Source organism: Pinus tabuliformis, chromosome 8 (assembly GCF_031772625.1).
Source record: "Pinus tabuliformis cultivar Carrire ecotype Pingquan chromosome 8, CPIR1, whole genome shotgun sequence".
Classification (NCBI taxonomy): domain Eukaryota; kingdom Viridiplantae; phylum Streptophyta; class Pinopsida; order Pinales; family Pinaceae; genus Pinus; species Pinus tabuliformis.
In genome coordinates, this window is record NC_142294.1 from 2,042,865,111 (window position 1) to 2,042,937,199 (window position 72,089).

The window sequence follows — 72,089 nt, forward strand, 5'->3', positions numbered from 1 at the left end:
TCACTACTCTCTATAAATGGAAACCACTCTACCTATTTTCATCTTTGTATTTTCCAGCTCTCGACCCTTTGTTTTGCTTAGCAGCATATGCTCAATAATTTTCTCATTGTTGTCATTGGTCGCCTTCATTCATGCATAGCCCACACAACATTTTGTCTTCTTCTCACTCTTCATGCAGTAGCACACATTATAACTTGGCCCTCATACAATCAATATATCAACAGATCTCGACCTTTCCACTTTCACAGACACTCTAGGCATTTCTCAGTAGCTCTCTTACACACATAAAGATCTCTTCTTTTCTCTCCACGATGCAACATTCCGGACCTTACACAATTGCCATCTTATGTTTTGTTCCTCTGCAACACAAGGAACGATGTTGACCATTCTGTCAATCACACACTGCCCAAGAGCGTATTTCTGCATGGCTACCTATTTTGCATCAAGGATTGCTTGTCTAATCTCTTTCCTACATCATGACTTGTTGCCTTATTATATTGTAATGTTACTCGTCCATTATACCGTCATTAAATCAAAATATGGGTACATGATGCTTTTCCATGCTGAAAATAAATTATCAGTACATATGAGTACTCCAACAAGGCTCTCCATGCTGCTATTACATCAAATTTCTTGCTCACTGCAATAATATTAATTGTATAATCACAGCCTAAGTGTTGCCCATACTAACAATTAAATATTAGTCAATTTGTGCACCCAAACAATATTTTCCATTAAATTCTTCCAGGCATGAGGGACACTCAAGTATGGCGCAATATGATAAATCTAGGCATCGTTAATTTAGCTCAATTCATGATCCTTATTTCCCTGATCCACCGATCTATGTTCTCACCATTGACTCCAATAAACAAACTTGTGCATTCAAACCATGCATGCACAATAGTTGCCAACCCATTTATTCTTCAAATGCACGCCTGACATAACTATGGTGAATAGCCAATTTGGTATAACTGCCAAATATAGAAGGATCATCATCAATTCTACTGACTCATCCTTTCTCCTTTATCCGTAAGTGTGTTGCAATGCCACATATGGAACATCTTCCAAATATGGAGAATCTTTTCCAAAGCTACCAAATCATCCATGCCTTCAAAACATACGCCCACAGTGCTTTTCATATAGACCAAAGTGCTTACACTCATAACTTTTTTTCATTGTATTTTTTCGTGACAGGCCCTTAGTCACAAAACACGTGAAACAATTGTGAAACTAAGACCTAGGTGCCTTTTGTCATTTGACAGAATTGTGAAATGTTGGCCCAAAACTCCATCTCCATGCTCCATTACCCCAACCTTATTCTCTCGTTGCACCTTTTATTTTTTCTCTAGGGAAATCCTTCTAGGCTTACGTGTTGTGTGGGTCCGCTCATTAGATGCATCAACTAATCATTATTCCACCGAGATGAATTGTCAAAACCACCACAATGCCTTCACATCCTGCTGCTCTGTTAGCATGGCCTTTCCTCCATTGCACCTTTTATTTCCTCTTGGGTAAGCCTTTTGCGCTTATGTGTTTTATGGGTCTACTCAACGCCTTTTTCATTGGCCATATTCTCTGACGCAACCACCTCTACATCTCCTTTATGTCTTGACACTCAATCGACCCACAACCTTCTCCCTTGCACCCTTTTCTAAACCTTTTGGGATAAAGCCTCAACGATGACAACATGCTTACATCATTATCACCACGTGGTGCCTCTAGAGTGGTGACACATGTCACCTAGATTTGGTCTCTTTGACCACTTGAAAATGTCAAATTTTCTTGCCACGTTTCCTCCTTATTTATGTCATGCTGATATCACCTCCAGTCAATAAAATGATGCCACACACCTATCAGAGATGAGAGAGAAAGGGTTCCTGGGCCTTGGTTTTGTACTAATTTCCTTTATTACAACTGTAAGGGTCCTAACCCATTTAACTGCTGCAATTCTCTACCACACTAGTCTGACTTCCTTTTTATTGGGCCAATTCTACTACTCTGCCACTTCTAGCCGACCATACCTCATTCTAGGCCTTCAATCTTCTGTTCTCTTTGAATCATCAAGGGTAAACTCGCCGAGATGAGCTTTGAAGTGGGACCTCCCATTGGCCAATCAAAATGCTTTTGTTTTATAGGCTTACATTATGTTGGAAAATCGCTTTACACATTCATTTGGTTCTTCTAGGGCAGGGTCCCGCTGGGATTGCATGTTAAAAGGGATCCACCATAGGTCAATAAAATTTGTTGTCTCTGTTATGCTACCTAGCCATATTTGCCCCATCCTTCACTTAGCCTCTCTACTAAGACCTCCACCACGTTTGGAAACACCACCAAACTAAATTGCTCTAAAGGGTCGTCCACCAACTTAGCTCAATGACTTTTGACTTTGAGGGGAATGTATGAATTTATAGGGTAAGTTCCTCAGACAGAACACCAAAGGACACCACTCACAAACAGATCACAGATCAATACACCAGTATTTTGACGTGGTTCAAACCCTCAAAGAGGGAAACAGTCCATGGCCTGAGCCAACACGACCACTTCAGGCAATTTATTAATAAAAGAATGAAAATTTACATAAGCTTCTCTCATGGACGGTTACCCTACAAATGACCCTCCATGCTCTTTAAATAGAGATCATGGACCAATCGGGTGTTAAGCCACGGATCAAGTGTCGATAATACCGAGGAGAGAATGAACCATCGGATCACTACATATCGTGACGTCGGATTGTAAGTTACAAAATGTACATAGTAAAGAAACACACTTTACCTAACTCTATACTAGACCAAGTCATACTTAACTATTTCCTATGTGTCGGAATATCCTAACATCCCCCCTTAAGAACAACTTGGGATAGGATTGAAGGATTTACAAATATGACACAATAGGAGAAGGAAGGAGGCACTAGAGCCTATCCCCCCTTAGTGACAACTTCTTGAACTCCAACCATAAATCGAATTTTAGTAAACTTCGCCTCTGTGAGAGCCTTTGTAAAGATGTCTGCAACTTGATCATCTGTTGAACAATATTGCACTTCAAGAACATGGTCGTGAATGAGCTTTCTGATGAAGTGCATGTGCAGTTCAATGTGTTTGCTGCGCTGATGTTGGACTGGATCTTTGCATAGTTGAATGCCACTTTGATTATCACACCAAAGTGTAGTCGGATGTTGCTACTGAAAGCCAAACTCTGACAGGATCTGACGAAGCCACAAGGCTTCCTTACTGGCTTCTACAGCACCACGATACTCTGCTTCTACTGAAGAAAGAGAAATGGCACCTTGTTTCTTGCAAACCCATGTAATAGGTCCTGAACCAAGAGTGAACACATAACCTGCAGTAGACTTCCGATCATCAGGGTCACTAGCCCAATCGAAATCAGTGAAACCAACCAATAGAGGAGATGTTTCGGCACTGTAATGAATCCCAAACTGAACTGTACCTCGAACATAATGAAGTATTCTTTTAGCTGCTTTCCAATGACTTTCATGTGGGTTTTGCATAAACCGAGCAACAAGGCCAACAATGAAGGAAAGGTCAGGATGAGTATGGGTTAGATACAAAAGTTTTCCTACAAGTTGACAGTATAAGGTAGCATCAACTTCAGGAGAAGTACAAGTGACTGAAAGTTTGACTCCAGACTGAAAGGGAGAAGGGGTTGGCTTACAGTCTTCCATGTGAAAATGGCGTAGAATATCACAGGCATACTTGGACTGGGAAAGGGAAATACCTTCCTTGGATCGCAAAACTTGAAGACCAAGAAAATAATGTAAGTGTCCTACGTCTGTCATTTCAAACTTCCTTTTAAGGCTAGACTTCACATGGTTTATAAGGTTTGGATCACTACCAGTCAGGATAAGATCATCAACATAAAGAACAAGAATTATAAGAGGCTTGCCCACTTTCTTGGTGTAGATAGTATTGTCAGAATGACACCTAGAAAAGCCATTTTCTAAAAGAAAGTTATCCATTTTGGCATACCAAGCTCGAGGAGCTTCCTTGAGACCATAAAGGGATTTCTTAAGCCGAAATACAAGGCTGGAGTCTGTTTGTATAAAGCCAATAGGTTGTTCCATATAGATTTCTTCATGTAAGTCCCCATGCAAGAAGGCAGATTTAACATCCATCTGATGGACTTCCCATTTGAAAGAGGCAGCAAGGGAAAGAACAAGGTGGATAGAGTTCATTTTGGCAACAGGGGAGAAGGTTTCAGTGTAGTCAATGCCTTCAACTTGTGAAAAACCCTTAGCAACAAGACGAGCTTTATGTTTATCAACTTTCCCATCTGGTCCATACTTGGTTCTGTAAACCCATTTTCATCTAACAAGTTTTCGTCCCTTTGGTAGAGGAACAAGATCCCATGTATCATTTGCCAATAATGAATGATATTCTTCATTCATAGCTGCTTCCCAATCTAGATGGCTTGAAGCTTCTGCAAAGGTGTCAAGATCATAATTCACTGAAGCTTGAGCTAGTAAAGAAGAGGCTCTATCAAACTGAGAACATGTACGTCGCTGATCTGTAGGATCACCGGCAAGATCACCTGCTGCATCCCGAGTAGCACAGACCCATTTTGGAAGCTGAGGAGCTGAAGGATGATCTTGAGAAGGTGGGGGAGGATTTTCGTCCTCGCTTTCATCATCTGAAGAGGAAATATTTTCAAAAGTAGAAGAGATAGGGAGAGGTGGCACATCCGCTAAACTAGGCTCGTAGGCCGATATATTTTTAGCAAACTTTACATCTCTTCTAATGATAACATTTTTGGACTTAAGTGGAATAAGTCTATATCCTTTGACATCTTTAGAATATCCAACAAAAATATATTTTTCACTCTTAGGTTCTAAAGCTTTATGTTTCTCATCTAGAATATGGGCCCATGCTTCACTTCCAAAAACACGAAAGTGACTTACATTTGGTTTAATTGAGCTCCATGCTTCTTCAGGAGTGATATTCTTTAAAACCTTAGTAGGAGTGTGATTAATTATGTAATTTGCATAGTTAATTGCTTCTGCCCAAAAATTAAGACCAAGACCTTTAGATTGAAGCATACAATTAGCCATTTCCTTTAAGGTGTGATTCTTCCTTTCAGCTACACCATTTTGTTGTGGAGTATATGGAACAGTATGTTGCATTTGAATTCCATTCTCAGTGCAAAAGTTGATGAATTTGTTGTTAACGTATTCTCCGCCATTATCAGATCTTAGCTTAAGAATTTGATGTCCAGATTGTTTTTCAACAAAGGCCTTAAAGGCCAAGAACATGTTAAATACTTCACTATTGAGTTTTAAGAAGTATACCCAAGTGCGTCTGGAGAAATCATCAATGAAAGTTAAGAAATACTTGTAGCCAGAGAATGAAACAACTGGAAGTGGACCACATAAATCACTATGCACAAGCTGTAAAGGGGCTGAGGTGTGCCAAGAGGCACGTTTTTCAAAACTATCCCGATGATGTTTTCCGAGTACACATCCGGAACAAACACCATCTCTCCAAGATACCATTGGAAGACCTGTGACCATATTTTCTTTACATAGATTCTGAAGAGAGCGATAGTTTAAGTGACCAAATCGCTCATGCCAAAGTTTGCTCACTTCATCGTTATGAGCAACAAATACGGAGGGAAGATTTGATGACCCAAAGTTGTGAAACTTATACAACCTTGTAGAATCATCAGCAATGCCAGTAGCTAAAATTTGTCTAGGATCTCTTAGGTCCTTAATTACAACATCGTTAGGTGAAAATTCAATGATTTTACCTTCACCTAAATGAGTTATCTGATATACAGATAGAAGGTTGCAGGATAAGGTTGGAACAGACAATACATCATTAAATTGACCATTGTCTATATGAACAGTTCCAGTCCCTACAACACTAAGAGATCTATCATCACCAACATATATATTTTTGGTGTTACAATCATTTAAAGAAGAAAACATGGCTTTGTTTTTGGCCATGTGATAAGAAGCTCCAGAATCAATGAGCCACTCATGAGAATGAGAAGAAGAAGATACATTTAGTGCATAGCCAGACCGAGATGCTTGACAACCACATGCAGAAAGTGTTATTCCTGAAGATGAAGTTGAAGTTGAAGAGTGCTCCAAATGGATGTTATGCTTCTTGATTGCCGCTTCCAAGGCTTCCATCTTCTTAAAGCATTTGGATTCTAAGTGGCCATCTCGATTACAAAAGTTGCAATGTCTATCAATCTTCTTCCCTTTGTTTTTATTTTTCTTATCATTTTGTTGAAATGATTTTTCATTTTGAGGCTGAAATTGCTTAGGACCCTTGTTTGGTTTAGGACCATTCATTTTAGGATACAACTTCATAGGATTCTTTGAATTTGGTTGCTGCTGGGCGGCTAACGCTTTCTTAGAAGAGTTTCCAAGATTAAGAAGACCAAGGTGTAAGAGTTTTTCTTGTTTTCTTATTAAAGAATCACAAAAGGAATCAAAGGAAGGGGAATTGTAGGCTTGTCCTTGAGAAATGAAGGCTTCTCTTGTAGAATGGAAGGTGGAAACAAACATAGAATAGGTTGTTCCCAACTTAGTAAGAATGGAATAGATAAGGCTACTATCTTCTTTCTTAACCTTAACACCTTCCAAGAGAAGTCTAAGGGTCTTGAACTTGGACAAAAAAATTTCAATGCAAGAAAAATTATTGGGGTCCAATGTAAGCAACGCATTTTTGATTGATGGGCTTTAAGTTCATTTTTAATTCCAAAAACTTTAGTGATCTGTTTCATTGCTTCCTTAAGAGTATCAAGTTTTTCAATATGGAATCTAAGATCTGGAGAAATAGACATCCCTATCAACCCACGTGCTTGATCTTGCCTATTTTCCCATTTAGCTGCCTTATCTTCATCTTTCGGTTTGGTTTCTTGGCCTGAGGCTATTCTGTAGAGACCTTTACTTCTAAGTAAATCCACAATGTAGGACCACCATTGGAAGTAGTTGGTGCTGTCAAGAATAACTTGGCATGGACTTTCCATTTTAACAGAAACTGAAGCTATAGATGCTGAAACTAAGTGTTCCAATGGAAAGATCTCGAAAAATTAGGCTGGTTAAAAAAAAACAGCTCTGAAAACGGCTTCCGGATGAAGAAGTTATGGCTTTTTGAAGAAAAGTTGATGAAGATGCCGATGAAGTGCGAGAATGTGCGGAAATGAAAAATCCGCCCCCACAAAAAAGGAGACTTGAACTCAAGACCTCTACTCTCATAAATTAGCTTTGGTTGAGAGAGAGAGAGGGGGGGGGTTTAGTCACTGAAGCTTTGGGTTGCGTGCTTGCTTGAGAAAGCTCTTTTTCCCTACAAAACAAAAAAAACACAAAACCCAAACACGGACATACAAACACAAACAAGCCTTACGGCTTGAGGTTAGCTTTACCCGGAAACTAAATATTTTCCTCAATGTTTCTAATTTTCCGAGATCACACTAAGGCGCAGCGGAAAAGAGCATACGCATGAGAAAAATCCTTCCTCTCTGTTTCTGATTTGCCCAGATCACACAGAGTCGCAGGGTAAAGAGCATACGCAGAAATGAAAGGTATAGATCTGGTAATAAAAAAAAGCTAAATAAACCGAAATAATAAACAGAGAGAAAATAACTAGAAACTGCAAATAAACACTGTATACCTCCATATCTTAAAAATGACGTAGCTAGGGCTACCAAAAACCTTTTCGCGTGAAACAAAAGGGGTTCATCACTGAAACAGATGCTCCTAACACAACAGAATAGTCCTCTCAGCCCGAAAGTAGTCAGAAACAGTAGATCTAGGAAACGGTAGTCGGATGCAGTTCTACCGGCTTCAGATTTGGATCACCAACGAACGCGGCCCTCAAATAGCTCTGATACCATGTAGGAATTTATAGGGTAAGTTCCTCAGACAGAACACCAAAGGACACTGCTCACAAACAGATCACAGATCAATACACCAGTATTTTGACGTGGTTAAAACCCTCAAAGAGGGAAATAGTCCATGGCCTAAGCCAACGTGACCACTTCAGGAAATTTGTTAATAAAAGAATGAAAATTTACATAAGCTTCTCTCATGGACGGTTACCCTACAAATGACCCTCCATGCTCTTTAAATAGAGATCATGGACCAATCGGGTGTTAAGCCACGGATCAGGTGTCGATATTACCGAGGAGAGAATGAACCGTCGGATCACTACATATCGTGACTGTCGGATTGTAAGTTACAAAATGTACATAGTAAATAAACACACTTTACCTAACTCTATACTAGACCAAGTTATACTTAACTATTTCCTATGTGTCGGAATATCCTAACAGGGAACCTTCCTTTGACTGGACATAACTTACAACCCAGAAGGCCATTTCCAAACTTCCAGATATCATTGGAAAGGTATTTTCAAGAGTTATCCAAATACACCACTTCCAAGAGCATTTGAGCTTATATATTGAGGAAGAAATTAATTCAAAGCCTAGGACTCCCCGTGAGCTCAACATACCATACACATAAGACCTAATCCAATTGTCATCACATCAAGCCTAGGTTACATAAATGTTATATTGGTTGACATCAATGCTAACACACTAGATGACACCAGCCAGCTAGACAATACCAACTATCCAACACACAAACATTTATAATTTTTTTTTTACAAATATCAAAGTTTTTAATATCAAATAAATTTACATAGTTATTAGTACAAATTAGATCAATAATTTCAATATTATAAATTTTTGAGAGATATAAAGCGTTTACATAGTGATTAGTACAAATTAGATTAATAATTTCAATGTTATAAATGTTTGATAAATATGAGGTTTTAATTTTTCAAAGTATACATACGCTTATAACAAGGCATACATACTTTACGCCCCTCTAGATTTGAACAGATGACCTATTAATGGGAAACACATGCTATTGACCAATAGGTCACTCAAGTTACATATATTCACATAGTAAATTCTAATAAAGAGCACATAATTGGTATCCAATCTATTTGAACTATTATTTAAAATGTATTATTCTCTCAATATATTGTGATCTCTTCTCCCATAATGTAAGTTTAGAGAGCCTAACAATGTAATAATTCACAAATATTGTTATTTAAATACATCATCAACTACAAATGGAAAATGGTAATGTTATAGGGGGGCATGTTTCCATGGTGGGGGGGAGGGGTAGCTAAAGATGCTAAACCCTTTTTCTTAGTGTTTTATTGTACCAATTTTAATTTTGGGTGGAAAAGGAGGGTATGTGAGCTTCTTAAGGAAACCACATGGTGATCTGAGAGCGTGAATATTAATATTACCTTCTTAATTAGTTGGGAGTTCATTCCTTCATTCTAATTTTGATTCTTATTTCTCTTCAAGAGAGGAAAGGAAAGATCATATATGAAAAGGGTGTCATTATTAATTATTTGTAAGAATGGACTGGTTATTATTCCAATATACAAAAAGATTCTTGATCACATGAATTCATTGGCATTGTAGATGAAAAATTCCATGGTTGAAAGTCTTTAGAGCTTTGAACATTGAGTTTTCATTACCAATAGTACTAGATCCTATAACACACCCTCCCACTCCCTTAGGTCATTCTTGACTAGTGGAAAGTGTTGCACTAAGAAAACCTAATATTTAAGGTCTCATAATGGAAGTGGGTTACAAAATTCCTCAAATTAAACTTCCTTCAAATTAAAAGATAGTACCACCAATGTGACTGAATCGTTAAGAGCTTTCTAGTGATATATATTTTATCTTAATCTAACAGACGAATCAAAAGTTATGGCCATTCGAAACTTGGCCCTTTTAACCCCACCAAGTCAGCATGGCTACCACATGACACTCACAATGTGGCCCACGTGGCTTTCTCCATCATCAAAGGAGTCCCACATGGCACATTCCATGTTTTTCAGTCCATGGTACATCAAATTTCCCTTGGTTCTCCTTTCTTAGCCCACCGAGCATAACACCCTATCCTCCCAAGGCCTAATATGATGTCATGTTGAAATCTCTCACCTTAGCCTTCTCCCTCCTTCCTTTTTTATGCCCACAGCCAAGGCTCCTTGAGGTCAGAGATGCTAAATTGTCTTTCCACTTCCAAAGAATATACTCACCAATCTTGACCCTTTTCTACCAATGCACATATCTCATCCTCCTCTGAGTTTCTAAGATGATGCCATCCTGGCGCTTGATATCATATTGTCCATGTGGCTTTCTCTGAGGGTGCCACATGTCACTCAAATTTAGGCCACGTATCTCTCCATAAGGTCCTTTTGGACACCACATGGCACGTCTCTCATGCTCCATTCCATCTCCTCAATCGACCCCATTAGATCGTACCTTACCTTGTTTGTAATGATTTTTTGTGATATATCTATATATATATATATATATATATATATATATATATATATATATATATATATATATATATATATATATATATATATATATATATCTATATATCTATATATCTATATATATATATATATATATATATATATATATATAGATATATATATATAGATATATATATATAGATATATATATATATAACTTGGCACTTCAACCCTGCAGCTCAATTCATATGCAGAAACCCATTAGACCCCAAATTCTCGAATGAATTCAGGCCCCCACATGGCTTAGCCCTTTGATTTTAGATTTTTTTTAATGTCCCAAGCCATCCACTAACCTTTACACTTATTTTATTACCCAAGGACCCTACGTCTAAGTCCAACTAGGCCCTACTATCACATGGTCCCTCCATCCAATGTTGGTTGTGGTCTTAGAAAGGAGGGGGGGATTCGCTATCAGCTTTTCGCCTCCAAGATCTAGGGATCTCATTCAATGAAAAAGATTCCTCATGTCAGTCCAATAATAAGTGGAGGGGCCTCCACCGTGACACCAACAAGAGAGGTCAGTGGTTCACTAGTAGGGTTCCACCCCCCATAATTGTGCATAGTTCATGGTCCACAACAGATTCCAATTAGTTTATTAAAAAAATAAGTTTTATAAGAAAATAGCAAAAAATATGGGGCCTTAATCTTGTTCATCCTTACTTAAGAGATGTACGCTTGTGTAAACAATAACAGGGGATTACCCCAAATCTATCTTGTATGGAAATAAAGCCATGCATAGAAAATACAAATTTATAGCCCTAAAGAAGACCAACAATGTTTAAATTAGCATGAACTCAACATAAAAAGACCGACCATGAATTAAGATCCCTACATGACCACATGCAACACATTCTTTTACATAGGGATTCAAGACATATTTCTTTATTTCACCCTAAATGCTCATTTTGCCTCTATCGGAGAAAAATTTCCTTTCAACTTTCCTTTTATCTTATTGATTTCCTCTTGAGCATTTTGTTTTTCATGCCAAAGTTGACTATTCTTATAATTTTCCATTTTATGTTGTATTTCTTTGATATTTAATTGCACATTTGTTTCTACTAGAGAACGTTGTGTTTTTCTTCATTCAACTTTTGAAATTTTCAAATATGACATCACCTTTGTGGATTATTCTTATGGGTCATTGGAGTTAGAGAAAGCTGGTAGATTAATATTGCAAACATGACTTTGAATATGTTTTTTCAACTTAGTAAATTCATTATTTCTCAGTATTAATTACTCTAGTAGTTTCTCCTTTTATTTTTGAACTTGAGCAAGTTTAGTTGTTTGGGCATGTTCAGAACCATGCATCGTTAATTTCTTCCTCAAGGAATTCATTTTGGATTCAATATTCTATAAAATTACCATGATTTATTCTTTATCCTTTGGATCAACTCCCTATTTGACAATTAGTTTCTTATACTCAATTTGTGTCTACTTTGCTTTCGAGCTAGATTTCTCTTGAACTGATTGTATTTTTTTCAAGGAGTTTCTCTGCTTTTTTCATTGTCAAAGAACTCTTACCCAAATCACTGTAAATTATTTCTTTGGCTTGTTTATGTAGATTTATTTTATCAGGAAATGGGATATCACTTACGTTTATAGATAAATTCATTGTCTTGAAATCAAAACTTGTAGTAACATTGGGTGGCATGATGCGTGAGAGCTATTTTTAACTGGTTCTTTTCCAAATCCATGGAAAAAAACAACCTGGTTTGATAAACCAAGGTTGATTTTGTTGATAACTAAGTTGCTATGTCATTTTCCACCTTATGTATCCTTTCTTCAATCTATTGGTAACTTTGTTGCAAGACATCAACTTGGGATGGAGTATTCTCAATATAAAACGTTTTAAGATTAGTAGAATTAGAGGGAAAAACTATGTATTTTGGATTTTCAAATTGCATTTGGAATCGAGGTTGCTTTGAGGGTACCTCAGTTAATTTGACTTTCAACTCTTCTTCTTCTTTTCCTTAAACTATGGCTTTCTTTTTTTACTATAAATCTTCCATTTCAACGTCTACTTTCTCAAGAACAACCCTTTTCAAAATTTTATACCTCACTAAGGGAGTTTCAATGACTCTCTTCCAATGTGCCTCATCACTGTCACCAGCCTAAACTTCTTGATTTTCCATATTTTATATTTTTGGATTGCTTTCATGACACATAGACTATCGGGTCTACACTTAATAAATAACACACACTTAATAAAAATGGAAACCACACAATAAGAATACACATAAAAATTAGAAATAATTCATTAAAGAAATAAAATATTTACAGGAGAACTCTAGGACTATTCATTGGCCTCTCATTCCTCACACTCAAACCTACTTACACACTTACATGCCTCATGGGCTCACTTAGATTTATACAAGTAGATCTGAACCTAAGTAGGTTATAGATCCTAAACTAGCTCCCATAATATCTCTCATGATCCATAAAATCTCTCACTTAATCGCTTATCTCTATATAATATCCAACTTGTTAGCATCTACAATGTCCCAGGCTGAGGAGGAGATCGAAAGAGGTAACCTCGAACCACTTTTAGTTCAGTAGCTAGCCCTACTAAACCAGAGAGGGATCTCTCTGAGGATTTCTCAATGAATAACTGGAAAAGACATGGATTTTAGGCTAGATGTATAGGTTCTATTTGAATGTTTGGAAATTTAGGGTTTTTAGGTTGTTGGACCAGGGAATGAGAGCAAGTAATTAGGTCAAGGTATCAAGTTTGCAGTAGCAGGCATGAAAAGGAGCTAGATAACAATGTGTTGTGGTGAACTTAAGATTTAGTCAATGTAGTATAGGTCTGAAAGTTTAAGAAATCATAATGAGCATGTATTAGCATGAATTCATTAATCTAGAAGAAGATATACATAAACATGATTTTCCACATAAACAAAGCTTTGAATCTAAGAATTATGCCTATATGACTATAAGGAAAACCATAAGAAGAAAGAAAATCATGTTAAGAGAGATGAATTCATAAATAAGAAATTGATATGAAAGGAAAACAACACCATAGACTCACTGAACAAGTATTCCTACAAAATAGCTACAACTGCTCCTTGATTAGCTATATGAAAACATAAGGTACAAGCCTCTCCACAAAAGTCCAACTCTTCTCACTGAATGAGAAACCATATATATAGACTCAATCCAACCATTCCCCACCTTCAGGGGTTGAATCCCTAAGTGGCGAAACAATTCCCAAGAATATCTCAACCAACAAGAGAGAGTGAAGGTCAAACACAAAATATTCTCTTAGACTTTGATTTGAGTTTTGCTTCATTTATGAGGCCTAATTAAGCACAAAAACCAAATATCATGCTAATTTATTCAATAGTCACATCATCAAGTCTTTAAAATGTCAAAATTACATCATAAAACCAAGATTTGGTGAAAGTGAACTGGAAAAGATAGCTACAGGTATAAGTGTAGCACATTTAGCTATAAGCATAGCGCATTCAGCTATAAGCATAGTGCCATATTGCAAGCATATTTTGGAATCCTTCCTGAAGTCAAATTTGAAAACTGAGAGAACTGTCAACTATAATTTTCTGTCTAGTTTCCAGAACAACTTAAATTTTTGAAAATGACCCATGGGAAGGCCTTCAGAAATTGATTTTCCCAAGGTGATGCTATAAGCACAGTGCCTTCTTCAGAATAGTGGCAAAAAGTGACTTTTTGACTTGTTTTTTGGCTTTTTCTCCTAACCTGTTTGTTGACATGCTTCAAAAAGTAGATATCAAAGATCCTTAGGTAAAAATATATCTAGGTATATATATTTTTAGGAATTTGGAGCTGTGTAGTGAAAGCGTAGCGCCAAGGCGCTACAGTTATAGCAGGGCCAAAATTCAGGGCCTTTCTGAGAAAATAGGCCTCGTAGATGGAGAGATATATCTGTAACCATAACTATTTTTGGAACATAGAGAGAGGTTTCTGTATATAAATATTTTTTGAATAAAAACCTCTCTCATGTTCTGAAATTTATTTTAATTTTCTTAGAATCAGTGCCACAAAATCATGACTAAAACAGGAAATTAACTTGAATTTTTTTGATTTCATGACATAGGTATCCAAGAAAGTTGCATATCTACCAATATATGATACATGTATAAATAATTAAGGAGGTTTTTGTTTCCTGGTATATGATTGACAAAAACCTCTTCCACTTTTATCAAGTTCCTCTCCATTTGGTCAGAAACACGCTTTGAAGAAAAACTATCCCTGTGTGCGCAAATGACCTTTTGATGAGTTTGTGAGGCACTGATCTATTTGATGTCATATGGCTCAACCCTTGAGACATATCCTCCATTATTTTACATCTTATTTTCAGTGCATGTGGTCTCTGCTTCCAAGGTGAAACCTCAGCTCACTAGGAGGAAGAATTAGGGTTTAATTTTGGGAAAATAAGGGATTTTGATAGCTGTGAGGAAATTTAGGAAAATGAAAGGGATAGTGAACTAGAAAAATTATAAGAAAATTTGGGGGGATAGTGAGGAAGGTTAGGGAGCTAAGGAAAGTGTGATTCCTAGGAATGAGTAAGGGTAAGGGGTAGTAAAGTGAAAAACACAACCCTAGCCTAGGAAAGTGTCAAAAGTATAGAAATAGGCTAGGGTTTGTGGGAAAGTGAGGGAAATGAGGGTAATGAGCATGGAAAAAGGTTAGGGGAGGTATATGGAGTATAGGTGAAGGTGTTTGAGCATAAAAAGTAGGGTTTTACTACATTAATGAAGTAAAATAACTGGGAGACCAAAAGCGTAGCAAAACCCTAAGAGAGCGTGTTTTGGTGGCTCTTGCTGAGAAAACTGATGAAAGGAAGGATGAAGGAGAAGCGAATGAAATTCACTTACTTGCTGATGATGTGATTGACCTGTAAATTGATGGAGAAATCTTCTGCAATGAATCATTTTTCTCCCTTTTCAAAAGCGCAACATGGATGCCAAAAATGCAGTGAGGGAGAAAGAATGATACTCTAGAGGCAAGAATTCGATCTTCTAAGGGCTAGAATGCACTTTGGATATCATTACAGAACACGTTTCCCTATTAATACTCCTATAATGATGACCTAGATTATGTCATGACTCTTTTTTGACCTTTTTGATGACTTGACCTAATGATGACATCTAATGGAGCATGAGATTGATGATTTACACCTTGAAACATGACTGACGATGAGATGATGACTGAGATGGTGATCAAGACACTTCACTGATGACTCATCGCAATGAGTGATGGCATGACTTAGATGACAATTTTACCATGAAATGAGGGGAGTAGTAACATACCTAGACACACTAACCAGTCACCAAATTTTTATTTGAAGTCCTACTAAAACCATAAAAATTTGACCTAGGACCCTATCAAAAACCTTTAAAAGAGCACATTTGGTCACTGGTGACTGCAAGTATTGACAGACACTAACACAACTAACCCATAATTCTTTAAATTCTTCCAAAATAATCTCAAACTTTCTCCTATTTACAATAGTTCTAATTCTCTCCCAAAACTATAGGAAAATACATTAAATAATTAAATCCTATCTTAAGAAACTAACTCCCTTAGTAAACATTTAACCCTAGGTTAGATGCACCTGCATCAGACTCCCCTAGTAAAATAAAATCATGGTCTCCCGATCATTAGTCTTCATAATTTGAAAAAATCCTTTTGGATCCCAAACTTTCATTTGTAGTAAATCAGTTGCCTTGTCTTGTTGCTGTTATTTTATGGTTGTCTTCTCTCATCTTCTAGGCTTCCAAAATTTATGCTACAATTATCCTCCTTCTTTGTTGATCTATACCCAAGTAGTCAAATGTATTATGTTGTTTTGTTTTTGCCTCATCTTGCAATATCTTGGTTTCTATGCTTTTTCCATCAGTTTCGTTAATATTTAAAATTCAATATCCAATCTAGTTTAGGCTAAAATTTACTGTTATTATCTCGGAACATTAATTCATATTCATCATTATTTTCTATACTTGCATCCTCAACATTAAATTGAAAATTACATTTTATCTTAGGATCCACATTTTCATCGTTAAGCATGCTTGAGTATTTCTCTTCTTCATTTGCAACTTGATTTACTTCAGGGTCCATTAGCATCTTTTATAAAAATTGTAGTTCTTATTCACATTTCATTAGCATTTTACGATCTCTTTTATAAATCATTTCAAAATATTGGTCTTCATCTTTGCATGAAAAAAAAATCAATGTCCTTTCCATCATATGTAACATATCCTGCAGCCACACACCAATTGTCTGATTTAGAAACATAAGGCTTTATAGTCTCAACAGATGATTCTGTCTTCAAGTCTTTTTACTGATCTTCTAAACAATTTGTGGCCCCATCTGTGGGAATCGAACCCACGTTCATATCATCATCATCCTCACCAAGCATCTGTCCTTGTTCTGGTTCAAAAATACATACATTCATCTCAGTTACCCAGAGTTTTTCTGCTTCCTTTAACAAAACTTTCAACATGTACTTTTGTCTTCTTACAAACAACTGCTTGATTAGCCATCTAACTGTCTTCTTCATTATCCATCCATGTTTCTAATTTTGTAGTAGCTCCATCAACACGTCAAGTCATGCTTTCAATTCAACAAACTCTTTCTTGAACTCTTCATCACTTATGCCAACTGTTATGGCATCCTGTGCCTTTTCTCTGAATTTTGCAAATGACTATCCATAATCATCTTCATCTATTTATTCTTTCATGAAAATCACCTTGTTCACTGTAGCCTACAATTGAACTAACGCTTTACCAAGTTATCTCCTCTAAACTTTTCCAATGGTTCACTTCACTTTAACCTTCTTTCTGAGCACTCCTTTGTACTTTGCTTCCTTTACTCCAAACAACTACAATATCTCTTCAAATTTTTTGAATAATACATTGACCAAACTTTTGCTGTCGGGGTCTAGTGATCATGCACCCATTACATTCAATGACTGAAACTTAAACACACTTTTGACTCTTTAACTCCATACTTCTAATTTGGCATCAACTCTTTATCAATGGACCTTCGGTGTCGATTCCAACAAACATGCTCCTTTTTATACAATAACTCAAATTTTAACTTGACTCCAACTTTACTCAACTCAAAAATACTCTCAAATGGACATTGACTCCTCAATGCATCAATTCTTAATTTTCATTTGACATGAGTCCTCACCTTTTAGTATAATTCTTGTGGCAAGCCTTCATATGCTACTGGTCTCAAGTCCCATCTTGAGGACTATTTTAATCAAAGATTAATACAAGTCTAACAAGACGTGGTTCTGAATAGGAAAATTTCCAAAAGGATTTGAATAATTTCTAAGTGTAGACTCTATCATGAAGTCCTATGTTCTCAATCCTGTTGTCTGAATAATTGCAAAATACAGATTTCAATCCTAGGTCCCCTGAGTAAAATTCATATAGATCCTAGCAATCATGCCATGATTCATGGGAGTACATAAAAATCGTTATCTTTAACAACTTTAGTATTTCTTGCGAGCGGATTCAAGAAGTACAGGCGAGATCCACAGTCCCTTTTTATCCAAGACACATAGTTCATTTTTACAAAGAGACAATTAGGTTTTAGGAAGGTAGTACCATGAGGTATGGAGCTCGAATCCAAGTGGAATTATAGATCTAGATTTTTGAGAGAGCTCGGACCCAACATGGCACGAAAGGTGACAATATATTTGTGGTCGTTGAATAAATTAAATTCTGAAATAGACAAACCATAAAATTGTCAAGAAATAGACAGTAAGGCCACAACAAATAGAGAGATTTGAAACATTGAAAATGCCCAAAAATTTAAATTCCCAATGTTTACCAACAACCTCCAGCATACCCAACGCACATAACGTTACCAGGATTATGTCTCCATTGGAGAGATTTGTGATTTTTATAGTCTAGCAGTTGGAAATTTTATAACTCAGAACTTGTTAACAAATAAAACTCCACCATCAAATTACTTTAGCTATCAAACAATGCCTATCCGAAGTATGACCATATTCTTCTGCTTTCAACACAAATTTCTCCAGACACTCACATGGATCTTCAACCAACAGGGCTTTTTTATTTGCACAATATATCTCATCCAGCAATCTAACTCAATGTTCACAACATTTGATTTTATTCCAAACAACAATCTCTTCCAAAATATTGTCAGCTCCAAAATGCTTCCTCCATAGGCTTTTTTTAAGCATAGTAAAGGCTTCAGAAAGCTTGAAGTCTTTTGCATGAAGAAACTTCAACAAAATCATGTCAGTACATTCATCACCTAGGGTGTGAAGAAGAGGAAATCCCTATAGGGAAACATTTTCGACAAGTTGAACTACAACCTCCTCAGTTACCATGGTAATAATGACCTTAACTAGAGCTTCAACATCAACTGGTGCAGGGACATATGATTTTCCTTCTTCCTTTTACGATTTCAGTATCAACAACAAGAGCCTCAGTAGAAGGGGCTGAGACAGTCACTAGTTTAGTTACAATTTCAGAAAGAGTAATAGTTTCCTCATGCTTTTGAACATCCCCTTGGGCTGGAACCTCAATCTTTTCAGTCACCATACCCTCTAGTTCCTCCTTCTTTATGTATGAATACAAGTCTTGCAAAGCTTCAAGCTATCGTTCTGAAGCACTTCCGTTTGAGGCCAACCTTCAATCACTTTCACAATTTTATCTGTAGTTCAATGAGTTACTAATCAATCAAGAAAGAAGGCATATACAGTTATATATCAACCAAGAAAGAAGGCAACTGACTGGAAAACTGAATGCACACACACAAGTAACAACACAGGATTTACGTGGTAAAACCTTGACAGGGTGTCAAGGAAACATCCATGGGGGAAGGTATTGGAATCTCTATTCAATCAATAAAATGATTCTCCATACGTTAGTTTAGGCATTCATCAGTTTTATATGAGCCTCATCAGTTACATAACCAATGTTTCGGTATAAAACTAACTTGTTACTAATTAACATATTTTACCCAAATATACATAATTAGTTGTCAAACTTCCAACAAACTCCACCTTGACAACAGTTTTCCTAATCCCTTGCCCATGCCCATTCATCATCTTTTCTACAAGCCAAGAGAAGCTAAACACCATCCCAGCTTCTCTACTGTAACTGGCTTTGTGAATATGTCTGCACAATTCTCTCGTGTATGGACCTTTTGAAGAGCTACTTTTCCGCCATCGATCACATGTCTCAGAAAATGATACCTTACATCAATGTGCTTGGTTCTGCTATGATAAGTAGGATTTATAGCCAAATGAATAGCACTTTGACTATCACAAAGTACATTCACTTTCTTCCGCGTCCTTCCAATCTCATCAAGTAAACCCTTTAACCAAATTGCTTCTATACTAGCATCTGAAGCAGCTATATATTTTGCTTCGGTAGTGGACAATGCAACTGTTTCTTGAAGCTTTGAATCCAACTAATTGCTCCATCTACAAGAGTAAAGACATAACCTATAGTAGATCTTCTTTTGTCCAAATCACTTGCATAATCAACATCTACATATCCGCAGACTGATCCTTCACTACCATTAAAGATGATGCAATGATCACTTGTGCCTCTTAGATATCAAAGCACCCATTTCACTGCTTGCCAATGTTCTTCACCTAGATTTTCCATGAACCTGCTAACAACTCCAAATGGATGTGAAATATCAGGTCTTGTAGATACCATCACATACATTAAGTTGCCTACAACATTTGCATAAGGTACATGAGACATTGATATAGACATATTTGGGCACATCAACCCCAAACTTATATGTCAATAAACTAGGGCTCTTCGACCCCTAAAAGAGTTGTTTCATACCCTAAAAGAACATAGTCATCTGATTACATCATTCCCCAAAAGTTCCACCTGAGAAACCATCCAGAAATGGCTTAAACTGAACCATACTAACTGCTCCACTGGCAGGGTGCGATGCATACTGAGTGGTACATTGCCCAGGTGCGATTCATACTGATTGGGCCTTCTATAGGGTGTAATGGGTGAGGATGGACAAATGTCCAAGGCAGTTTGCTAGGTGGTTGCTCATGGAATCTTCTAGAAACTTCTTCTATGCCACTTGCCTCTCTGAATTCGCCCAGGGATGAGTAAGAGATCCAAGAAATCTCCAAGTGGAACTAATTGTAACAAGTGGAATGACACTAATCAAAACCCCAGAGATGACTCACACCCTTGCACACATCTATAAATGGATCCCTCATCTAAGAGATCCAGAGGGAATTGCAAGGAAGTGTTGATAGTTTGTATTTGAGGAAAAGAGCATTGTATTGTTGGTGTGATCTTGCTATTTCATGAGGTGAAGAGGGATTAAAGCTGGGAGGATGATGTTGGATCAGACAACTAGGTTGTAATTCTCCCTTCTATTTAATAAAGTTCTTCAAGTTTTCTTCCATATGATTATGCAATTGTGAATATTATCATTTGTGAATGCTATCATTTGTTCATTATATATCTGATTCTGTAATGTGTATGTTGTAATAGATCAAGATGCTTTGACAGTTCTTTGTTGTTGTGTTTCTACAGGTACTCTCCAAATGGGTTAAGTACGAGGAGGAGTTACAAGCTCTGTCAAAGGGGAGAGAGATCAGGCAAGGGATTAAGCGGAAGTTCCAGGTTGGTCCCTTCATCTTTCTCTTATCTGTTGCACATAGAAGAAATCATTGAATTTCTTTAAGCTATTTTTCTAGGGTAGCTGCCAAACCTAGAGGGCTAGTCATTCGACAAGACACTAGTGTGATGCAGGAAAGTGTTCCCTCTACGGACAGAGGCAACCCCTCTAGCCCTAGAGTGGGTCTAGTCACAAACAAGGAAAGATCAACAATAGTTTTCCTTAAACAGTCATAGTTGGAGGCCTACTTCAACCGGTGGTTGATGGAGTTCCGTTGCACTGCTCCAGCTTCCGCTTCCTTCTCCTAATGAGTGATCAACCTGAAAAATGCAAAGGAAATACAAAAAAGCACGTAACTGGAACAACAATGATATATTTACTCACAAAGTCAAGAAGTCATGAGCTATCAAGTACATTACATACAAGACATAGGAAAACATCATTGATTGCATTAATTATGAAATAAGAGTAAGCTTACAACCAAAGTCTTGACGTCACAAACCTTCTCAGAAGGATCTAGCCAGCATGTTCCTCAAGCATTCACTCTTGAAGATGGATCTCCCAATACACAAGTCTCTCTCACTCACAAGTTTTACACAAGATAAAAGGCACTTCACAACCTTCCTCAAGCTATCAATAATCCCACACTTGTCACACACACCGGCTATCTAACAAACTCACAAATACTAACAGCACTATCAACAACCATTCCAAAGACTAAGAACTCCAAACTAGCAGAACATAGCAATGGTGAGAGTTTAAATAGGAGAAGGAGTCTCCATGAAAGGTGGGAGAATGAGCTTATCTCCAAGGAAGGTAGCACAAATGACGGAACAGCCACACCAGAGAAAGGAGGGCAACATAAAATAGGCCAACAACTAGGTCTAGAGTCATCTGGAAGGTCGACTGTTGGAACAAATTCGCCCAATCTGGACCATCACGGGCACATAACTAGCCTTCTGTGCTGACATCACTATTGAATAACGTAGCTAGTCAGATAATTTCTCAGGATTACAAGCGACAGTCGCGCTGGCACATAAAATCCGACCATCGTGGGAATCAGGTGTACTTCTGTGATGGTAGCGCTTCTGGACTGTTTTGGAGCGCCCTTCAGCGCGTTTATTTAGCCAATAGACACGATGAGGCAGAAACCTTTGGAAAAGTGGGTCATCTGGCAGCATCAGAGAGCATTTGTCTAACATGAGCATGTACAACTTGGACACATGACACAATAGGAATACTGGAGTGAAGACAGTGACAAATTACTGTGTAACAGATGCCCCCTAAAGTATGAAGCCCGAGAGAGAGGGAGGGGTGAAATGCTTTACGAAACTGACTGAGCTAGAACACCATCTGGAAGAACCTGCATGCAAGTACAACTGATATCTCTGATAATGAATTACATGTAGTCTAGGCATGGGCGCAGCCATCCAAAAGACATATGAAATAGGTTTGTGGTATGGACGCAGCCATCTAGCTAATGAGACCATGATGATGATAAAGGTATGGTCGCAACCATCCATGAAGACTCAGGCATGGTCGCAGCCATCCATCAATGAGTCATGTAATCATAAACCAATCCACGCAGCCCGAACATGTGTAATCTGAGTTCGGGGTCTTGAACCCATCCGATCATAGTACAAATCCTAACATGCGAATAGATGTGTTGAGGTCGAGCATGATAGAAAATCGCTTGATTACCGGTCAATGATGAAAACCATTAACAAGCACGAGAGAAACCACCAATAATGCTAATGGTTCTCAAGGTACTGCCTAGCACAATCCACGAAGTGTGAAGAAGGAGCTGAAGTCGAACACTCGTGGAATCACCCAATCGACGACCAATGATGAAATTCGACCGTTAGGTGTGAAGAACTTGCCATTGAGGCATGCAAGCTCTAAGGTACCAAAGGGGATCTCTAGATCAATCTCCTGAATAATGAGTTGATGTCAACAGGAGATGACCCGTCGCAGGAGGGCCATAATGTTTCCCCCATCAATGGCACGAGATAAGGAACAAGTGGCGGATGGTGAAACAGAGTACCAGAGGAGAAGGCGAGGGTGTAAACTGCAGAAGGATTATACTCTTGAACATGTCAGTGACACGACTCCAGAGGGTGGCAGCATTCAAGCATCAAGGGATCATAGGCTCGAAGGAGATGGCATGAATTGAATGGAATGAGGCTAGAATGATAACCCAAACCCGCGGAAGGCCAAATAATGATGTATGGATGTCGCAACCCAACAAGAAGCAAAAGTGTCGATGTTCAAGAGTGACTAGCTGCCATATGTTAACACCCAGGTTGTTCCCTATGACTCCCAAGGGAATACGGCCGGGGTAACCACTAACCAATCTTTGGATTAGAGTTTCTAGCCAAACTGTAATCAGAGAGGGCTCTCTCTTTATGATTTATCTTTGTTTGTAATGTTTTTAGGCTAGCTATAAATTCAGGTCTGTTTTGAGTTTTTGCTTGGATGATAATTTCAGTCTAGTTTCCTGTGCAATCTCCAAATAGTTCTAGTCCATTGGGCTATGGAGTCAGTGGTCCTTTAACTGTTTGATGTGCTGCTGTGATACTGTAGTGATGCTGCAGAGCCAGATTAGTGTCTGAGAAATAACGTTGGTAATAGTGACGGAATGGAGTGTATCCAGTTAGTGCAAGGCAATTAAGAATCTTACAGCTTAACTGTTGGAGTAAGACAGTGAGAATATTGACCTAGGAGCATTTAAGAATTTCTAGGTGATATTCATACATATAGAATTAACAGACACATGAGCAATTAAGAATTCATGTACATATTTAACCCTGAGGACAAACATTTACAGCAGCAAAAATTGAGCACAAGGTGCAATAAAACAAATCTTGTACTATTCTTTCTTTTCTACTGCTAGCTTAGTGTGAGATAAGTATGATTTGATAAACATAAGAAAACAAGAACAGAGTTTTGAAGAAAACTTGTTATTTCGTCAGACAGCACAGGAATTCTGCATCAACACATGGAGCATCCTCCAGACATCAAATAATTTCAGGAAATCACTGAGCTCATCCAGCCCTTTGTATTAGATAATTGAAAGTGTACAATACAAGTGTTCTCATAGAGAAAATTACCAACCCTTTGTGAGTTACTCAGGGGAGTTTATATACAAAAATTTACATCAAAATATCAACGAAATGAGTTATTATCTCATTTATGATATGCTAATCTCTGAAGTGTAGTAGCTGAAGGAGTGAATGCAGCCGAAATTCCTTTATGCTTCAGCTGTCAAAAAGTCAGAAGATATTTGGTCTTTATGGCTGTTAGAGTCGGTTGGAGATGCGCTGTTCAAAATTTGGCTAGCTGTCATATTCTTATGTGATGAGTCATTACTCAGCTGCTTTTAAATGCTAACCTTTTCTGTTGTTTGTCTTCTAGTGACCTGGAGCTGGCAGTGAGTAAACAGCTGGACTTACCGTGGCAAAATCTGAAGCATAAACTGCCACCAATCCTCCTTAGGCATCTGATGCCTGCGTATTTTTATCAATGTTTCCTCTGCCTCTGTATGTTTGTACAGATTGGGAGGAGTCTCGAACAGGTGATTCACCTCATTCTCAATGTAGAACATGCCTTCAAGTTTTTCATATAAACTCTGTCCTGTAGGAGGCCCTGCTGGTTCAGATGTACTGCCAGATGCAATAATCTGATTTTCAATAGTGGTTGCCATTCTATTAGCCATTTGATCTAGGGAGATCAGCTTTCCTGCACCACTTAGCAAGCTGGGCAGGCCTTTTGCTTGTAGCACTCCCATTTTGGCCTTGTATTCCTCCACATCTGCTTGCATTTCAAAAAATTTCCTCTCTACTGTTTGTATGTAGTTTCTTAGAGTTAGCGCCTTTTTGGCAGAGAGGACAGCTTCTGTTTTGTTGGGAATGCCTATGGCTGCTAATTCTTCCCTTTCCTGTCTATTCAGGAAGTCTATCATCCTGTTGGCCTGTTCTGTTTTGTTACCCAGTACTGTCTTGGCCTTCTGAATTTCTGCTTGTGCTTGGCCCATCAACTCCATCTGCTCATGTATTATTTTTATTGACCTCCACTGCTGTTTGATGGATTGGCCAATTTTAGCCCATAGGATTCTCTTTATGTCAGCCATAGCTGTCTCTAGGTTCAGCTCCTTTTCTAAGGCCTTTATCTTGTCTCTTTGGGCCTTTATTTCTCTGCCTTGTTCTGCTACAGTCATTTTGGAATTGGTATACTTGGAGTCCAGTTCTGCCAATTTTTCCTTGGCCTTCTTTATTTCATCTGCTTGGAGCTCCATTGCTTTGACGGCCTTGGTCAATTCTTCTACACTTGGACTAGCATCTGGGGCTGCTGCTGTTCCTGCTGCTTCTGTTGTAGGGGGCACTGCTGCCCCTGAAGTTGCTGCTGTTGTTGATGTAGTTGGAGGAGCTTGGGAAGTGGAATCTGCTTGTTTTTCCTGTAATATTCCTTCCAGCTCTTTCTCCAGTTCCCTAATCCTTTGGTCTTGCTGCATTAGGAGGTCTAGCTGGTCCTCAGCCCATTTTTGCTTTTGGAGTTTTGCTGTTTGAGGGTGCTCTGTGGGCTGCAGCTTAAACCTCTTCTTCATTGCGTTCAAGTCATCATCTTTTTTCTTCAGGAGGGCCTTTACACCCGTTGGATCACTAGGATCATGTCCTAGATCGATGATCATCTCCTCCAGGGACTTTATCCTATTGTCCTTGGCTTGGGATGATAATCTCTCAAAATCCAACTGGGTGTTGGTGTTTTTTAGGGACTCCTTCAGCTCATGGGCCAAGGTGGCCTTCTCTATTAGGGTCGTATAGACCATCTCTCCATTTTGCCTGTGGAGTTCAATCTGGTCTATGGGATGTATATCCCTGGCTAGGACCTCCACCCTTGTTTTTATGAAATCTGCCGGTGTCTTAGGCTCCGGCCCCATTGGCTTGAAGTGGCTCAGGAGCAGTCTCTCCTCCTGAATGTCAAATACCGACAATAGTCTCTCTTGCTGGGCTGGTGTTGCATCAACGAATTGCTTGTAGACCTCGGCCCTTAGCAGCTCATTTTGAGCTTTTATCTATTTGAAAGAAGCCTTGGTGCTTTTGGGCTTCTTGGTCAGCTGGGAAGAGGAGGACACCTCTAAGCCATGTTGTAAAGTTTGCTCCTGCTGAAAGGAGCTTGTACCTGTATGTTGGCTGCCCTCCTTGTCTTTTCTTTCACTCTCCAAGACATCAGCAGTAATGTCTTCTACCTCTGGGGAGTCTGCTCTTTGCCTTTTGGCTTCTGGCTGGTGGGAGGATCCACTGAGAGGAGTGGACTCTTCTCTATCTCTTTTAGTTCCCCTGTCCTCATGTGCTGGGGTCTGTAAGATTGGGGCAGTCACTGGCTCCTTTTGTGGGGGTGGAATTTGCAGTGTTGGAGCTGCTGGTAGCTGAGTCTGTGGAGGGACATTTTGCCCTTGCTGCTGTTCTTGTTGCTGCCCTGTTTGCTGCTCTGCTTCAGGGGCAGGCTTTTCTTTTGTTACCTCCTCTTCTGTGCCCATTATACCCTTACCTTTATCTAACACTGGTGCTGATGTAGAAGGTGCCTGTGGTGCAGTCTTTGTAGCCGAGGTCCCTTCTCCTATTGAATAAGGCGGTCTGAAAGGTACCTGCTGCACATAGTCTAGGTCAATAGTCTTTTCAAGCTCCCTCCTACTCTTTAGCACTCTTTCTTCTTCAGTTATATTTTCAACTAGAGTGTCCATCTGCCATTCTTGTAGGTTGGCATATTTTTCAATGTGAGAGTACTGGCAATGTTTAATGCCTATCAGCCTATACTTGTTTCTTCTGGCAGTGATGAAACCTTGAGGGTCATAATGGACCCACCGAAAACTATAGGATAACTTGTATTTATCCTTGAGGATTAGGTCTGCCTCTTCCCACCCTTCTTTTTTGTTCATGATGAAGGGGCCTAACTCGTGTTTGAACTTGAGGTGGGCCTTCTTTTTGGTGCTATGGAAATGGGTGAGGTCTAACTGAATCAACTGCCTGTAATATTCTAAGGCAAATAACCTCATTGGTACATATTTTGGGAGCCTGTATGGACAGAGCTCACAGCCATAAATCCTAATGACAGTATGTTTCTCATATAGGTACCAGTCACCTATTTTATATTTTCTAGAAAGCTGCAGAGCTTTCTTTATCTCATTTGATACCCTGGGAGGAGGGGACTTCATTAACAGGCAAGAGACTGGGTATACAAATTGGTCAACAAATTCACAGTAAGTATAGGGTGAGTTTGTGACCTTATGAAAGACAGAGGTCTAGAAGATAACAGATCTTCTTTCCCCTTTCTGATCCAGCCTTCTGATGTAGCATGGGAAGGCTTCAGAGTGGTAGTACATGAATAGGTGGTAAATATAGGCTGAGTACCTGAAGACCCCTTGCCTGTCCACCTTGCTCAGTTGATCATGAATCTTATTGGCAATGAATTTAGCAAAGTTATATTTCCTGGCAGGGGGTTGGCGTGGGCTATATGCAGATAGCAATACCAGCATCGTTCTGTCCACATGCTCACTGTTTTTGTATCCCAGCACATAGGCAATCATGTCCAGTAAAAGCCTGCCTATATCATTGAAATGGATACCCAGGTAGGGAGGTGGCTCTGTAGGCTGGCACTCAGGTCTCATGAAATCTCTGGTGACCCTTTGAATTTCCTCACTGGTCATCCTTTCACCAGTCTCTATCAAATAGCTCAAGGAAAATGGGATTAGCAATTCTGTCTGATCAAAATGTAACATCTTGTTGATAGACTCAGCATTTATGTAGAAAAGGATTCTTCCAGATGGAGTGCTAACAGTTCTGTGCTGCACATTATAGTTTTCAGCACATAGGTGAATGATCTCATGGAAGATATTTACAGCTGGGAGACAATAATATGGTAGGTTTGACTCCCATATCCCATGTGTGCCATGACCATCCTTATAGTCCTCTCTCAACTGACTGAAAGTTTGTAAGAAGTCCCTGTTGCCCTCAAAGTCTTCAATAAGACAGTCCTTGTCAACCAATGGCAAGGCCTCCAGCTCTCTATTTGTTGGATTCAGTGGAGCTACACTGAGGGATGAGGATGCAAAAGCAGCCATTGTAAAACTTGATTTGAAATGAGGTGATGGCAATTGATAGACCAAGTCTGAAGTGTTTTTCTCAGTGAAAATGCAAGCTGGTCTGTGCAGTTTGCTGCAACCTCTCAGGGATGTGAACTGCCAGGGGTAAGTTGCAGAGGTAATGAGGTTTCTTTTGGTAAGAATGCAGGTGGCCTGTACTCGGCAAAAGGGAACAATGCCGAGCAGCTCGAGGACAATTTTACGGTTTCAGCCCGTGGAATGACCGCTCTAATGTTGAATTATAGTTCAGGGGTGGTGCAGGTTGCTTGGGCTTACTAAGCAGAGTTGAATTTAGGATTTTTACCAGTTTTTAATGGTGAATTTACAGAGAATTGGAATGCATGGGAAAAGCGGGGAAAACTGGCAAAATACCTGGAAAAGCTAGCCTGGAAGCCTGCGGGCCGAGCTGTGGGGGTTAATGCCGTCGAATTCTGGACTTGTAGCGGTTGAAATGTCAAATTTGATGGCTGGGGACAAATTTCGCGGTAGCTGCTTGTCAACGGCTCCTTCTTTTGCGCGTGAAAATGACCGAAAACGGCTCATTGGTCGTTTATAACGTTAAATTTGGAAAAAGTATGCATTTGGCGCTTTTCCGCCGATGACGTCAGCATGACGTCATGGCGGGGCCCGGGTATGGAGGTGACGTGGCTGCTGAGGTGTGGGCCAGGGTGGCAGGACGCGGTGGCGGGTGAATAAGGTGGCAGGGGTACGTGGAGGATCACATGGCGCGGGGTGGGCGACAGGTACTACGTCAGGATGACGCAATGATGACATAGAGGACGGCGGTTTGGAATAGTGGTAAGCGGGTTCCCCGCACCGCTTTTGCTGGCGAGTGGTATTGGGGAGGGGGGCTCCGAACAACCCCGGCGGTTGACACGCGTCCAGGGTACGGAGCGGGAAACCACTTTCCCCGGACGCTAAAGGTCGGCAGGTCGGGGGACGAAAATGACCGCCCACCGTTAGATCTGGGCGGCGGAGATCGGACGGCTGGCGGGTCCTCCGATGGATCGTGCAGGTTGGGGGGGGGTCCCGCCGGCCCATTAAAATATTCAATTTAAATATTTGGGCGGAGAACTATAAGAAATTGGGTTTTTCATGTATTTTGGGATTTTTTCGGGTTTTCAAAGGTTTTTCAAGGGTTTTATAAGAGAAAGGGGTTTATAGGGGTGCTTTTAGCAAGGGAAACAAGGGTTTTTTGTGTTTTTTAAGCAGAGGGATGGTAATGGCTAAGGGAAGAGGTTGCTGTTCATAACCAGAGGTTAGAGCAGCTCCAAGATAGGGTTGACCACAGTCCCAGATGGACTAAAGTCTCCCTTGACCATTTATTTGGCTATAGTGCCAAGAGGAGGATATGTACATAGTGCTGGGATTTATACACCTTAGTGTTATTTATAGTAGGGAAAGGGGAACATAGGGGGTTTAGGTAGTAGAGTTAGTGGTTAAGATGTATGAGAGGGTAAATGAAGGGGAAACCACTAAGTTTATTTGAAATTTACTTAGTTTAGGGAGTAGATCAAAATGAAAAGAATTTTACACAAGAAATGTGGCTTTTAAATGAACAAGAACCATCATAAACCTCAGAAATTTCTCATCAATCTCCATGGATGAAGGGATGTTAGTAATAAGAGTGGAAGGGGAAATTGGGGAATTAGACATGCTCCTTTGCCTTGCTTTTCTTATTTAACCAGCAAGATTCAATCTGCAATGAACACCACTTCTGCAACCCCATCTACTTACCCAGCTACTGTGCCTAGCATTTTTTATTTCTTCTTGGAGGGTGCACTTGGACTTGCAGACCCTTACTTGCCTTTTCTTTTATTTGGCTTTTTCTTTTGTTTTTTCTATCTACTTCTACCCTTATTTCTTCCAAGGTCCCAGATTAAGCTGTTGGGAGCCTTTTCTTCTCTACCTGAACTACTTGTCTGCCAAGATTAAACAGTTTGGACAGACTTTCTTCTCTAATCTACAACTGCAAATTTAAACCATGGAATGATCCAGATTAGACTGTTGGACCATCCATCAAAATTTTAAGTCCATACCAAGCTATAAGCACAGATTGGATTCTCTTGGAAATATGTGATCTTTGAATCATCAAAGCAGAGCATATTTGGACCTTTCATAGCCAATCATGAAATATGAAACCTATTGGTATAGGTAGCTAACAGTGGCTCCACATGGGGATGGTGTTTTATTTGAAAGACCAAGAACAGCAGGTCAGATTGCCTTGCTCCTTGACTGCTCTTGCCAATCTTTGAAGTTTGCTGCTTTGAAGTGCCAAAATTGTGTGCTTCTCTTCTTGGTAGACCTCTGATTCTATTTACCTTTTGCTGGCAATTAATAAACTTGAAAAAACTGCATTTTTACAATCTAAACAGAAGATAATATATACATCTGCATATATACAAGGGAACCTTAGACTGTCCTCATGGGTAATACTCAAAATAATGCTTCAGCATCCTGCCATTGACAGGACCTTCATCCAAGTCAGTTTCATTGAGACTTTTTAGGAAGTAAGTGTTGTTACCTTGTACTGCTTGGATAGCAAATGGTCCTCTCCAAAGGGAGTCAAATTTTCCATGTTTTCCTTTGTCTTCTCTTCTTGCATCCCACTTGAGGACTTTGTCTCCCACACTGAAATCTTCTGCCTTAGTTCTTCTATCAAAGGCCTTCTTTAATTTCTCTTGTAGAACTTGAACTCTGCTGAAAACTTGGTCTCTAGTTTTTTGCAGACATATGATTTGATTGATTCTTCTTTGCATATCATTTGGTTCAGCTTGGCTTTCTTGAAGAAGCTTCATAACAGGCACTCCTAGTGATGAGGGGAATTTGGCTTCTAGTCCATAAACCAACTCATATGGGCTGGTCCCAATTGATCTTTTGGTTGTTAGTCTATCTGCCCATAGGGCATTCACCAGCTTCTTATGCCAATTCTTTTTGTTCTCTTCAAGTACTTTCTTTATGATATTTACCAGACTTTTGTTTGATGATTCAGCAAGGCCATTTCCTTGGGGATAATAGGCAGTGGAATGGCCCAGAGTGATGTGAAATTTATGGCAGAAGTTCACCATTTTCTTAGATCTGAAAGCAGCAGCATTGTCTGTTATTATTTTGTCAGGACAGCCAAATCTAGCCAATATGTTGTTCTCCAGGAACTGAATAATTATTGAATCATTTGCTTGTCTGCATGGGGCAGCTTCAATCCACTTAGTGAAGTAGTCTGTTGCTGTTAAAATCCATCTGTGTTGGCCTGAAGATGAGGGATGAATTTCCCCAATGAAGTCCAATCCCCATTGTTGAAAAGGTCTCTCTGTTGCAATAGGCCTTAAAGGAAGTGGCAGCAACTGTCTCTTTCCCTCAAACACTTGACATTTATGACATGAGGTGATGAATTTCTTGACATCAGAGAACATGGTGGGCCAGTAATATCCAGCCCTTAGTATCTTGTCCACAGTGGACTTCCAGTACAAGTGTCCACCACAGTCACCTGCATGAAATTCTTTTATGATATTGTCAGCTTCATTTTCAATTAAACAGTGCAGCAATATACCTTCATGGTTTTTCCAACGCAGATTGCCATCCATCACACAAAATCTTGAGGTTTTCATTTTTAAGAATCTACACTTAGTTCTGGACAGTCCTGGGGGAGCACATAGGTTTTGTAACACATAACAGATATCTGAATACCAGGGGGATTGTTCAAAGGCTACATTGATCTTTGGAGTCGCCAGCTCCGGTTCACTGTCCAGTTGGTTAATGTCTAAGGCTTGAAAATTTGTTTCTGTCATTAATTTAGCCAAGCCTTGGCCTTTTATTAGTTTTGCAGGTTTTATCTCAATGTCAAATTCCAAGATGTTGGCAATCCATTTTCCTCTTCTGCCCTCTAAATTTTCTTGGGTGAGAATGTCTTTGACAATAGGACTTGGCACATATGCTATAACATGGGAATAAAGGATATAAATCCTAAAGTCTTTAATTGCTTTGACTAAAGCATAAGCTTGCTTTTCCATGATTTGATACTTTAAAGGTGCATCTCTAAGAGCTTTGCTAAAGAAAGCAATTGGCTTCTCATTACCTTGGTCATCTTTTTGTAATAGGACAACAGCAATAGTATGCTGGGAGGCAAAAGAGAAAATGATAAATTCTCTGTCAAACTGAGGATTGGTCAAGACTGGGGTTTGGGTAAGGGCCAATTTTATACCTTCAAAGGCTTGATTGGCTTCAACAGTCCATTTTACTTTTGAATCCTTTTTTAACATGTTATTTAATAATCTGATTAGTTCTGCTAGGTTTGGGATAAACCTTCTCAAGAAATTGATTTTTCCCAAGAATCCTTGCAACTCTTTGACATTCCGTGGGTGGGGCATTTGTAGGATAGCCTGTATCCTATCTGGGTCAATTCTTATGCCATCTTTAGAAATGATGTGGCCCAACAGCTTACCTTCCTCTAAACCAAACAGGGATTTCTTGGGATTTAAGGAAATTCCATATTTTCTGCATTTAAGGAAGATCTGTCTCAAATGTTTTATATGTTCTTGGTCTGATTTTGAGAAAGGTGTAAGGTCATCCAGGTAAATGACTAAAAATTCATGAATCTCTTTGGCAAAGGCAATATCCATTTCTCTTTGAAAAGTTGCCCCTGCGTTTTTCAATCCAAAAGGCATCTTTACATATTTGAAAGTTCCCCATGGGGTTGTAAATGCTGTTTTGTCCTGATCATCAGGGTGAACTAAGATCTGGTTGAAACCTGAGAATCCATCAAGTAGAGAAATTCTGGAAGCCCCCACTACTCTCTGCAAAATGTGATCCATCTTGGGTAAGGGGTAATTGTCTTTGAGGGATACTTGGTTCAGATTCCTCAAATCCACACACAGCCTAATTTCACCAGTCTTCTTTCTTGTAGGGACTAGGTTAGAGATCCATTCAGAGAATCTGATTGGTGCTATGATGCCTGCCTTGAACATTTTTTGTACCTCTTGTTCCATTGCTGGGAGAAGCATAGGATTGATTCTCCTCAGTTTTTGTTTAAAGGGCTTTTGATCAGGTTTGAGAGGGATAGTGTGTTGGATTACAGAGGTGTCATAGGACTTTAGGTCTTCATAGCTCCATGCAAAAACATCCTGGAACTCTTTGAAGAGGTCAATGTATTTGGGCTTTTGGTCAGGAGGTAAGGAAGCAGATAATTTAATTATCTTGGGCTTCTCACTTGTACCTATGTTGCACTCTTCAATGGCTGCATTTAAGGGCTGCATTTTTGGTTTTCTAAGAATGTCATTTGAGTCAAAGATGTCTTCTAGCGGAGTTAGGCCCGTTGGTAGAAAATTGTCTTTCAGCTCAATGATTTCAGTTTCAGCATTGGCCACCTCTTCATAGTTAATTTGTTGAATTTGTTGAATGTTTTCCTTGTTGAAAATGGTTGGACTCAGCATTAGTTTTGCAGTTCTAGGTGATATTGGGTGAGCAATCTGTTGAAACTGTATTTGTGATGGACTTGCTCCAACAAGTATTTGTGATTGACTTTCTGTCTCAGTATCAATATTTAGTCCTACAAATTCTTGCTGCATAGTTAAAAAATGATTTATTTGCTTGTCATCCTCAAATACTTGCCAATCATTGATATTGTTTGGAATGGAGGGTCTGTGTTTTACCTCAGCTGTAAAACAATGGTGGGGCTCAAAGGGCAACTTGCAGGTACTTGCAAAGGTGGCTAAACTATGAGCATGTAGGTTGTGGGTTCTAGGAATTTTAGTAATTTGGAATTCAGAAAAAAAGTTTAGTACCTCAGCAACAGCAGACCTATAAGTCCTTAGTCTTTTGTCATTGGTGACAAAGTTTCCCTTCACTTGTTGGATAACCAAATCTGAATCACCCATGATTGAAACCCTGGCAGCTTGCAAGAACTTTACCAACTTGAGTCCTAGTAAAAGAGCTTCATATTCTGCCATGTTATTAGTGCATCTGAAATTCAATCTATAGGCTCTGCCTTCTGCATAGCTATTTTCTTTATTGTGTACCCAAACTCCAGCTCCAGCCCCTAATTTGTTGACTGAGCCATCAAATTCAAGGAACCATAGAATATTCTGTTGGGAAGGAGATTTGATGACCTGTTCATGGGCTGGCAATGTGAGTAGAAGTTGTGGTTTTCCATCTAGCTTGTCTTCTAGGACAGTTTCATCATTTGATTGGGCATGCTTGAGATTTAGGACAGCAGTAGTATCTAGTGTTTGCTTGACTGTTGTTTCATGGGTGGTGAAACTTTCCCTTGAGTCTTTCTCTTGTATGAATATCTTGGTTTCATCCTCATCTTTTGAGGGCATTGTGGTGTCATTGAAGAGAATGTATGAGTTTATGTCTGAATGGACAACATATATAGGAAAGTTTTGAGGCTTTTCTTCACTGCTAACCATGTATTTCATAAGTGTTTCTCTGTACAGTCTTTTTGGTTGCCCAAAAACAGAGATGGTGGCATATGACATGTCTAATTGTAGGGAACCTTGGAGTTTAGCTCCCCATGATCTTGATAACAGCATCCCATACTTAGGTGGGATATCAGCAACTACCACATCCATTAGGATGGTCTTGTTTGGGTATTGAACCAGAGACACACATAAGTCTTTTATGAGACCTAAACACTTGACTTGGCTGGAGTCAAAGGAAAACAGATCCTTATATGGTCTTGTTATGTCTAAATTCAATCTCTCCATGACTGCTTTTGGCATGAGATTGTGAGAGGCACCTGAGTCAAACATTGCATTATGTAATATTTTATCATGAATATGTAAACTGACATAGAAAGGCAGTACCCCTGTGACTACTGTTTTTCCATCCACTTCTGGGCCAAACAGGAGTTCTGGGGTGTCATCCAGCACATTGACATCGTCTTTGTTGCTAGTGAGTTGAAGGGACCTTTTGATCTGTAGTTTGTAGATGTCATGCTTCGCTAGTTCCAAGAGAGGAATAGCTATCTTTATTTTGCCAATTTCAGTCGCTAAGTCAAAGGGTTTTTCAGATTGGGCCTTGGGGTTTTGGGTGACAGTCCTTTCCTTGTTCATTAAATCTCCTTCTTGATTATTATCTTGACTTTGGGACTTATCTTTTTTACTCCTCTCTTGAGGAGAAAGAGTTGAATGAGGATGAGCAGGGGAGTGACCATAGGTTGCTGTCTTAAGGACAGTGGTTCAGTGATCTCCTCAACAATTACTTCTTCTGTATGTGAATTCATTTTATCATTAGGTTCTGTGACTGTAACTCTTTCAGGCTGCTGATTATCCTTTTTCTTTTCAGGCTGGTTAACATTCACAGTTCTGCTTCTCAGCTTGTATTGTTTATGGACTTCATAAACAGCAGTGTCATAGCCTTGTTTGAAGTCAAAGGATTCACCTGATTTAGTTTGGAACAGTTTGATTTCATCATCCTCATGATATTCTCGTGTTAAGAAAACTTGACTTTCACCATCTAGACCCATTAAATTAATCTCAGGATCTTCATTGGGCTCCGCTGATGTGGAAGTTTCTGCATAATTTTCTTCGAAAGGGGGTCTTATGTCTTGATCAGCACTGGTTTTGCCAATGCCTGGGTTTTGAGTTCTCCTAAAATTTGGATTCCTAGGAGGGTTGTTTTGCGGTGCTTCCCATGATGATTTTCTCTCAACCGATTCCACTCTATCCCCTAATCTTTTCATTCCATTGAGTATTGCATCCAGCTTCTGATCAAAGGCAGAGGGTTCCTCTTTGAAAACAGTCCTCTTTTCCAACCTTGCCCTGTTTCTTTTGGCAATTAGGTTGGCTTCCACTGTGACAGCAACCCTTTGGGCCTCTTCAAGGGATTGACAGTCTCTTTCCTTCAACTGATAGGCCATATAAGGGTCAAAACCATCAGGGAATTTGTACAAGGCTAAATCAGGAGGAGGCCTTAAATTTTGTGGAATTGAGTTATATACATTGTTAAATCTTGCACAATACTCCAAAACAGTCTCTTGGGGACCTCTTTTGATAGTGTCATATTCCCCAAGTATGTGCAGAGGATCTTTCTTCTTCTCCCATCTACTAGTAAAGGCTTGATACAGTTCAGCAGGAGTTGTAATGGAGTTTGTATTCAGGGATCTAAACCAAGTTCTTACATCCCCAGTTAGGCTTTGAACAAACATCCTCATTCTGACACTGTCATCATCTATTTCATAGGTCTCAAAATGGTCTTGCATCCTCTTGGCATGCTGGGCAGCTGTCAGAGGGCCATTGGAGTCAAAATATGAAATTTTGGTTTGGTAATCTTGGGGTAGAGCTGCAGCATTAGCTGGTATCTGCAAGGGTGCATATCTGTTAGCCATATTTACAGGATTTAGAGGATTAATAGGGGCAGCTGGGATAATAGGAACAGTAGGTATCACAGGGGTAACAAGTAGGGGTGAACCTAGAATGTTGGTTAAGGGGATATGTGCAGTGGAAGAAGATGTGAGAGGAGGACTTTGAGATGTGGATGGTGAACTAGGGGAACTAGGGGTAGACCGGAAAAGGACCTTGCATGGGGTAGAGATAAGGTTAGGATGATCTGAATCTGAGGTTAAGTCAGCAGGCTGCTCCTGCTTTTGCTGCCTCCTAATGTTTCTTGGGATGGTATTTGGATTATCAACAATGATGGGTGGATTAGGATCAGGATTTGCCCTAGTGTGCCGTGGATTTTTCTTGGGAGCCAGCTTCTAACTGTTTTTTGGGATTTTGTAGGAAATTTTTATATCTGAAAGGACTGGATGAAGATTTTGGAATGGCTATATATTCTCAGAGCTAAGATGAAGATTCCCTAAACAAGCTCCTCCCTAAAGCTGTTAATGTGATACAGAAACAGATTAAAGGCCTCTTGGCTGATTTCAGGCTTGATAGTAGCTATGAAAATATATGGTAATTGAAAAATCTCAAGCAGTCCCCAGTGGAGTCGCCAATTATGTTAACACCCAGGTTGTTCCCTATGACTCCCAAGGGAATACGGCCGGGGTAACCACTAACCAATCTTTGGATTACAGTTTCTAGCCAAACTGTAATCAGAGAGGTCTCTCTCTCTTTATGATTTATCTTTGTTTGTAATGTTTTTAGGCTAGCTATAAATTCAGGTCTGTTTTGAGTTTTTGCTTGGATGATAATTTCAGTCTAGTTTCCTGTGCAATCTCCAAATAGTTCTAGTCCATTGGGCTATGGAGTCAGTGGTCCTTTAACTGTTTGATGTGCTGCTGTGATACTGTAGTGATGCTGCAGAGCCAGATTAGTGTCTGAGAAATAACGTTGGTAATAGTGACGGAATGGAGTGTATCCAGTTAGTGCAAGGCAATTAAGAATCTTACAGCTTAACTGTTGGAGTAAGACAGTGAGAATATTGACCTAGGAGCATTTAAGAATTTCTAGGTGATATTCATACATATAGAATTAATAGACACATGAGCAATTAAGAATTCATGTACATATTTAACCCTGAGGACAAACATTTACAGCAGCAAAAATTGAGCACAAGGTGCAATAAAACAAATCTTGTACTATTCTTTCTTTTCTACTGCTAGCTTAGTGTGAGATAAGTATGATTTGATAAACATAAGAAAACAAGAACAGAGTTTTGAAGAAAACTTGTTATTTCGTCACACAGCACAGGAATTCTGCATCAACACATGGAGCATCCTCCAGACATCAAATAATTTCAGGAAATCACTGAGCTCATCCAGCCCTTTGTATTAGATAATTGAAAGTGTACAATCCAAGTGTTCTCATAGAGAAAATTACCAACCCTTTGTGAGTTACTCAGGGGAGTTTATATACAAAAATTTACATCAAAATATCAACAAAATGAGTTATTATCTCATTTATGATATGCTAATCTCCGAAGTGCAGTAGCTGAAGGAGTGAATGCAGCCGAAATTCCTTTATGCTTCAGCTGTCAAAAAGTCAGAAGATATTTGATCTTTATGGCTGTTAGAGTTGGTTGGAGATGCGCTGTTCAAAATTTGGCTAGCTGTCATATTCTTATGTGATGAGTCATTACTCAGCTGCTTTTAAATGCTAACCTTTTCTGCTGTTTGTCTTCTAGTGACCTGGAGCTGGAAGTGAGTAAACAGCTGGACTTACCGTGGCAAAATCTGAAGCATAAACTGCCACCAATCCTCCTTAGGCATCTGATGCCTGCGTATTTTTATCAATGTTTCCTCTGCCTCTGTATGTTTGTACAGATTGGGAGGAGTCTCGAACAGGTGATTCACCTCATTCTCAATGTAGAACATGCCTTCAAGTTTTTCATATAAACTCTGTCCTGTAGGAGGCCCTGCTGGTTCAGATGTACTGCCAGATGCAATAATCTGATTTTCAATAGTGGTTGCCATTCTATTGGCCATTTGATCTAGGGAGATCAGCTTTCCTGCACCACTTAGCAAGCTGGGCAGGCCTTTTGCTTGTAGCACTCCCATTTTGGCCTTGTATTCCTCCACATCTGCTTGCATTTCAAAAAATTTCCTCTCTACTGTTTGTATGTAGTTTCTTAGAGTTAGCGCCTTTTTGGCAGAGAGGACAGCTTCTGTTCTATTGGGAATGCCTATGGCTGCGAATTCTTCCCTTTCCTGTCTATTCAGAAAGTCTATCATCCTGTTGGCCTGTTCTGTTTTGTTACCCAGTACTGTCTTGGCCTTCTGAATTTCTGCTTGTGCTTGGCCCATCAACTCCATCTGCTCATGTATTATTTTTATTGACCTCCACTGCTGTTTGATGGATTGGCCAATTTTAGCCCATAGGATTCTCTTTATGTCAGCCATAGCTGTCTCTAGGTTCAGCTCCTTTTCTAAGGCCTTTATCTTGTCTCTTTGGGCCTTTATTTCTCTGCCCTGTTCTGCTACAGTCATTTTGGAATTGGTATACTTGGAGTCCAGTTCTGCCAATTTTTCCTTGGCCTTCTTTATTTCATCTGCTTGGAGCTCCATTGCTTTGACGGCCTTGGTCAATTCTTCTACACTTGGACTGGCATCTGGGGCTGCTGCTGTTCCTGCTGCTTCTGCTGTAGGGGGCACTGCTGCCCCTGAAGTTGCTGCTGTTGTTGATGTAGTTGGAGGAGCTTGGGAAGTGGAATCTGCTTGTTTTTCCTGTAATATTCCTTCCAGCTCTTTCTCCAGTTCCCTAATCCTTTGGTCTTGCTGCATTAGGAGGTCTAGCTGGTCCTCAGCCCGTTTTTGCTTTTGGAGTTCTGCTGTTTGAGGGTGCTCTGTGGGCTGCAGCTTAAACCTCTTCTTCATTGCGTTCAAGTCATCATATTTTTTCTTCAGGAGGGCCTTTACACCCGTTGGATCACTAGGATCATGTCCTAGATCGATGATCATCTCCTCCAGGGACTTTATCCTGTTGTCCTTGGCTTGGGATGATAATCTCTCAAAATCCAACTGGGTGTTGGTGTTTTTTAGGGACTCCTTCAGCTCATGGGCCAAGGTGGCCTTCTCTATTAGGGTCGTATAGACCATCTCTCCAGTTTGCCTGTGGAGTTCAATCTGGTCCATGGGATGTATATCCCTGGCTAGGACCTCCACCCTTGTTTTTATGAAATCTGCCGGTGTCTTAGGCTCCGGCCCCATTGGCTTGAAGTGGCTCAGGAGCAGTCTCTCCTCCTGAATGTCAAATACCGACAATAGTCTCTCTTGCTGGGCTGGTGTTGCATCAACGAATTGCTTGTAGACCTCGGCCCTTAGCAGCTCATTTTGAGCTTTTATCTGTTTGAAAGAAGCCTTGGTGCTTTTGGGCTTCTTGGTCAGCTGGGAAGAGGAGGACACCTCTAAGCCATGTTGTAAAGTTTGCTCCTGCTGAAAGGAGCTTGTACCTGTATGTTGGCTGCCCTCCTTGTCTTTTCTTTCACTCTCCAAGACATCATCAGTAATGTCTTCTACCTCTAGGGAGTCTGCTCTTTGCCTTTTGGCTTCTGGCTGGTGGGAGGATCCACTGAGAGGAGTGGACTCTTCTCTATCTCTTTTAGTTCCCCTGTCCTCATGTGCTGGGGTCTGTAAGATTGGGGCAGTCACTGGCTCCTTTTGTGGGGGTGGAATTTGCAGTGTTGGAGCTGCTGGTAGCTGAGTCTGTGGAGGGACATTTTGCCCTTGCTGCTGTTCTTGTTGCTGCCCTGTTTGCTGCTCTGCTTCAGGGGCAGGCTTTTCTTTTGTTACCTCCTCTTCTGTGCCCATTATACCCTTACCTTTATCTAACACTGGTGCTGATGTAGAAGGTTCCTGTGGTGCAGTCTTTGTAGCCGAGGTCCCTTCTCCTATTGAATAAGGCGGTCTGAAAGGTACCTGCTGCACATAGTCTAGGTCAATAGTCTTTTCAAGCTCCCTCCTACTCTTTAGCACTCTTTCTTCTTCAGTTAGATTTTCAACTAGAGTGTCCATCTGCCATTCTTGTAGGTTGGCATATTTTTCAATGTGAGAGTACTGGAAATGTTTAATGCCTATCAGCCTATACTTGTTTCTTCTGGCAGTGATGAAACCTTGAGGGTCATAATGGACCCACCGAAAACTATAGGATAACTTGTATTTATCCTTGAGGATTAGGTCTGCCTCTTCCCACCCTTCTTTTTTGTTCATGATGAAGGGGCCTAACTCGTGTTTGAACTTGAGGTGGGCCTTCTTTTTGGCGCTGTGGAAATGGGTGAGGTCTGACTGAATCAACTGCCTGTAATATTCTAAGGCAAATAACTTCATTGGTACATATTTTGGGAGCCTGTATGGACAGAGCTCACAGCCATAAATCCTAATGACAGTATGTTTCTCATATAGGTACCAGTCACCTATTTTATATTTTCTAGAAAGCTGCAGAGCTTTCTTTATCTCATTTGATACCCTGGGAGGAGGGGACTTCATTAACAGGCAAGAGACTGGGTATACAAATTGGTCAACAAATTCACAGTAAGTATAGGGTGAGTTTGTGACCTTATGAAAGACAGAGGTCCAGAAGATAACAGATCTTCTTTCCCCTTTCTGATCCAGCCTTCTGATGTAGCATGGGAAGGCTTCAGAGTGGTAGTACATGAATAGGTGGTAAATATAGGCTGAGTACCTGAAGACCCCTTGCCTGTCCACCTTGCTCAGTTGATCATGAATCTTATTGGCAATGAATTTAGCAAAGTTATATTTCCTGGCAGGGGGTTGGCGTGGGCTATATGCAGATAGCAATACCAGCATCGTTCTGTCCACATGCTCACTGTTTTTGTATCCCAGCACATAGGCAATCATGTCCAGTAAAAGCCTGCCTATATCATTGAAATGGATACCCAGGTAGGGAGGTGGCTCTGTAGGCTGGCACTCAGGTCTCATGAAATCTCTGGTGACCCTTTGAATTTCCTCACTGGTCATCCTTTCACCAGTCTCTATCAAATAGCTCAAGGAAAATGGGATTAGCAATTCTGTCTGATCAAAATGTAACATCTTGTTGATAGACTCAGCATTTATGTAGAAAAGGATTCTTCCAGATGGAGTGCTAACAGTTCTGTGCTGCACATTATAGTTTTCAGCACATAGGTGAATGATCTCAGGGAAGATATTTACAGCTGGGAGACAATAATATGGTAGGTTTGACTCCCATATCCCATGTGTGCCATGACCATCCTTATAGTCCTCTCTCAACTGACTGAAAGTTTGTAAGAAGTCCCTGTTGCCCTCAAAGTCTTCAATAAGACAGTCCTTGTCAACCAATGGCAAGGCCTCCAGCTCTCTATTTGTTGGATTCAGTGGAGCTACACTGAGGGATGAGGATGCAGAAGCAGCCATTGTAAAACTTGATTTGAAATGAGGTGATGGCAATTGATAGACCAAGTCTGAAGTGTTTTTCTCAGTGAAAATGCAAGCTGGTCTGTGCAGTTTGTTGCAACCTCTCAGGGGTGTGAACTGCCAGGGGTAAGTTTCAGAGGTAATGAGGTTTCTTTTGGTAAGAATGCAGGTGGCCTGTACTCGGCAAAAGGGAACAATGCCGAGCAGCTCGAGGACAATTTTACGGTTTCAGCCCGTGGAATGACCGCTCTAATGTTGAATTATAGTTCAGGGGTGGTGCAGGTTGCTTGGGCTTACTAAGCAGAGTTGAATTTAGGATTTTTACCAGTTTTTAATGGTGAATTTACAGAGAATTGGAATGCATGGGCAAAGCGGGGAAAACTGGCGAAATACCTGGAAAAGCTAGCCTGGAAGCCTGCGGGCCGAGCTGTGGGGGTTAATGCCGTCGAATTCTGGACTTGTAGCGGTTGAAATGTCAAATTTGATGGCTGGGGACAAATTTCGCGGCAGCTGCTTGTCAACGGCTCCTTCTTTTGCGCGTGAAAATGACCGAAAACGGCTCATTTGGTCGTTTATAACGTTAAATTTGGAAAAAGTATGCATTTGGCGCTTTTCCGCCGATGACGTCAGCATGACGTCATGGCGGGGCCCGGGTACGGAGGTGACGTGGCTGCTGAGGTGTGGGCCAGGGTGGCAGGACGCGGTGGCGGGTGAATAAGGTGGCAGGGGTGCGTGGAGGATCACATGGCGCGGGGTGGGCGACAGGTACTACGTCAGGATGACGCAATGATGACATAGAGGGTGGCGGTTTGGAATAGTGGTAAGCGGGTTCCCCGCACCGCTTTTGCTGGCGAGTGGTATTGGGGAGGGGGGCTCCGAACAACCCCGGCGGTTGACACGCGTCCAGGGTACGGAGCGGGAAACCACTTTCCCCGGACGCTAAAGGTCGGCAGGTCGGGGGACGAAAATGACCGCCCACCGTTAGATCTGGGCGGCGGAGATCGGACAGCTGGCGGGTCCTCCGACGGATCGTGCAGGTTGGGGGGGGGTCCCGCCGGCCCATTAAAATATTCAATTTAAATATTTGGGCGGAGAACTATAAGAAATTGGGTTTTTCATGTATTTTGGGATTTTTTCGGGTTTTCAAAGGTTTTTCAAGGGTTTTATAAGAAAAAGGGGTTTATAGGGGTGCTTTTAGCAAGGGAAACAAGGGTTTTTTGTGTTTTTTAAGCAGAGGGATGGTAATGGCTGAGGGAAGAGGTTGTTGTTCATAACCAGAGGTTAGAGCAGCTCCAAGATAGGGTTGACCACAGTCCCAGATGGACTAAAGTCTCCCTTGACCATTTATTTGGCTATAGTGCCAAGAGGAGGATATGTACATAGTGCTGGGATTTATACACCTTAGTGTTATTTATAGTAGGAAAAGGGGAACATAGGGGGTTTAGGTAGTAGAGTTAGTGGTTAAGATGTATGAGAGGGTAAATGAAGGGGAAACCACTAAGTTTATTTGAAATTTACTTAGTTTAGGGAGTAGATCAAAATGAAAAGAATTTTACACAGGAAATGTGGCTTTTAAATGAACAAGAACCAACATAAACCTCAGAAATTTCTCATCAATCTCCATGGATGAAGGGATGTTAGTAATAAGAGTGGAAGGGGAAATTGGGGAATTAGACATGCTCCTTTGCCATTGCTTTTCTTATTTAACCAGCAAGATTCAATCTGCAATGAACACCACTTCTGCAACCCTATCTACTTACCCAGCTACTGTGCCTAGCATTTTTTATTTCTTCTTGGAGGGTGCACTTGGACTTGCAGACCCTTACTTGCCTTTTCTTTTATTTGGCTTTTTCTTTTGTTTTTTCTATCTACTTCTACCCTTATTTCTTCCAAGGTCCCAGATTAAGCTGTTGGGAGCCTTTTCTTCTCTACCTGAACTACTTGTCTGCCAAGATTAAACAGTTTGGACAGACTTTCTTCTCTAATCTACAACTGCAAATTTAAACCATGGAATGATCCAGATTAGACTGTTGGACCATCCATCAAAATTTTAAGTCCATACCAAGCTATAAGCACAGATTGGATTCTCTTGGAAATATGTGATCTTTGAATCATCAAAGCAGAGCATATTTGGACCTTTCATAGCCAATCATGAAATATGAAACCTATTGGTATAGGTAGCTAACACCATAGACAATCAATGATAAACTTGTTGCTGAGTCCAACCTAGTAATAGTTTAACGAGCCCTAGGGAGGAGAAGCTCGAGTCTCGTCATGGTGACGAGTCCCATGTCGTCAGGGTTTAACGAGTCCGACATAGGTAAAATTCAGAGTCTTTTTCATGTTTAGAGAGTTTGAAAAAGACACGGAAAAGAAAACTCCAGGGGGGTCCTTTTTCATGGAGTTGTGTCTCTCGAGCCAGAAAAAGCATAAAACAATACTCGAAAGAACCACTCGACCATTACGATCGAGGAGTACTTTTCGTAACTAGTGACTTCGACCCGAAAAAGTAGAGAAGCAGTCGGAAGCACGTCGTTTCGAAACCAATAACGAGCTTGAAATGATAAAGGCTCGACAATCTTTTCGTGTTTACACGGTCAGAAAAGAGCTTAAAAGCGACTGCCTCTCATTTCCTTTAACGAGTCAAGAGGAAAAATCGGCTATCTTTTCAGTTTTCAAATTGGAAAAGAGCTTACAGATGACTTTTCGGGATCAAGTGCTCATGAAACTGTCATAATTACACTGCCTCAAGCTCTGCACAAAAACACGTCACACGTAAACCCATTCGATATAATATGAACAATATACATAAAAACATAGGTAAAACAATGAGAAAAAACACACATTTATAAAATGTAATTTTTTAATTTGCAAAAATCACTATAAAAAGGGATTAACTCATTCATTTTTACCATAGTACTATTCAATTCACTGTGGAGCCACTTGGAGCACTGAAGTTGGCGAGCTGAATTCGGCCCCGTCCATGCACCATTCATCCCGAAACTTGTTCCAGGTAGACACAAGTTGCCTTGCGCTTCGATTTAATATTCTTTTCATGTCTTTTGAATGTTCCATGTGTTAGTTTAGGCGGATTTTCAAACTGGGCTCCGCCGCTCAGTCATCGTGGGTTTACCCTATCGGGTTCGCGATGACCAAAAAAATTTACACACGACGCGCTCCGATCATCGCGGGAAAGTGGTGTACTTCTGCAATGACCACGAAAAATTTGAACTAGCTACCTCACACCATCACGTCTGTTTAAAAAAACAGACGCGATGGCGACACAAACATATGTTTTTATGCAAATTTTGAGTTGAAATTTCCAAATGAAGTGCTAATCCAACTTTTCTCGTCCTGCAGGCTATAATGGCATTCGTCTGGAAAGAACGCATGCATGATAAGAATGATATAGAAGCTTTTGCCAATGTGGGGTGCCGAAACACATTACGGGCATGCGGATTGCTCAAATTCTTCCTAACTCCACACATGCGGTCACAACCTGAATTCCTGGAGCTACTGATTAGGGCCTGGAATCCCACAGATGGGAAATTCATCATCCGAGGCCGGGATATTGAGTTTGACGCTACAGACATATATTTTTTGACTGGGCTGTCCCGGCGAGGTGAGAAGCCCATTCTGGAGGGGCAGCGACCCGGGGGTGATTCCTTAGAGATGTTGATGGCTCAAGTGTGCCCACGGGTACGCAAGACAAGGAGTGGGAAGGTGGCGATCACAAAAGTGGACGATGTAGTCCTTTGTGCTATGCTTTTCATGGTGACATGGGCAACGGGCTCCCAAGCCCAACATGAGGCTTCGAAGACCCAACTCTGGCTGGCTCTCGAGTGTCTCAATCCCACCATGTTTAACTGGGCAGAGACGATGACGGCGAACATAAAGAGGCAACTCACCAACTGCCATCGAGGAGAGACGAAGCAGTTTGGTTATGGATCCATCTTAGTCCCGCTCATGCTAGAGCGGGTGCCGGCACTGCAGTTACACGACATGGATTTGGATTTACCCAAACCACGTGAGATGCGGGCCACACAATGGGCTCACGTCATGCCACGAGGAGGTGGCGGACGACCGGTGGCGTGGGGGACATTGTTCTGAGAGTGGCTGGAGTGCCAGATGATCTTCGTGGAGGATTGGGCATATGCCGGCATGGACTTCTACGGAGATCCTGACATGCAGCTGCCCACTGGAGAGCAGTGGGATGACGGTGGTAAGACACTTGATCACATTTTTTGCATTTTTAATTTTATGATGTTTTATGATTTTTTCATGTACATGTCCTAGTGACGAACGCTATGGTATGCAAATGTAGGACCAGTGAGACCCGTCGGGCTGGCTCAAGAGGCGCGGAGGGATGCGCAGGGCATTGCAGCACTAGCCTTGGCCCCTCCAGTTGATGATATGATGGAGATAGTGATCTAGAACCTTGAGGGACTGTTAGCAGGGATTCCAGATTACATGGGGATCGAGGAGGTCCCCAGAGCGTCCCAGATCCACACAGCAGGAGTGGAGCCCAAGATGCACCGCCTGTTGAGGCGCGTGACACAAGCGGTGGTGTACTATAGGGAGCACAACCTACCGTAGTAGACCCCTAGGTTTTTATTTCCTGCTGGTGATTTTTTGAGAGACATGTGTCTCAGATGTATGGAGAACACAGACTCTATTTGGACATGTACACTTATTTTTGAGCACCTCAGTGTGCCACACGATATATATATATATATATATATATATATATATATATATATATATATATATATATATATATATATATATATATATATATATATATATATATATATATATATATATATATATATATATATATATATATATATATATATATATATATATATATATATATATATATACATATTCCTATGGTCTATTATTGTGTTTTACATGCTTCTTGTATGCTGTTTTGATTACATGTTACGCAAATGTCTGTCTAATACATGATTAGCCAATGCATCAGTTAACGTGTTTAGTCGTCGTGGAATATGCTGATATGTAATGAAATCAAAATTCCTCTCTAACAATTTAACACGTAAATACAACCTTAAAATCCATTGGTCTCTGACGGAATATTGCCCATTGAGCTAGTGGATGACAAGCTGAGAGTCCAGGTTCACAACCAATGCATGAATACTGAGATTAATCGCCTCGGCCAGTAATTCAATCATAGCACTATATTCAGCGACATTGTTTGTGGTACAACCTAAACAAACACCTAAGGTCTATCAACTCACCATGAGGATCGTAGATCACCCACGCGTGAGAGGACAAGTTGCGGGTACTGCAGTAGGCACCATTGGTGAAACCAATGTAAGGTGCACCAGACATCTGCACGAGAAGCAAAAGACACAATAAGCTACAATAACGCCTTCACACCAAGCCAAAAACATGAAAACACACACATAACACACCTGCTAAAACACACGTATGTACAAACCAAAGTGCATGGAATTCATGCATAGTACTTTTTCAAGTAAAGCCCATTTCGGGGCTTATCGAGAGGATTCCCTTCACAATAAATTAGCTTGTAGGACCCTTTTTTCAAAACTCTCTTTACAATATAAGGCTCGTGCCGCATGGGCTTGAGTTCGCTTGCCCCTAGCTTATCATTCACTTGATCGTAGAGCAGGACTAAATCTCCCTCAACAAAAGAACGAGGATGGACAGTATGATCGAAGTGAGTTTTCACTCTTTTCTTCTGTGCTTCGATAGCTAGAGAGGCTAGCCGAGGGGTCTCGTCTAGCCGTTCTAGGTAAAGAAGGCATTCTTCTACCGGAGTAGTGTTGGGGAGTAATTCGTCCGACAATTTCAAAGAAGGGATCTCGCACTCGATTGGAAGGGTAGCCTCCAGTCCGTAAACTAATTGAAATGGGGTGAAACTGGTGGCATCCTTCACAGAAGTTCGGTAGACCCACAAGGCGGAGAACAACATCAAGTTCCAATTAGACTTGTGCATGCCAACGGTACATTGAAGCATCGTAACTAGAACCTTGTTGACAGCTTCTACTTGGCCATTGGCCTGAGGATAGTATGGAGTCGAACTATCATGCCATAAGCCTAGCTGGGTTGTTAGCTTAGTCATCATGTGATTACGGAAATGCTTCCCATGATCAGTGACGATAGCCTGAGGGACTCCGAACCGTGAAATAACATGATTAAACAAAAATTGCGCCGCTGTGTGACCGTCTTCAGATAATGTGGGCATCGCCTCGGCCCATTTTGTGAAGTAATCAATGGCAACAATAATATACCCATGCCCCCGGGCCGAGCGAGTGTTACAGGTCATATAATCAATGCCCCATTTCGCAAAAGGGCCGATGGTGACAATAGGGTGCAATGGAGCGGGAGGTGCACGCATCTTCCGTTGGTAGATCTGGCACTCGTGACAAGAGCGGGCGGCAAGAATGCAATCGTTAAAGATGGAGGGCCAGAAATAACCGGCGCGGAGGATCTTTTGAGCAGTAACATATCTGGACATGTGACCACCACAGGTGCCAGAATGGCATTCATTCAAAATGTGCTCAGCTTCCTCGAATGTTAGGCATCGGCGGAGAATAGAGTCGGTGCCGAGACGGTACAGGGTCTCTCCAATAATACAATAGGGATGAGACTGATGACGAATCTGTCGCCGAGCATCCTTAGACACATCGAGACGAAAAGAGGACGTCTGTAGATATACAATGATATCCCCGTACCAGGGATCGAGGGTGCTAATGAGGAACAGAGTTTCGTCCGGGATATGGTCCTCTGATCGAGAGGGCACAATAAGAGATGGAAAAGAGCAAAGTAACTCAACAAAGACAAGGAATTTCTTAGACTTGGGGGTGGTAAATTCCAAGTCGAACTCTTGGAGGATGACGATCCACTTCGAGTACTTTCCCCCTAGCAACTGACGTGACAGAATGTCATCACCGGGTTACAATCAAAAACCACGGTCGTAGTGCTCAACAAGATATAATGGTGGAAATGTTGGATGGCACAAACGGTGGCCAATGCCAACTTCTCGACGTAGGCGTATCGAGTTTCCGTATCTAGAAGATTGCGGCTGAGATAATATATGACATGATCAGTGTCATGCCAATAGTGGTATCGACAGCGGCCAAATATAGAGTGTAGTCGCGATGATAATTTGGAGGATGCAACAACGGAGCAGAAACAAGGATACCCTTGAGACGCTTGAAGGACTCTTGAGCAGCGGCATCCCAATGAAAAGGGGTATCTCGCTTTAATAACCACGGCCACTTCGGCATAGTTCGGAATGAATCATCTTAAAAAAATTTCTTTGCCCCGCAAACTCTGCAATTTCTGTAAAAAAGCAAGGGGAGGAAGATTCAAAATAGCATCGACTTTAAGGGGATCCAAACAGATGCCCTCTTGGGAGATGATAAATTCGAGCAGTCTGCCTGACTCAACGCAGAAGACACACTTATGAGGATTAAGCCTGATGCGGTAGTGTCGACAGCGGAGAAAGATTTCGCGAAGATGAGCGGGATGGTCCTGGCATTTTGCTAAATGAGATGGTAGGTCATCTAGATATGGTTGTACAATGTGTCGAATGTCGTGAAAAGCATAAGACATTGCACGTTGGAAGGTAGCACTGGCGTTCTTCAAACCAAAAGGGAGCTTTTTGTAGGCGAAAGTGCCCCACGGACAGATAAAGGCAGTCTTGTTCTAATATGTGGGTGCAATATTGATCTGGTTATACCCAAAAAAACCGTCCATGAATGAATACATTTTGCTCCCAGCACACTCATCAATGAGCTGATCAATGAAGGGTGTGGGGAAGTTATATTTGGGACAGGCCCGGTTAATATCACGATAATCAACACAGACTCAAATGGTACCCTGTTTTTTAGTCACAGGGACGATATTGGAAACCCAATCTTTGAGTGGGATGGGGTAAATAAAACCAGCCTTAAGAAGCTTTTCAACTTCCGCTTTAATAGTCGTAGCCTTTCGGGGGTGCGCGGGGTGTAGACGCTGGTGAAGAGGCTTAGCACCTGGATACATAGGTATCTCATGCACCACTATGCTAGGATCAATGCTGGGCATTTCTTCATAGGACCGAGCAAAGACATCACGAAATTCGCGAAAAAGATCAGTATATAGCTGAATTTCATTCGGAGTACAAGTTACTCCGACATGGATATGCTCGACAATCCCTGGTTTCACAGAGATGTCGATGGGCTGTGTTTTTGTGAATTTTCCCATATTTCCTTCAGAAGACACTTGATAAACTTGAATGGGTGTCTGAAGGGGTTGGGATGGGAGACAAGGAGCAAACCACTCGAGACAGGGAAGCATTTCCCGGTGGGCAGGGAGGAACGAGGAACGATGGTGATGATCAGACCAAGGGGGTTCCTCGAGAGACATGGTCTCGATATTGGCTTCATCAGAAGGAAATATTTTCTTTAAAGGATTCGAAGAAGTGTCATCTCCAAGCTAAGGGGAATGAGCATACGCGTCAGGAGCTCTGCTCGAAGGAGCAGATTCAGGAGGTGGAACCGATGCAGAAAAAAATTTCAACGTTGTTGAGCTCGGTAGGACTCAAAGGCATCTCATCTCCCCAAGATTCTACCTGATCAGAGGGGGGACGAACCCATGGATCAGAGCAAACGAAAATCATATTGATAGGAGCGACGTTAGGAGGTGGGAGTGAAAAACACCCATCAGGGCAGGATCTTTAAAATGTCCAACTCCCACACTCTCATATGGGATGGAGGTATGCTCCACAAGGGGCATGTTGCCTTCGGAAGAGGAGGCGAAGAAGGACAGCTAGTCTATGGTGACGATCTTCCCCTGATGATGGAAATGAATGACACGAAATAGAGATGAAGCCATGGCTTGCATGGCGTATGTCCAGCTACATCCTAGAAGGAGGTTGTAGGTAAAATTAGCATCAACAAATTCAACTTCCACTTCGACCGTCTTCCCTTCCAAAGTAATGGGAAAACGTTGGAGTATACCATAAGGACGAAACTCTCTCCCATCAAAGGCTTCCAAGGTCGTATGAGACTGGCTCAAAGTCGAAGAACCAATAGCCTTCCAACAGGCAACAGACATGATGCAAGTTTAAGCACCTTCATCAATGATTATACGATGAATCATTTTGGAATTGATGATGACCTGTATGAGGAAGGCAATTTGGTGAGGTAGTCTCGGTATATGGCTCTCTAGGTCAAAAGTAATCAGATCCGAGTCAGTCGGGTCTATGCCACTGATAGTCGATAGCAAGTACTTCCTCTGAGAGGGGAAGCTCTGGAGTACTTCTAAGGTGGACATAGCTAACGGAACCTGGGCTAAGTCCTCAATGATGCTGTAGTGCTGGGAAGCACGAGCATTAGGGTTGTAAGAAGATTTCCAGAGTACACCTTTAGGAGGGGGTCGGATGGGCGTCTCAGTGCTAGGTCTCTTGATATGGAGGGGACCAGAACTGGACGGAGGAGCACTAGAGGAGACCTCAGGCTCTTTTGCGACAGGTGACAGATACTCTTTTGCCTGTGTACTGATGTGGACGGGAATCATCCCAACCATAAATACCTGAGAACTAAAGGGAGAAGAGGATTTGGATGGATCAGCCACCATTTGCGTTTGTTGTGAGGGAAAAGGTTCTTTGAGCACAGTAGGAGTCCCGGGAGCACCTTTCAACAAATGACTAACTTCAGACCACCTTGGGTAGTCTTTGGCATAGTGATCCTCGTCACAGCTAAGACAAGGGTACTTGGGATTGCGTTTGGTGCCTTCCTCTGGTGGAGGTTTAGGGGAATCCTACTTAGGTTGATCTGCTTTATTCTTTCCTTTTCACTTCTTCTTTGCTTTCGAGGCTTTGTCCGCTGTGGTGGAATGAACGGCGTTAGCCTCGAAAGTACTACCAGAATTAGATACAGCTTGAGAAGTATTTTCATTCGGAGCATTCGACTTTTGTTTCCCAGGGTTCGCGGAAGTTTTCTTTGAAGGAAGATTAACGGAACCGATGATACCATCAACAGATGGTGTTGGCAGGGCTTTGGAAGTTCCGGGTCTCGGGGCATCAGGCAAATAATCATATAGCGTACCGGACTGGGAGTAAACCAAGTCAAGGTACTAAGCACGCGCAATAGCCTGATCTTCAGTTACACATGCCCCCATAGCAATGTCCCGTGCTATCGGACTGACGAATGAGGTCGTGAACCAGTCAGTGAGAAGCTGATTGGGAATCTAAAACTTAATCAAACGACGACGCTGTCTCCATTCATGGATATGATTAGAGATATGCGTAGCTGTTGTCTGTTTTAAGGATGTCAAGAGGTGTGTGCTTGTTTCATATCGAATCGGCAACTGAAAATGAGTTAAAAATGCCATATCCAACGAGTTAAAACCCTGAAAAGGTCCATGAGATAACACAATATACCATTTAGCAGCAGAGCCAGTGAGAGTCCTTTGAAAAAGGCATAGCCGGATTGAATCATCAAGCCACGAATTCGATGAACACCATAGATGATAAGTCATGACGTGAGCTTGGGGATCTTCTCTAGCTTTACCATCGAATTTGGGACAATCACCGGGAATCTTAGTTGGAACCTGGGGCCAATACAATTATGAAGAATAGGATCATTTGTCAGTTTGGACACATCCGGTAATTCCAACGTCGCTAAAAAGGGTAATTGAGAGTTAAAGGACATATGAGGCCGCGGGTAGGAGGTAGTACCAGAGTTCCAGCCGGCTGCCAGTTTCCCCCATTGATTTTGTCCAGACGGATTTGGCCCAGGAGGGTTTTGTCCATAGGGATTTTGTCCATAGGGGTTATAGGATGGTTGACCCTGGATTTGCCCCCTAGCATTCCATTGATTACCAACTTGGCCTGGAGGAGCAACGTATGGTTGCTGGTAATTCTGATAAGGACTCACCTGTAGTTGTTGATAATTTTGATATGGGGAAAATTGAGTTTGCCCTGGGGATTGCTGGAAACCATAAGGTGGCTGGGCTCCAAACTGAGCCTGAGAGGAAGGTTGCGTTTGATAGGCCGGTTGGGATTGAGGTCCAACCTACATTTGAAGACTGGATTGGGTCTAGAGCCCAACCTGGGGCTAAAAACCAGATTGAGCTTGAGAGGAAACAATCATTTGAGTGCCCGGTTGAGCAGGCCCAGAAGGATGTCCTTGAGAGAATTGAGGTTGAGCCATCTGGCTAGAAGGTTGACCCAGTTGAGATTGAGATTGACCCATTTGCCCAAAAGGTTGAGCTTGCTCGGTGTTGGGCTGTCCTTGTACAACTAAGGGCTGTCCTGATAGACCGGATGGCTGAGTAGACTGGACAGTTGGTTGACCTGATTGGATTTGAGGTTGACCGACTTGTCCAGATGGTTGACCATACTGGACAGTGGGTTGGCCTTGCTGAACGTAAGGTTGACCGACTAGCCTTGCTAGACACCAGGTTACCTTGTTGCATGTAAGGTTGTCCCAGATTACCAGAAGGTTGCGCAAAATAAGTAAAAGACAGACCACCAGAGGCCGAAGGTTGTCCCTGGAAGGGTTGTCCTTGTGGGCCTCCAGGTTGCCCTGGATAAGACTGCCCGTAATACTGCTGCCCAGAAGGTTGCATGTAAGACGGTTGGCCTTGATAAGGTGGCCCTTGAAGATGTGCAGGTGATACTTGGCCATCGCCATAACTAGTGGTGGTCCAAGCAACGGATAACGGGACCGTGACCTCAACCGCAGGCTGAGGTGGGAGAGGTCCGCGGTAATAGATATGAGCCCCTCTAGAATCATAATAATGAAACGGATTTTGAGGATCCACATTCTGAAGAGCATGCAAATATTGATCGTATGCTCCCCTTGCTAGAATAGAACCAGAAGAAGGTGGGGCACCTAGTGTAGGGTCAACAACTCCAGGTACAGATGCTGATGGGCCACTATTAGCTGACCCTGAAGAAGGTCCAGCAGTAGCAGTCACAACTGAGGATGGAATAACGGCATCGACAACGGGGGTTGAAGAAGCGACACAGATAGTTGGAATAGTCGGGACGGAAGTCACAGACACATTGTGAATTTGAGAAATAAAGGACTCCGAGGTCGAAGTGATGGTGTGCGACCACATAGAACTCATAAGGGGGGTCCTAGAAGACATAACATCCCTCAAAGCCTTATAGCATAAAGGCAACGTAACACCAAGAGGGGTGATATGAAAAGGTGGAGTTTCCGTTGAGGTGGGAATTTCACCGCTCGTCACAATGGATTCTTCACTTGTGACGGGGGATGTGTCTTCCATATTAGAAGAAGACATTAGGACTAAAACACTAGGAGGAGTACCAGGAATATCTTCTTCAGAAGGTTCCAAAATGGGGTTCCAGTGAATTTCGTAAGTCTCATCCTCTGGAGCGTGAGAGTTAATCGGTTGGATACTCAGAATAACAGGGAGAGTATCACTCACAACCGGTACCTCAGGAGCAACAGAAGAAGGAGACCCTTGGTCACTTGGAACGGGAGATGGGATTGGTGATTTCGCCAGGATGATGACTTCAAAAAATCCTAGGAAAACTAATGAGGAAGGACCCTACTCAAGCTAACGCAAACAAGATCTAACATGGTAAATGTGAATCGTGGCTGAATAAATTTTAAGACATATGAACAAAACTTGACCTTTTCATCTTTAAAGAGTCGAGAAAAGGACAAAAGATGACTCTAGTCACCTTCAAATATTTAATGAGCCTAAAGTGACAAGTGCTCAGATGGACCTTTTCTTTTAGGGAGTCTGAAAAGGAACGAAAGTGACTACTCTGGAGAACTAGGCAAAAGGTTTACCAAACAAATCCATAAACTGCATATACACCTTGGCAGTCATATGAAAACCAAGGACTTTCCGTACGGTAGTCAATCTTCTCGAATGTTGTGCTTGGTGCATTACGGCTTGTAAGGCGGCAAACACGGCTTCCTATGGATAAAGGATGATAACCTAGTGGGGTCTCCCAGCATATACTCGACAGTACATGGGAGCACAAATCCGTGCTAGACCACTATTGAGTCACTGAAGGAGGAATCACCCCACCTTGAGTGGAAACAAAAGTGACTAGTTTTAACGACGTCGGAGTAAGTCTCTAGCCTAGACCTCTAAATGTTTGTGTTATGTTTCAATGCGTTGTTATATTTATTCAGTTCATTTTAAAGTTGATCTTGGATTATGTTTCAGTTTTCAGGCCTTACCGTATGTATATAACAGAACCTTGGATGTAGCTAGAATGAATGAAATATCCTTTTTTTCAATGAACACCTACCTATGGGAGGGTAGAGAGATCATTCCCAAACCAAGAAAACCAAGGCAACAAAATAATCACTTAATGCAAACAGACATCAATCGCTAAAGTGCACGGATACTACTAATGAGAGATATAATCATTTGATTTTCAATATGCAACTTGAAATGCAAATTCACTTTCACTTTCACATGCTAAATGAAATGCAATCTTTTTTATTTTGATGTCTCTAATCTAAAAGAAACCAATAAGCAACAAACAAATTTGGAAAAACGGTTGATCCAAACAATTGTAATCTATGTTCGGGTAGTGAAGAGAAATCGAGTCAATGCCAAGATTGGTCCAATAACATTCACTAAACAATCAACCAAAAGTAAGCAAAGGGGAAGGCTCAATCAAACCAACAGCAAGCTGCAAACGAATCTCTGCAAACAAGCAACCAAGCCAAACTGATCCAAAAGACTTGAAACAATGACACTAGGTCACAAAGCAAGAAAAACAAGATTCATTCAACAAAGCTCACAAGAGAGTGCCTCAACCTCTAAACAATGAAAAACAAGTTATCAAACAAGTGAGAACAGCAAGGGACTAGTAAGACTGATCGATTCAGGAGGCAGAATTGAAAAAATCAATTCTACAGCAATCAGCGCGGGTGAAACACAAGCAACAAGCACTGATAGGGAGCACACCGCAACAACAAAGCGATGTCAGCATGGAAGTACACGACTTTTCCACGATGGTCCAATTTACAGAACCGTCATGACTGTTAGGCGTAATTACACGATGAACAGGATACTACAAAAGGGGTGACGTGATGACAGCACGACTGTTAGATTAAAAGCCGCGATGATGTTCAAAACAGTAACAAGTGAACCAAAAACTCCCAAATCAAAGACAATCAATCTTTAATCAAATAAGGGCATTTCCCAGATTAGGCCAGGAAACTCAGAAGATTGGTAACTAATCCCCAATACTTCAAAAGAGACCAAAACAAAAATCAAGACAAGAGCAAACAAGAAAAGAACAAAGGCATCCCCAGTGGAGTTGCCAATTTGTGATGCAGGAAAGTGTTCCCTCTGCGGACAGAGGCAACCCCTCTAGCCCTATAGTGGGTCTAATCACAAACAAGGACAGATCAACAATAGCTTTCCTTAAACAGTCATAGTTGGAGGCCTACCTCAACCGGTGGTCGATGGAGTTCTGTTGCGCTGCTCCAGCTTCTGCTTCCTTCTCCTAACGAGTGATCAACCTGAAACAATGCAAAAGAAATACAAAAAAGCACGTAACCGGAACAACAATGATCTATTTATTCACAAAGTCAGGAAGTCATGAGCTATCAAGTACATTACATACAAGACATAGGACAACATCATTGATTGCATTAATTATGAAATAAGAGTAAGCTTACAACCAAAGTCTTGATGTCACAAGCCTTCTCAGAAGGATCCAGCGAGCATGTTCCTCAAGCATTCACTCTTGAAGGTGGATCTCCCAATACACAAGTCTCTCTCACTCACAAGTTTTACACAAGATCAAAGGCACTTCACAACCTTCCTCAAGCTATCAACAATCCCACACTTGTCACACTCACACCAGCTATCTAACAAACTCACAAATACTAACAGCACTATTAGCAACCATTCCAAAGACTAAGAACTCCAAGCTAGCAGCACTATATTCAGCGACATTGTTTGTGGTACAACCTAAACAAACACCTTGAAGGTCTATCAACTCACCATGAGGATCATATATCACCCACACCGCAGAGGACAAGTTGCGGGTACTGCGGCAGGCACCATTGGCGAAACCAACGTAAGGTGCACCAGACATCTGCACGAGAAGCAAAAAACACAATAAGCAGCAATCACACCTTCACACCAAGCCAAAACATGAAAACACACACATAACACACCTACTGAAACACACGTATGTACAAACCAAAGTGCATGGAATTCGCGCATAGCACTTTTTCAAGTAAAGCCCATTTTGGGGCTTGTCAAGAGTATTCCCTTCATAATCAATTATCTCGTAGGCCCCTTTCTGTAAAACTCTCTTTACAATATAAGGCCCGTGCCACATGGGCTCGAGTTTTCCTACCCCCAGCTTATCATTCGCTTGATCGTAGAGCAGGACTAAATCTCCCTCAACAAAAGAATGAGGATGGACAGTATGATCGAAGTGAGTTTTCACTCTCTTCTTCTGTGCTTCGATAGCTAGAGAGGCTAGCCGACGGGTCTCGTCCAGCCATTCTAGGTAAAGAAGGCATTCTTCTACCAGAGTAGTGTTGGGGAGTAATTCGACGGCCAATTTCAAAGAAGGGATCTCGCACTCGATTGGAAGGGTAGCCTCCAGTCTATAAACTAATTGAAATGGAGTGAAACCGGTGGCATCCTTCACAGAAGTTTGGTAGGCCCACAAGGCGGAGAACAACATCAAGTGCCAGTTAGACTTGTGCATGCCAACGGTACGTTGAAGCATCGTAACTAGAACCTTTTTGACATCTTCTACTTGGCCATTGGCCTGAGGATAGTAAGGAGTCGAACTATCATGCCGTAAGCCTAGCTGGGTTGTTAGCTCAGTCATCATGTGATTACGAAAATGCTTCCCGTGATTAGTGATGATAGCCTGAGGGACTTCGAACCGTGAAATAACATGATTAAACAAAAATTGTGCCAATGTGTGACCGTCTTTAGATAATGTGGGCATCGCCTCAGCCCATTTTGTGAAGTAATCAACGGCAACAATAATATACCCATGCAACAGTAATATACCCAAAAGACTTGAAACAATGACACTCGGTCACAAAGCAAGAAAAACAAGATTCATTCAAAAAAGCTCACAAGAGAGTGCCTCAACCTCTAAACAGTGAAAAACAAGTTATCAAACAAGTGAGAACAGCAAGGGACTAGTAAGACTGATTGATTCAGGAGGCAGAATTGAAAAAATCAATTCTACAGCAATCAGCGCGGATGAAACACAAGCAACAAGCACTGATAGGGAGCACACCGCAGCAACAAAGCGATGTCAGTGCGTAAGTACATGACTTTTCCACGATGGTCTGATTTACAGAACCATCGCAACTGTTAGGCGTAATTACACGATGAACATGATACTACAAAAGGGGTGACGCGATGACAGTGCGACTGTTAGATTAAAAGACGCGATGATGTTCAAAACAGTAACAAGTGAACCAAAAACTCCCAAATCAAAGACAATCAATCTTTAATCAAATAAGGGCATTTCCCAGATCAGACCAGGAAACTCAGAATATTGGTAACTAATCCCCAATACTTCAAAAGAGACCAAAACAAAAATCAAGACAAGAGAAAACAAGAAAAGAACAAAGGCCTCCCTAGTGGAGTCGCCAATTTGTGATGCAGGAAAGTGTTCCCTCTGCGGACAGAGGCAACCCCTCTAGCCCTAGAGTGGGTCTAGTCACAAGCAAGGATAGATCAACAATAGCTTTCCTTAAACAGTCATAGTTGGAGGTCTACCTCAACCGGTGGTCAATGGAGTTCTGTTGCACTGCTCTAGCTTTCGCTTCCTTCTCCTAACGAGTTATCAACCTGAGATAATGCAAAGGAAATACAACAAAGCACGTAACCGGAACAACAATGATCTATTTACTCACAAAGTCAAGAAGTCATGAGCTATCAAGTACATTACATACGAGACAAATGAAAACATGATTGATTGCATTAATTATGAAATAAGAGTAAGCTTACAACCAAAGTCTTGACGTCACAAGCCTTCTCAGAAGGATCCAGCGAGCATGTTCCTCAAGCATTCACTCTTGAAGATGGATCTCCCAATACACAAGTCTCTCTCACTCACAAGTTTTACACAAGATAAAAGGCACTTCACAACCTTCCTCAAGCTATCAACAATCCCACACTTGTCACACTCACACCAGCTATCTAACAAACTCACAAATACTAATAGCACTATCAGCAACCATTCCAAAGACTAAGAACTCCAAACTAGCAGCACATAGCAATGGTGAGAGTTTAAATAGGAGGAGTCTCCATGAAAGGTGGGAGAATGAGCTTATCTCCAAGGAAGGTAGCACAAATGACGAAACAGCCACACCAGAGAAAGGAGGGCGGCATAAACTAGGCCAACAACCAGGTCTGGAGTCATCTGGAAGGCTGACTGTTGGAACAAATTCGCCCAATATGGATCATCGCGGGCACATAACTGGCCTTCCACACTAACATCGATATTGAATAACGTAGCTAGTCAGATCATCGCTCAGGATTACAAGCGACAGTCGCGTTGGCACATAAAATCCGAAATCGGGTGTACTTCCGCGACGACAGCACTTCTGGACTGTTTTGGAGCGCCCTTCAGCACGTTTATTTAGCCAACAGACGTGATGAGGCATAAACCTTTGGAAAAGTGGGTCATTTGGCAGCATCAAAGAGCATTTGTCTAACATGAGCATGTACAACTTGGACACATGACACAGTAGGAAGACTGGAGTGAAGATAGTGACAAATTACTGTGTAACAACTAGTTTTCCCCGAAACAAATTGGCGACTCCACTGGTGAAGAATAGATGTTTGTTTGTTGTTATTGTTTGTTTTATGAACTATAGACAGAGCCTGAAGTCATCCAGGTAGCCTTTGAACCGCTCTTGCTCTGCAATTGCATAGTAGATGAATGCTACTTCAGTCAATCTCTTGTTTAGTTTATGAATTAAGCATTGGACTTACAAGCATTCTAGATGCCCTTTTGGTATCTCAATAACCTCTCAAGACCTCCCTCTATACTTTGCTCTTTACTGTCCATCAAAGCTCAGCTTAACCCACTGAAAACAGCTGTACATTTGAGCCAAAACCCATTTCAGTTGCGCTCCCTGGCCCATCACACTGTCTATCACTGTAACCCAGTATGCATCACGCCTCCCAAGTGTGGTAAGTGCAATGCATTCCTATTTCTGTGAAGCCCAGGTGCGATGACTGACTGAACCTTTTTCCATTCTAGGAATTGGGGGTTTTTGACCTTGTTTTCAGTTTTGTTTAGTTGTTTTTGCTGCTTATGAACAGTGCCTCATTACTGAAGCCTACTTGCATCACATAGATCAGCCTCCTTTAGATTAGGATTAGTGAATCTTTTTTATGTACTTGTTCATCATTTACAATCCTTTGCCAAAAAGTTTCTTAAATCGATATGTCGCTTTGATACAAAAAGTGTCGTAATTGTCGTTTTGTGTTGAAAAGAGAAGTGTCGTGGAGTCTTCCTTCCCTGGATAGTCGATTGTACTTTTTGTTATATATTTGGTTTGATTTGTTTAAATTCAAAGTGTCGAAAGCATTTTTATTCAAAATTGAAAAGTTTCATTTAGTCTTCCTTTCTCTTTTGAAAAAGAAATTGTCGAAAATGTCACTTTAAGTAAAATATTTCAGATCTTTGCTACATTTAGTTTTCCTTTTTGGCATTTATCACATTAAGGGGAACGAAAACAAATACATGCATTTGCGTTTAGCATTTTGTAGTTTGTGTGCAAGAAATGATTTATGAAAATGCACTAGTGTGTGCTCTTTGCTCTTTGTTTGAAAGAATTGTAATCTTCTTTCCCTAGTAGCTAGGATTTTCATTGCTCAAAATAAACAAAGATTGTTTATCATTGTAGATTGCATTTTAGGAATTTCAAATCAACATCACACGGTGAACCATTGAAAGGAAAACTTTAAACAATATCAACTCTAAAATAAATTTCAATGAACCTAACAGTGCTTTAGAACTTAACGCAACACATCTAGAGGTCTAGGCTAGAGACGTGTTCCGGCGTCATTAAAACTAGTAACTATCGTTTTCATTGAAGGTTGGGTGATTCCTCCTCCTTGATATGACAAGTACTAGCACGGACTTGTGCTCCCCGTACCATCACGTATATATTGGGAGACCACAATAGGCTTATACCCTTTATCCATAGGAAGCCGAGTGTGCCACCTTATTGATCGTAATGCACTGAACACAACATTCGGGAAGATTGACTGTTGTACATAAGTCCTTGGTAATTTCTCTTTAATTTATCATCAAGGTGTATATTGCAGTTTTGCGATTGGTTTGATAATCCCTCTATCTAAATTTTCCAGAGTAGTCACTTTCTTTCCTGTCGACTCTTTAAAAGAAAAGGTCCATTTGAGCACTTGTCACTTCAAGCTCATTAAAATCAAAGGGGACTAGAGTCATCTTTAGCTTTTTCTCGACTCTTAAAAACTGAAAAAGCAAAGTTGTGTCAAAGTGTCTTTAAAATTAATTGAATTTGGAATAATATCATTTTTACCCTTAATTTTGAGTTGATCAAGTAATCCGTAATCGTGGAATAAAGTCAATCAAAACCTCATTGTTCGCGGAGACTAGTGAGTCAACCATCTTTGACTCCAGAAGCGAAGCCAATCCAGGCAAAACGGTCTTGTTTAACTGAGCCCAATTCATCTGGTTTATTTGAAACTTTTGTTTCAACATCGTGAGAGACTACAGTTACTCCAACCATTTCTAGTACATCTGCCTTTAGAGAAGAAGTTCCGCAGTTACAAGAGGACATTAGCACTGATCCTACTATAACAGTAGACACTTCTATTCCTAAAACAACTCCATCTAGAGCTGATCCAGAACCCATTTCAGTTCAAACCGAGGCTACATTCGAACTAATAGTTGTTCAAGAACCTCCCTTTGAGACTGAAGTTCACTTACCTGAACATCTGGAAGTTGAGTTTCAGAATTCAAAAGGTGTCACCCCTCTAGTATCTGTCACTGCAGAAGCTATACCTTCTTCACCTCCATAAATCTTTTACAAACCTGACAGTCTACCTCTTCCACCTAGTCTGATTGCTATAGAGGGGATAGTAGAGGACCCACCATCTAGTACCCCGTTTCATTTTGGAACAGGGATTCATTTGTGTCCTTCTACTCCTGAGTTTGGTTCTTTTAATCCTTCTTCATCACAAGTTCCTGTCGAATCGCTAGGAATTATTTTGGATAGGCTAAATATGTCTGAGCAAGCATCAACATCTAGGAATGTGTCATCGAATGTAGCTGCGGCAGAACTTCCTACTACCATTCCTACAATGTTTGCTGGTATACCATCTGTTCTGGCTAGTTATCAATCACTAGTTGGAGTCCACTCAGGGGCTGCTTCGGCAGCGTGGTTTGCTCCTATTTTTTCATCCGGAGTCCCATTTGGTATTTCTTATCTTGAAACTCAGCAATTTGATCCTGCATGCCAGTATCAATTTGGGTAGACTAGTTTTCAGAGACTGGTATATCCTTTAAACACTGGATTGCCGCCATATGGCGGGCAGTACACTTTTTCATTGTTTCCTCTTGGGGAACAACCATGTGGGAGTTTCCAACAAAATTCAGGTCAAACTAGACTTAAATCTAGTGGTTGGATACCAATACTGCTATAAAAACCAAGGGTTGTATACCCAATGTAGCCAATCCAACCTGTGTTGAATATTCCCACTACACCTGCTATTATGACTGTGTCACAAGTACAAGCACTGCCTGTTGTGTCTCAACCTCAAGTCTCTCAGGTTGCGATACAACTGCCACTTGTCTCTACGGCTCAATCACAACCTCAAGTTTGTGCTTCCTTATTTGGAACGACTCAGGCACAAACGGGTATTGTCAATCTGCATCTTGGTCAATCTTCCTGTATTGGGCAACAGCAAATGGTCCAACAACCATGGCTGGTACAATACCAACAACCACAATTCCGGCAAACCCAACCTCAGTTTGGACTTGGTTTACAAGCTCAAACTAGATTTGGTCAATATCAATCCTACCGAGGACCTGAGCAACAAGGCTTTGTAGGTAATGGACAACCGCATTTTCAAAACAATTATCAACAACCACATTATGCCGATTATGTCCAACAACCTTATTAAAGTTACCAGCATCAGATACATTATGCTGGTATGCAAAGACCTACTGCTCAGGAAATTTCGTCTTATCCTAGGTACGCTTCACCTAACCTGAATCAACAGTTTCCCTTTGTAGCAACTCTAGACTTACTAGATTTGAACCGACTGACAAATGATCCAATTGCATATGCCCCTTGGTGGCCAGCGATTCCTCATAAACTTCCCTCTGATATTCCTAAATTCAATGGAAATCCAGGTGAAGATCCATCGAATCACGTAATGAATTTTCATTTGTGGTGCTCATCTAACACCTTGAATGATGATTCGATTAGGTTTTGCCTTTTTCAGAGAACACTCATTGGTCTAACCCATTTCAGTTACCCATCAGGTACGAAATGGGAACAAAACTCCTTACCAACTTTAAACAGACCATGACCACTCACATATCTGATCATATTCATGAGTGGCGACATCATTGTCGAATGGTAAAGATGTATGTTATTGATCAGCTTTTAGCTAAGTGATTTATTAAGTCCTTATTGCCATCTACCACTGAGGATGTGGTGAAAGGAGGAGTTGTCACTAAAGAGAAAGTCATTTCTCATGCCCAATATTTGGACTTGATCTATACTCAGTCTGGCACACTCTACAACAAAATTCCTGACGCTTCTAGACCAAAATTTTCCGTTCACCTCTTCCTAAATCAAATAGGGACTCTCATGCCAGTGATAGCGTGATTGGTGCCTCAAGCACGCAAACCACAAGGGCTCCATTTGGTAAAGCTCTTGTTGTTTCTAGTTAGAATGCAAATGAAAAAATTCTTGCCTTGGAGATTAATGTCATGTCATCTGACAAGGGCAAGAATCCAAAGCAACTAGGGGGCAAGAAGAAAAGGAAAAATAATAAGAAGAAACAGGAGAATTCCACTCCTGAAAAATCATCTGAGAACCCTACTGGGCCAAAGAAACCTCCTCGTTTTCCATGTTTGATATGTAACGAGGATCATTATATGAAAGAATGTCCACATCGAGCTGAGGTTGCAAAATTTTTAAAGGCTTCAAATACCTCAGCAGTGTTGACTGATCCGTTTCCGAACCTAGAAACTAATATGGTTGCTATCGATCATGCTTCCATATCCCAAGTGCTTATGCTATCCATCTCAAACAAGCAAAATGATGCTTTGATTTTGACAAGGAACAAAAATTATGAGAATCCACCGTCGTCGGACAACCAGGTTGCTAATCAGACTAGTAGTTCAATAACGACATCACCAGAAGTTGTTCCACCCATTATTCCTAAATTAACTATAAAGCCACCAAAGGGAGTCGTCCATAAATCGACATTTAATCCTCGTGCTCAAGATGCTTAGAATTATAATATAGTAGAGGATCTGACTCAATCGCCATCCGCTATGTCGACACTTGAGGTATTGCAAAATTGTCCCTCCCAAAAGCAGGCTTTGTTATCAACAATAGGTGGGATTGATCCAACAGATTCCAATCTTGTGGCCTTTAATCATAAAGGATATACACCTCCGTTACTAGCCCAACTCGCTTTCGTTATATAGGTAAAATCCCTCAATAGAAATGTTCATCGAACCATCATTGATGAGGGGGCATCTACCTGTATTATGTCAATGAGTTGCTGGAAAAATCTTGGTTCACCACCCTTATCACAATCATCAACAACATTAAAAGTGTTCAATGGAAGAACATACACTCCGTATGGGATTTTAAGTAACTTGAGAGTTGAACTGGGGGGCAAGACAGTAGAGATTGAAGTCGAGGTCATTGATGGAAACCTTGATTACAATATCTTACTGGGAATGCCCTGGATTTATGCTATGGTTGTCGTTGTGTCTACATATTTTAGAAAGATTGCATTTCCCTTCCAAGGTGGAATAACAATCGTTGACCAACTAACCTTTTTTCCCAATATTTCACAAGCTACTGGAAGCATTCCTTTGATCCTTGGAAGTTTGAAATCTTTTCAAAATGTTGGAGTAGGTCTCTTAAAAGACCCGTCCTTAATGGGTACTTTTTCCCTCCCGCCTCCATCTGGTTTTGTGGAAGTGGCCACAGTGGAAACATGTCAAATGATCTCTTCTACATCATCTGAGTTTAAGAATAACTCCGACCATTTTGATAATGAGGATCATTGCGAAGCATTGCCACCAAGCCCCATCTAATCTCTATAGTAATCAATTTTCTGGGCTTGGGTGGCAAACTCAAATCAGCACTCGACGAGTGTTTGGGTAGATAGGTCTTTAGAATATGGTACCTCTTCCGATCCTTGGTCTCGTATGCATTCTACAGACAAAGGAATCATCCAATCAATGATGATAGGAGAGACGCCATGGGAATATTACCACCATCGTTCCCACCTTCGAGATGACAATGAAGATTATTCAAATGACCTCAATCATCCTTTAGTTTTTCATTTTTTATTAAATTCTATAAATACAGTAGATTCTGAGCAAAATCTATCCAACATTGAAGAAACTATTGCCATTAATATTTCGACCAAACCTAATATTCTAGAGAATATTCACGTTGGCAAATCTTGTTCTCCATCAGAACTAGAAATTTACTGCGCTCTATTTCGCGAATTCATAGATGTCTTTGCATGGTTATATGAAGAAATGCCAGGCATTGACTTGAGAATTGTTGAATATGAAATCAAGATGTATCGAGATGTCAAACCAGTACGACAACAGCTTTGAACTGTCCATCCAAAGAAAGTCGCTGCCATTAAAGCAGAAGTTGAAAAACCTTTTCATGTTGGCTTCATTTACCCTATTCCTCTCACTGATTAGGTATCGAATATTGTTCCTGTAATGAAAAAACAAGGAACGATTAGAGTGTGCGTTGATTATAGGGATGTAAATCAAGCATGTCCAAAGGACAACTATCCTACACCCTTCATCGACTAGATTATTGATGAATGTGCTGGATGCAAAATCTTTTCATTCATGGATGGATTTTCTGGATACAATCAAATTAATATCCGCCCACAAGACCAATCAAAAACTGCATTCATATGTTCGTGGGTCACATTCGTATATCATAAATTACCTTTCAGTTTGAAGAACACAGGGGAAAATTTTCAGAGGGCAATGAATTACGCCTTCCATGACATCAAACACATTGTTCAACCATATCTCGACGATCTGCGATCTCTTTCGCGAAAACGGACTGATCATCCGCAACATTTGAGAGCCATATTTCTACATTTTCGGCACTACAAGATACGTCTCAATCCGCAAAAATGTGTGTTTTGTGTTGGTTCTGGTCGATTGCTTGGTTATGTAGTTTCTAAGGACAGAATTTGACTCGACCCATTTAAGGTTCAAGCAATCCTTGACATGCCTTCACCTTCAAATTTACTTTAGATTCAAAGACTCCAAGAGAAAGTTAACTTTCTGAGGAGGTTTATTCCACATTATGCTGAGCTCGCTAAAGGTTATACGTGTCTTCTGAAAAAAGGAGTACCCTTCCAATGGGATCAGGTTGCACAAGCTTCCTTTGATGCTTTAAAAGATTCCCTGATAAAAGCATCATTAATGTACGCTACTGACTATCAAAAAGACTTTAACCTGTATCTCGCCGCTACAGATACAACCATCGCCATGGTTTTATTACAAGAAGATAATGGAATTGAACATCCTATATATTATTTAAGTCACAATCTTAATGATACAGAAAGTAAGTACTCTTATGTTGAAAAGTTGGCTTTAGTAGCTGTTCAAACAGTACAGAGATTTCGACACTACGTTCTCTTTCGAAAAACCACCATTGTGTTAGATTGCAACCCTATGACCTACATTTTTTCGCGTCAATTACTGGGGGGAAAATATTCCAAATGGATAGCCATTTTGCAAGAGTTTTATCTGGAATTCACCAAATCCAAATCCAAGAAATATCTCGTCTTTGCAGAGTTACTTTGTGACCTTCCCTCATCATCCAACGATTTAACATCCAAAGCATCAATCGTGGATGAGACTCTGTTTCTAATATCGTCAAGCGATATGCGGTACGGAGATATACTGGTCTATCTCCAAACCCAAACTTTTAGGCCTAACACCTCTCGCTCTGAACAGTGATGTACTCGATACCAAGCCAAGGACTATCTGATCGTTGGTGATACACTTTACTGTCGTGGTGTCGATACAGTTCTACGAAGGTGCCTCACACATGAGGAGGTCGAAAATTTTTGAATGATTGTCATTCAGGTGCTTGTGGGGGGCATCTATTTGGTTACGCTACTACAAAAAATATCTTATGATTTGGTTACTTCTGGCCCACCATATTCAAAGATTGCATAATTACAGTCAGAAGTTGCCATGCTTGTTAGATTTTTTATCGCAAAACCAAATTACTGCTTGCACCACTACATCTAGTCGTTGTTGTTGGGTCGTTCCCTAAATGGGGCATTGATTTCATGACATGTAACCCAACCTCGGCCGGGGGGCATGGGTATATTATAGTCGCTATCAAATATTTTACAAAATGGGTCGAGGCGATGCATACATTAAACAATAGTGGCGAAACGGCTGCTCTTTTCTTTTTTAATCACGTTGTTTCTAGATTTTGTGTACCACAGGCTATAGTCACAGATCATAGGTCGCATTTTCGCAATCACATGATGATCGAACTGATTGCCAAATTAGGACTGCCCCATGATAGTTCTACTCCATATTATTTGCAGGCTAACGGACAAGTTGAGGCGATCAACAAAGTCCTTAAGCGCATGTTGTAGAGAATGATTGGAGTCCACAAACGAAATTGGCATTTAATCCTGTACTTAGCTCTGTGGGCATATAGGACTTCGGTGAGAAATGTGACCATATTTACGCCCTTTCAGTTGGCATATGGTCTGGAAGCAGTCTTACCAATTCAGTGCGAAATCTCATCCCTCAAGCTTGGGATTGATCTGCTTCCTAAAACTTCAGAAGAAGAGGCTTGTTTCTTGGAACTAATCCATCTGGATGAAACTCGTCGTGATGCCGCGTTGGCTAATGAAGCACATAAGAAATGTGTCAAGACACAATATGAAAAAAATTTCAAGCCTCATTTCTTCCCAGAAGGTGACCTAGTCTTGCTTTACGATTAGGACTCTGACAAATTAGGATCAGGTAAATTCAAGCCATTATGGATGGGCCCCTACATTGTTAAATGAGTATTGACAAAAGGAGCCTACGAGCTGGTCGATTATGATGGGATTCCACTGTCACAACCCCAAAACAAAGTTGTATCTTAAACATTACTATGCTTGATCAAGTGTAGTAAACTCATTGTATATATGCTTTTATTGCATTCTCTTTTAGAGTTGTCATTTTGGTTAGATATCCACTTCGCATTTGTTGCAGATGTCAGACTTTTTGGAACCGTTTGTTGTGTATGCCGACGGAGCTGGTCATAGTATGCAGAACCTATCTTCTGCGGCCTAGGCCATTTTCAATCCAAGTGGCGAGTTAGTGAATTTCAGGGGATATGTATTGGTCGATCGACGAACAACATTGTTGAGATAGTGTGTTGATTGAACTTCTCTCTGATGCCATTTCACATGGTGTACATCGACTCATTGTCAGGCTAGATTCACAACTCATCATTCTACAGCTTAGAAAAGCATCCTAGAGTAGTGATGCTGGTGATAAAATGTCACCGCCTATGCTATCATGCGCAGGAGCCTAGTCCAACGACTCGGCATGCTAGTAGTATGGCACTATAACCTCAAAGGTAACTCATCGGTCCTAACATCCTGAATGCCGAGAGTGAGGCCCTTGATCTGATCCTGTAACACTGCCAGGGTCTCCGATATGTCTAGATCTTGAAGGACGGCCCTCCCTACAACCTCTCCTGCTGGAGCATCATCTGACACCCATGGGCATGCCACTAGTCACACTGGTCGAATATTTGCACACACATATAAGTTTGAGGGGGAAAACCACTCCACAGCTCCAAAATCCCAAATTTGAAAAGAAATGATGAAAGTGAAAGGTAAAACTACTTTTTGTGTTTACTATTCATGTACTTCAAGTAAAATTTTAGTTTTAGTTCTCTTTCGTCCATATATAGGTATTTCTAATCAATTTGATGGAGTGATTGAGCAAGTTGAATGACTGAAGAAAGAATTTGATGTGTTAAACAATGAATTGAACATCTGTGACCACCACTCCAAGCACAGTTTTGTCATTTCAAGCTTGAGTAAAAATGAAACTGACACCAATCATAGTTCCCCCATGGTTCAAGCTTGTCAAAAAATGAACCCACCTTCAACTAAATAACCTTTGTGATTTCCATTTTATCAGCCTTTTGAACCTTGGTTGTGTACCTCTCATCAGCACCATCCCTTTGGCCAATCATACGCTTCCACTTGGTTGTTTCACCCCTTTTGAGGAACAGTTGTGATGAGTGGTCTTATTAGCCAGCCTCTTCACAGAATTCACCATGTTTTGAGAAGTTCCAAATTTACTAGAACCATTTGCTACTCTAGACACCACTTGTTCCTCAAAAATCAAGTCTCCTTTAAGCCCTTTTTAGACTCGTTAAATATCAAAATATTGTCGAGCAGTTGGCCTTTCCAGCTCGTTAAAATGATTGGAAATGTCATCCCTCCTATATGATTTTATACTTTTTCGGACCCGAGGGATTATCCTACGAAAAAAGTCGAGCAATTGGCCTTTCCAGCTTGTTAAAGTGATTGGAAATATCATCCCTCCTGTATTATTTTATCCTTTTTTGGACTTGATGGATTACTTTACAAAAAGAACTCTTGGAGTTTTCTTTTCGTCCCTTTTCAAACACTCTAAACATGAAAAGGACCAAGTTATCCTTGTCATTAAACTAGTTAAAACAATAGCGACAAACTTGTCCATTCTAGATGAGACCAAGTTTCATTGTCACTTGACTCGTTATAACATAGTGACAAGTTTGCTCGAAGAGGGAATTATAGAACAAGCATATGTTATCCTCCTCAAGCTTGACAAAAATAAATAGGTACTGGTCAGCAATGACTAGGGAAAAAGGGAAGAAAATTGAAGAATTTATTGTAGCCGGTCGCTCTTGAACATGACACTTTCACTCCATCACCATGATTGAGTCGAGTTTGGTTATTCTGTTCACTGTTCATCTCACCATTGATCTTCCACACCATCCATCTTTTGGGGTTAACGCTACCAATCCATCTCAGTGTCGCTGAAATGTTCAAGAGAAGTCATTCAGTTGAGAAACCACCATCCAGTTAATGTCTCATCCACTACAATACCTCCAACCTTCATTTTTTCATGACCGCCATTCCCGAACCTTGTGTCGTCAGCTCATTTTCACCTCCAGAAATCATTTGCTTTGTTTCGTGTCATAGATGTGGAATACACTAAGGCCCACCTACGATGAGTCACTTCTTGTCGAGATCAGCTCATTATCCAAGAAGTTGACTTAGAAACACCCCTTTCAGTGCTTTGAAGCTTGCATGCACCAATGGCAAGTTTCTCACTTCCGGCGACAGGTTGACATCAATGGCCTTTGACCAAAAGATTTTGTGTGGTGTTCGACATCGAATCATATATTCACACCACGTGAATTGTACTGTAGTACCTTGAGGGTCATTTTCATTATCGGTGATTCCTCTCGCACCTGTTAATAGCTCAGATTATTGGCTGGTAATCAGACGATGTCTTTCCATGTTCGACTTTAGAACATCTCTTCACATGGGTTGACTTGTACATCAGGCAAAGATTGAACGAGTTTAAAGACCCCGGATCTAGTTTCATCCATCCGAGATGCGATATATTCAGGGATATAAAACATCAAATGTACAAAGGCGCTGCATAGATAGTCATCCGAACCATGTATGATCACTCTACATCTGAAGAATCACTAGTCTGCATCTACAGACAACTATCTGATCTATGTACCTGAAATGAATTTATAAAGCTGAGCATGGGAATGCCTCCCTCAGCTAGATCATGAAAAATATATTATGATGATGTATTGTATTGTAACTTATGCAGGTCACCTTCCAGTTCGAAACCTCGGATCCTCATGATAAATCATTTCATCTGACATCAAAATTTACGACTTCATGATTTAGGGGGCAACTATTATAGGCATATTTGGGCACGTCAACCCCAAAATTATATGTCGATAAACTAGGCCTCTTCGACCCCTAAAAGAGTTGTTTCATACCCTAAAAGAACATAGTCATCTGATTACATCATTCCCCAAAAGTTCCACCTGAGAAACCATCTAGAAATGGCCTAAACTGAACCATACTGACTGCTCCACTGGTAGGGTGTGATGCATACTGAGTGGCACACTGCCTAGGTGTGATGCATATTGATTGGGCCTTCTATAAGGTGCGATGGGCAAGGATGGACAAATGTCCAAGGCAGTTTTCTAGGCGGTTGCTCATGGAATCTTCTAGAAACTTCTCCTATGCCACTTGCCTCTCCGAATTCACCCAGGGATGAGTAATAGATCCAAGAAATCTCCAAGTGGAACCAATTGTAACAAGTGGAATGACACTAATAAAAACCCCAGAGATGACTCACACCCTTGCACACATCTATAAATGGATCCCTCATCTAATAGATCCAGAGGCTGGAATATTGTGAATTGCAAGGAAGTGATGATAGCTTGTATTTGAGGAAAAGAGCCTTGTATTGTTGGTGTGATCTTGCTATTTAATGAGGTGAAGAGGGATTGAAGTTGGGAGGATGATGTTGGATTAGAAAACTAGGTTGTAATTCTCCCTTCTATTTAATAAACTTCTTCAAGTTTTCTTCCATATGATTGTGCAATTGTGAATATTATCATTTGTGAATGTTTTCATTTGTTCGTTATATATCTGATTCTATAATGTGTATGTTGTAATAGATCAAGATGCATTGACGGTTCTTTGTTGCTTTGTTTGTGCATGTACTCTCCAAGCGAGTTAAGTACAGGGAGGAGTTACAAGCTCTATCAAGGGGGAGAGAGATCAAGCAAGGGATTAAGCGGAAGTTCCAAGTTGGTCCCTTCATCTTTCTCTTATTTGTTGCACATAGAAGAAATCG